This window comes from Uloborus diversus, unplaced genomic scaffold (assembly GCF_026930045.1).
Source record: "Uloborus diversus isolate 005 unplaced genomic scaffold, Udiv.v.3.1 scaffold_41, whole genome shotgun sequence".
Classification (NCBI taxonomy): Eukaryota; Metazoa; Arthropoda; class Arachnida; order Araneae; family Uloboridae; genus Uloborus; species Uloborus diversus.
Genome location: NW_026558582.1, coordinates 284,262 through 356,350, shown reverse-complemented (window position 1 = coordinate 356,350; position 72,089 = coordinate 284,262). Strand labels below are relative to the sequence as shown.

At 37.5% G+C, this 72,089-nt stretch overlaps 1 long non-coding RNA gene across 2 annotated transcripts; it reads left to right on the top strand.

Annotated features, from left to right (window-relative positions):
- The first annotated feature begins 15,209 nt into the window (after nt 1-15,209).
- Nucleotides 15,210-61,483, top strand: LOC129233433 (uncharacterized). Of its 2 annotated transcripts, XR_008581459.1 has the most exons (4): nt 15,210-15,420; nt 16,638-16,728; nt 33,302-33,398; nt 60,662-61,483. It is a non-coding gene; the product is annotated as an uncharacterized LOC129233433 (long non-coding RNA). The 2 variants fall into 2 exon arrangements; XR_008581458.1 differs by lacking the exon at nt 15,210-15,420 and having other exon boundaries at nt 16,521-16,728.
- The last annotated feature ends 10,606 nt before the right edge of the window (nt 61,484-72,089 follow it).

Genomic DNA, 72,089 nt, shown 5'->3' with positions numbered 1-72,089 from the left:
TGACTGCCTGACTGACTGACTGACTGAATGACTGACTGACTGAGACTAAATGACTGACTGCTTGACTGACTGGCTGAAGGACTAACTGACTGACTGAGTGACTGACTGACTGGACTGACTGACTGAGACTGAATGACTGAGTGCTTGACTGATTGACTGTCAGACTGACTGACTGACTTCGCAAAAGGGAAAAATAAAAAAAAAGAATTATAAAATTAGAAAAAAATATTTGCATTTAAGATTTCCTTTCCGGCCGGGACTCGAACCCAGTACCACGCGCTAGGAACCCAACGGTCTAGCCATTAGGCTATCAGAGCTCTGTCGATGGAAGTCTTAAATATAATAAAAACAAAAAATGCACCTTGGTAATTATTGATTCAAACACTTTGAAATTTACAGGTCGAATAATTAAACTGACTCAGAATTTTTCTCCCTACATAAATAATCAATATTCGCAAAAGAGAAAAATTAAAAAAAAAGAAGAAGAAATTTCAAATTAGAAACTAAAAGTATACATTGAAGATTTTCGTTCAGGCTGGGACTCGAACCCAGGGCCACTCGCTTGGAAGCCTAACACTCTAGCCATTAGTCTATGGGAGCTCTGTCGGTGGGAGTTTTAAATATAATAAAAACAAAAAATGCACCTTGGTAATTGTTTATTTAAACACTTTGAAATCTTTGTGTCGAAAAATTAAACTGACTCAGAATTTTCTTCCCTACATAAATAATCAATAATTGCAAAGGAAAGAAATTTAAAAAAAAAAAAGAATTTTCAAATTAGAAAAGAAATATATACATTGAAGATATTCGCTCCGGCTGGGACTCGAACCCAGGCCACTCGCTTGGAAGACCAGCGGTCTAGCCATTAGGCTATCGGAGTTCTGTCGAGCGGAGTCTTACTGCCTGACTGATACTGCCTGACTGACAGACTGACTCACTGACTGACTGATACTGACTGACTGACTCACTGACTGACCGAGACTGACTGACTAACTGCCTGACTGACTGAGACTGGACTGACTGACTGACTGACTGACTGACTGACTAACTGACTGACTGAGACTGACTGACTGACTGCTTGACTCTCTGACTGGCTATTTCACTGACTGACTGAATGACTAAATGACTGACTGACACTGACTGACTGACTGCTTGACTACCTGACTGACTGCTTGACTGACTAACTGACTGGACAGGACTGACCGACTGACTGACTGACAGACTGACTGAATAAGGATGACTGACAGACTGACTGAATAAGGCTGACTGACTGACTGACTGACAGACTGACTGAATAAGGCTGACCGACTGACTGACTGCCTGACTGACTGCCTGACTGACTGACTGACTGACCGAGACTGACTGACTGAGACTGGACTGGACTGACTGACTGACTGACTGACTGAGACTGACTGACTGCTTTAGTGACTAACTGACTGCACAGGACTGACCGACTGACTGACTGACTGACTGCCTGACTGACTGACTGACTGAATGACTGACTGACTGAGACTAAATGACTGACTGCTTGACTGACTGGCTGAAGGACTAACTGACTGACTGAGTGACTGACTGACTGGACTGACTGACTGAGACTGAATGACTGAGTGCTTGACTGATTGACTGTCAGACTGACTGACTGACTTCGCAAAAGGGAAAAATAAAAAAAAAGAATTATAAAATTAGAAAAAAATATTTGCATTTAAGATTTCCTTTCCGGCCGGGACTCGAACCCAGTACCACGCGCTAGGAACCCAACGGTCTAGCCATTAGGCTATCGGAGCTCTGTCGATGGAAGTCTTAAATATAATAAAAACAAAAAATGCACCTTGGTAATTATTGATTCAAACACTTTGAAATTTACAGGTCGAATAATTAAACTGACTCAGAATTTTTCTCCCTACATAAATAATCAATATTCGCAAAAGAGAAAAATTAAAAAAAAAAAGAAGAAGAAATTTCAAATTAGAAACTAAAAGTATACATTGAAGATTTTCGTTCAGACTGGGACTCGAACCCAAGGCCACTCGCTTGGAAGCCTAACACTCTAGCCATTAGTCTATGGGAGCTCTGTCGGTGGGAGTTTTAAATATAATAAAAACAAAAATGCACCTTGGTAATTGTTTATTTAAACACTTTGAAATCTTCGTGTCGAAAAATTAAACTGACTCAGAATTTTCTTCCCTACATAAATAATCAATAATTGCAAAGGAAAGAAATTGAAAAAAAAAAGAATTTTCAAATTAGAAAAGAAATATATACATTGAAGATATTCGCTCCGGCTGGGACTCGAACCCAGGCCACTCGCTTGGAAGACCAGCGGTCTAGCCATTAGGCTATCGGAGTTCTGTCGAGCGGAGTCTTACTGCCTGACTGATACTGCCTGACTGACAGACTGACTCACTGACTGACTGATACTGACTGACTGACTCACTGACTGACCGAGACTGACTGACTAACTGCCTGACTGACTGAGACTGGACTGACTGACTGACTGACTGACTGACTGACTAACTGACTGACTGAGACTGACTGACTGACTGCTTGACTCTCTGACTGGCTATTTCACTGACTGACTGAATGACTAAATGACTGACTGACACTGACTGACTGACTGCTTGACTACCTGACTGACTGCTTGACTGACTAACTGACTGGACAGGACTGACCGACTGACTGACTGACAGACTGACTGAATAAGGATGACTGACAGACTGACTGAATAAGGCTGACTGACTGACTGACTGACAGACTGACTGAATAAGGCTGACCGACTGACTGACTGCCTGACTGACTGCCTGACTGACTGACTGACTGACTGACTGACCGAGACTGACTGACTGAGACTGGACTGGACTGACTGACTGACTGACTGACTGAGACTGACTGACTGCTTTAGTGACTAACTGACTGCACAGGACTGACCGACTGACTGACTGACTGACTGCCTGACTGACTGACTGACTGAATGACTGACTGACTGAGACTAAATGACTGACTGCTTGACTGACTGGCTGAAGGACTAACTGACTGACTGAGTGACTGACTGACTGGACTGACTGACTGAGACTGAATGACTGAGTGCTTGACTGATTGACTGTCAGACTGACTGACTGACTTCGCAAAAGGGAAAAATAAAAAAAAGAATTATAAAATTAGAAAAAAATATTTGCATTTAAGATTTCCTTTCCGGCCGGGACTCGAACCCAGTACCACGCGCTAGGAACCCAACGGTCTAGCCATTAGGCTATCGGAGCTCTGTCGATGGAAGTCTTAAATATAATAAAAACAAAAAATGCACCTTGGTAATTATTGATTCAAACACTTTGAAATTTACAGGTCGAATAATTAAACTGACTCAGAATTTTTCTCCCTACATAAATAATCAATATTCGGAAAAGAGAAAAATTAAAAAAAAAAAGAAGAAGAAATTTCAAATTAGAAACTAAAAGTATACATTGAAGATTTTCGTTCAGACTGGGACTCGAACCCAAGGCCACTCGCTTGGAAGCCTAACACTCTAGCCATTAGTCTATGGGAGCTCTGTCGGTGGGAGTTTTAAATATAATAAAAACAAAAAATGCACCTTGGTAATTGTTTATTTAAACACTTTGAAATCTTCGTGTCGAAAAATTAAACTGACTCAGAATTTTCTTCCCTACATAAATAATCAATAATTGCAAAGGAAAGAAATTGAAAAAAAAAAGAATTTTCAAATTAGAAAAGAAATATATACATTGAAGATATTCGCTCCGGCTGGGACTCGAACCCAGGCCACTCGCTTGGAAGACCAGCGGTCTAGCCATTAGGCTATCGGAGTTCTGTCGAGCGGAGTCTTACTGCCTGACTGATACTGCCTGACTGACAGACTGACTCACTGACTGACTGATACTGACTGACTGACTCACTGACTGACCGAGACTGACTGACTAACTGCCTGACTGACTGAGACTGGACTGACTGACTGACTGACTGACTGACTGACTAACTGACTGACTGAGACTGACTGACTGACTGCTTGACTCTCTGACTGGCTATTTCACTGACTGACTGAATGACTAAATGACTGACTGACACTGACTGACTGACTGCTTGACTACCTGACTGACTGCTTGACTGACTAACTGACTGGACAGGACTGACCGACTGACTGACTGACAGACTGACTGAATAAGGATGACTGACAGACTGACTGAATAAGGCTGACTGACTGACTGACTGACAGACTGACTGAATAAGGCTGACCGACTGACTGACTGCCTGACTGACTGCCTGACTGACTGACTGACTGACTGACTGACCGAGACTGACTGACTGAGACTGGACTGGACTGACTGACTGACTGAGACTGACTGACTGCTTTAGTGACTAACTGACTGCACAGGACTGACCGACTGACTGACTGACTGACTGCCTGACTGACTGACTGACTGAATGACTGACTGACTGAGACTAAATGACTGACTGCTTGACTGACTGGCTGAAGGACTAACTGACTGACTGAGTGACTGACTGACTGGACTGACTGACTGAGACTGAATGACTGAGTGCTTGACTGATTGACTGTCAGACTGACTGACTGACTTCGCAAAAGGGAAAAATAAAAAAAAAGAATTATAAAATTAGAAAAAAATATTTGCATTTAAGATTTCCTTTCCGGCCGGGACTCGAACCCAGTACCACGCGCTAGGAACCCAACGGTCTAGCCATTAGGCTATCGGAGCTCTGTCGATGGAAGTCTTAAATATAATAAAAACAAAAAATGCACCTTGGTAATTATTGATTCAAACACTTTGAAATTTACAGGTCGAATAATTAAACTGACTCAGAATTTTTCTCCCTACATAAATAATCAATATTCGCAAAAGAGAAAAATTAAAAAAAAAAAGAAGAAGAAATTTCAAATTAGAAACTAAAAGTATACATTGAAGATTTTCGTTCAGACTGGGACTCGAACCCAAGGCCACTCGCTTGGAAGCCTAACACTCTAGCCATTAGTCTATGGGAGCTCTGTCGGTGGGAGTTTTAAATATAATAAAAACAAAAAATGCACCTTGGTAATTGTTTATTTAAACACTTTGAAATCTTCGTGTCGAAAAATTAAACTGACTCAGAATTTTCTTCCCTACATAAATAATCAATAATTGCAAAGGAAAGAAATTGAAAAAAAAAAGAATTTTCAAATTAGAAAAGAAATATATACATTGAAGATATTCGCTCCGGCTGGGACTCGAACCCAGGCCACTCGCTTGGAAGACCAGCGGTCTAGCCATTAGGCTATCGGAGTTCTGTCGAGCGGAGTCTTACTGCCTGACTGATACTGCCTGACTGACAGACTGACTCACTGACTGACTGATACTGACTGACTGACTCACTGACTGACCGAGACTGACTGACTAACTGCCTGACTGACTGAGACTGGACTGACTGACTGACTGACTGACTGACTGACTAACTGACTGACTGAGACTGACTTACTGACTGCTTGACTCTCTGACTGGCTATTTCACTGACTGACTGAATGACTAAATGACTGACTGACACTGACTGACTGACTGCTTGACTACCTGACTGACTGCTTGACTGACTAACTGACTGGACAGGACTGACCGACAGACTGACTGACAGACTGACTGAATAAGGATGACTGACAGACTGACTGAATAAGGCTGACTGACTGACTGACTGACAGACTGACTGAATAAGGCTGACCGACTGACTGACTGCCTGACTGACTGACTGACTGAATGACTGACTGACTGACTGACCGAGACTGACTGACTGAGACTGGACTGGACTGACTGACTGACTGACTGACTGAGACTGACTGACTGCTTTAGTGACTAACTGACTGCACAGGACTGACCGACTGACTGACTGACTGACTGCCTGACTCACTGACTGACTGAATGACTGACTGACTGAGACTAAATGACTGACTGCTTGACTGACTGGCTGAAGGACTAACTGACTGACTGAGTGACTGACTGACTGGACTGGCTGACTGAGACTGAATGACTGAGTGCTTGACTGATTGACTGTCAGACTGACTGACTGACTTCGCAAAAGGGAAAAATAAGAAAAAAAAGAATTATAAAATAATATTTGCATTTAAGATTTCCTTTCCGGCCGGGACTCGAACCCAGTACCACGCGCTAGGAACCCAACGGTCTAGCCATTAGGCTATCGGAGCTCTGTCGATGGAAGTCTTAAATATAATAAAAACAAAAAATGCACCTTGGTAATTATTGATTCAAACACTTTGAAATTTACAGGTCGAATAATTAAACTGACTCAGAATTTTTCTCCCTACATAAATAATCAATATTCGCAAAAGAGAAAAATTAAAAAAAAAAAGAAGAAATTTCAAATTAGAAACTAAAAGTATACATTGAAGATTTTCGTTCAGGCTGGGACTCGAAACCAGGGCCACTCGCTTGGAAGCCTAACACTCTAGCCATTAGTCTATGGGAGCTCTGTCGGTGGGAGTTTTAAATATAATAAAAACAAAAAATGCACCTTGGTAATTGTTTATTTAATTACTTTGAAATCTTCGTGTCGAAAAATTAAACTGACTCAGAATTTTCTTCCCTACATAAATAATCAATAATTGCAAAGGAAAGAAATTGAAAAAAAAAGAATTTTCAAATTAGAAAAGAAATATATACATTGAAGATATTCGCTCCGGCTGGGTCTCGAACCCAGGCCACTCGCTTGGAAGACCAGCGGTCTAGCCATTAGGCTATCGGAGTTCTGTCGAGCGGAGTCTTACTGCCTGACTGATACTGCCTGACTGACAGACTGACTCACTGACTGACTGATACTGACTGACTGACTCACTGACTGACCGAGACTGACTGACTAACTGCCTGACTGACTGAGACTGGACTGACTGACTGACTGACTGACTGACTGACTAACTGACTGACTGAGACTGACTGACTGACTGCTTGACTCTCTGACTGGCTATTTCACTGACTGACTGAATGACTAAATGACTGACTGACACTGACTGACTGACTGCTTGACTACCTGACTGACTGCTTGACTGACTAACTGACTGGACAGGACTGACCGACTGACTGACTGACAGACTGACTGAATAAGGATGACTGACAGACTGACTGAATAAGGCTGACTGACTGACTGACTGACAGACTGACTGAATAAGGCTGACCGACTGACTGACTGCCTGACTGACTGACTGACTGAATGACTGACTGACTGACTGACCGAGACAGACTGACTGACTGACTGAGACTGGACTGGACTGACTGACTGACTGACTGACTGAGACTGACTGACTGCTTTAGTGACTAACTGACTGCACAGGACTGACCGACTGACTGACTGACTGACTGCCTGACTGACTGACTGACTGAATGACTGACTGACTGAGACTAAATGACTGACTGCTTGACTGACTGGCTGAAGGACTAACTGACTGACTGAGTGACTGACTGACTGGACTGACTGACTGAGACTGAATGACTGAGTGCTTGACTGATTGACTGTCAGACTGACTGACTGACTTCGCAAAAGGGAAAAATAAAAAAAAAAGAATTATAAAATTAGAAAAAATATTTGCATTTAAGATTTCCTTTCCGGCTGGGATTTGAACCCAGGGCGACACTCATGGAAGCCCAACGCTCTCGCCAATATACTATCGGATCTCTGTTGATCGGTGTCTTAATTATAATAAAAACAAAAAATGCACCTTAGTAATTATTGATCTAAAATCTTTGAAATCTAAAGGTCGAATGATTAAACTGACTCAGAATTTTCTTCCGTACATAAATAATCCATATTTGCAAAAGAAAGAAATTGAAAAAAAAAAAGAATCTTCAAATTAGAAGAGAAATATATACATGGAAGATTTTCGTTCCGGCCGGGACTCGACTCCAGTACCACGCGCTTGGAACCCAACGGTCTAGCCATTAGGCTATCGGAGCTCTGTCGATGGAAGTCTTAAATATAATAAAAACAAAAAATGCACCTTGGTAATTATTGATTCAAACACTTTGAAATTTACAGGTCGAATAATTAAACTGACTCAGAATTTTTCTCCCTACATAAATAATCAATATTCGCAAAAGAGAAAAATTAAAAAAAAAAAGAAGAAGAAATTTCAAATTAGAAACTAAAAGTATACATTGAAGATTTTCGTTCAGGCTGGGACTCGAACCCAGGGCCACTCGCTTGGAAGCCTAACACTCTAGCCATTAGTCTATGGGAGCTCTGTCGGTGGGAGTTTTAAATATAATAAAAACAAAAAATGCACCTTGGTAATTGTTTATTTAAACACTTTGAAATCTTCGTGTCGAAAAATTAAACTGACTCAGAATTTTCTTCCCTACATAAATAATCAATAATTGCAAAGGAAAGAAATTGAAAAAAAAAAAGAATTTTCAAATTAGAAAAGAAATATATACATTGAAGATATTCGCTCCGGCTGGGACTCGAACCCAGGCCACTCGCTTGGAAGACCAGCGGTCTAGCCATTAGGCTATCGGAGTTCTGTCGAGCGGAGTCTTACTGCCTGACTGATACTGCCTGACTGACAGACTGACTCACTGACTGACTGATACTGACTGACTGACTCACTGACTGACCGAGACTGACTGACTAACTGCCTGACTGACTGAGACTGGACTGACTGACTGACTGACTGACTAACTGACTGACTGAGACTGACTGACTGACTGCTTGACTACCTGACTGACTGCTTGACTGACTAACTGACTGGACAGGACTGACCGACTGACTGACTGACAGACTGACTGAATAAGGATGACTGACAGACTGACTGAATAAGGCTGACTGACTGACTGACTGACAGACTGACTGAATAAGGCTGGCCGACTGACTGACTGCCTGACTGACTGACTGACTGAATGACTGACTGACTGACTGACCGAGACTGACTGACTGACTGACTGAGACTGGACTGGACTGACTGACTGACTGAGACTGACTGACTGCTTTAGTGACTAACTGACTGCACAGGACTGACCGACTGACTGACTGACTGACTGCCTGACTGACTGACTGACTGAATGACTGACTGACTGAGACTAAATGACTGACTGCTTGACTGACTGGCTGAAGGACTAACTGACTGACTGAGTGACTGACTGACTGGACTGACTGACTGAGACTGAATGACTGAGTGCTTGACTGATTGACTGTCAGACTGACTGACTGACTTCGCAAAAGGGAAAAATAAAAAAAAAGAATTATAAAATTAGAAAAAAATATTTGCATTTAAGATTTCCTTTCCGGCCGGGACTCGAACCCAGTACCACGTGCTAGGAACCCAACGGTCTAGCCATTAGGCTATCGGAGCTCTGTCGATGGAAGTCTTAAATATAATAAAAACAAAAAATGAACCTTGGTAATTATTGATTCAAACACTTTGAAATTTACAGGTCGAATAATTAAACTGACTCAGAATTTTTCTCCCTACATAAATAATCAATATTCGCAAAAGAGAAAAATTAAAAAAAAAAGAAGAAGAAATTTCAAATTAGAAACTAAAAGTATACATTGAAGATTTTCGTTCAGGCTGGGACTCGAACCCAGGGCCACTCGCTTGGAAGCCTAACACTCTAGCCATTAGTCTATGGGAGCTCTGTCGGTGGGAGTTTTAAATATAATAAAAACAAAAAATGCACCTTGGTAATTGTTTATTTAAACACTTTGAAATCTTTGTGTCGAAAAATTAAACTGACTCAGAATTTTCTTCCCTACATAAATAATCAATAATTGCAAAGGAAAGAAATTGAAAAAAAAAAGAATTTTCAAATTAGAAAAGAAATATATACATTGAAGATATTCGCTCCGGCTGGGACTCGAACCCAGGCCACTCGCTTGGAAGACCAGCGGTCTAGCCATTAGGCTATCGGAGTTCTGTCGAGCGGAGTCTTACTGCCTGACTGATACTGCCTGACTGACAGACTGACTCACTGACTGACTGATACTGACTGACTGACTCACTGACTGACCGAGACTGACTGACTAACTGCCTGACTGACTGAGACTGGACTGACTGACTGACTGACTGACTGACTGACTAACTGACTGACTGAGACTGACTGACTGACTGCTTGACTCTCTGACTGGCTATTTCACTGACTGACTGAATGACTAAATGACTGACTGACACTGACTGACTGACTGCTTGACTACCTGACTGACTGCTTGACTGACTAACTGACTGGACAGGACTGACCGACTGACTGACTGACAGACTGACTGAATAAGGATGACTGACAGACTGACTGAATAAGGCTGACTGACTGACTGACTGACAGACTGACTGAATAAGGCTGACCGACTGACTGACTGCCTGTCTGACTGACTGACTGACTGAATGACTGACTGACTGACTGACCGAGACTGAGTGACTGACTGACTGAGACTGGACTGGACTGACTGACTGACTGACTGACTGAGACTGACTGACTGCTTTAGTGACTAACTGACTGCACAGGACTGACCGACTGACTGACTGACTGACTGCCTGACTGACTGACTGACTGAATGACTGACTGACTGAGACTAAATGACTGACTGCTTGACTGACTGGCTGAAGGACTAACTGACTGACTGAGTGACTGACTGACTGGACTGACTGACTGAGACTGAATGACTGAGTGCTTGACTGATTGACTGTCAGACTGACTGACTGACTTCGCAAAAGGGAAAAATAAAAAAAAAAAAGAATTATAAAATTAGAAAAAAAATATTTGCATTTAAGATTTCCTTTCCGGCCGGGACTCGAACCCAGTACCACGCGCAATGAACCCAACGGTCTAGCCATTAGGCTATCGGAGCTCTGTCGATGGAAGTCTTAAATATAATAAAAACAAAAAATGCACCTTGGTAATTATTGATTCAAACACTTTGAAATTTACAGGTCGAATAATTAAACTGACTCAGAATTTTTCTCCCTACATAAATAATCAATATTCGCAAAAGAGAAAAATTAAAAAAAAAAGAAGAAGAAATTTCAAATTAGAAACTAAAAGTATACATTGAAGATTTTCGTTCAGGCTGGGACTCGAACCCAGGGCCACTCGCTTGGAAGCCTAACACTCTAGCCATTAGTCTATGGGAGCTCTGTCGGTGGGAGTTTTAAATATAATAAAAACAAAAAATGCACCTTGGTAATTGTTTATTTAAACACTTTGGAATCTTCGTGTCGAAAAATTAAACTGACTCAGAATTTTCTTCCCTACATAAATAATCAATAATTGCAAAGGAAAGAAATTGAAAAAAAAAAGAATTTTCAAATTAGAAAAGAAATATATACATTGAAGATATTCGCTCCGGCTGGGACTCGAACCCAGGCCACTCGCTTGGAAGACCAGCGGTCTAGCCATTAGGCTATCGGAGTTCTGTCGAGCGGAGTCTTACTGCCTGACTGATACTGCCTGACTGACAGACTGACTCACTGACTGACTGATACTGACTGACTGACTCACTGACTGACCGAGACTGACTGACTAACTGCCTGACTGACTGAGACTGGACTGACTGACTGACTGACTGACTGACTAACTGACTGACTGAGACTGACTGACTGACTGCTTGACTCTGACTGGCTATTTCACTGACTGACTGAATGACTAAATGACTGACTGACACTGACTGACTGACTGCTTGACTACCTGACTGACTGCTTGACTGACTAACTGACTGGACAGGACTGACCGACTGACTGACTGACAGACTGACTGAATAAGGATGACTGACAGACTGACTGAATAACGCTGACTGACTGACTGACTGACAGACTGACTGAATAAGGCTGACCGACTGACTGACTGCCTGCCTGACTGACTGACTGAATGACTGACTGACTGACTGACCGAGACTGACTGACTGACTGACTGAGACTGGACTGGACTGACTGACTGACTGACTGACTGAGACTGACTGACTGCTTTAGTGACTAACTGACTGCACAGGACTGACCGACTGACTGACTGACTGACTGCCTGACTGACTGACTGACTGAATGACTGACTGACTGAGACTAAATGACTGACTGCTTGACTGACTGGCTGAAGGAATAACTGACTGACTGAGTGACTGACTGACTGGACTGACTGACTGAGACTGAATGACTGAGTGCTTGACTGATTGACTGTCAGACTGACTGACTAACTTCGCAAAAGGGAAAAATAAAAAAAAAGAATTATAAAATTAGAAAAAAATATTTGCATTTAAGATTTCCTTTCCGGCTGGGATTTGAACCCAGGGCGACACTCATGGAAGCCCAACGCTCTCGCCAATATACTATCGGATCTCTGTTGATCGGTGTCTTAATTATAATAAAAACAAAAAATGCACCTTAGTAATTATTGATCTAAAATCTTTGAAATCTAAAGGTCGAATGATTAAACTGACTCAGAATTTTCTTCCGTACATAAATAATCCATATTTGCAAAAGAAAGAAATTGAAAAAAAAAAGAATCTTCAAATTAGAAGAGAAATATATACATGGAAGATTTTCGTTCCGGCCGGGACTCGAACCCAGTACCACGCGCTTGGAACCCAATGGTCTAGCCATTAGGCTATCGGAGCTCTGTCGATGGAAGTCTTAAATATAATAAAAACAAAAAATGCACCTTGGTAATTATTGATTCAAACACTTTGAAATTTACAGGTCGAATAATTAAACTGACTCAGAATTTTTCTCCCTACATAAATAATCAATATTCGCAAAAGAGAAAAATTTAAAAAAAAAGAAGAAGAAATTTCAAATTAGAAACTAAAAGCATACATTGAAGATTTTCGTTCAGGCTGGGACTCGAACCCAGGGCCACTCGCTTGGAAGCCTAACACTCTAGCCATTAGTCTATGGGAGCTCTGTCGGTGGGAGTTTTAAATATAATAAAAACAAAAAATGCACCTTGGTAATTGTTTATTTAAACACTTTGAAATCTTCGTGTCGAAAAATTAAACTGACTCAGAATTTTCTTCCCTACATAAATAATCAATAATTGCAAAGGAAAGAAATTGAAAAAAAAAAGAATTTTCAAAGTAGAAAAGAAATATATACATTGAAGATATTCGCTCCGTCTGGGACTCGAACCCAGGCCTCTCGCTTGGAAGACCAGCGGTCTAGCCATTAGGCTATCGGAGTTCTGTCGAGCGGAGTCTTACTGCCTGACTGATACTGCCTGACTGACAGACTGACTCACTGACTGACTGATACTGACTGACTGACTCACTGACTGACCGAGACTGACTGACTAACTGCCTGACTGACTGAGACTGGACTGACTGACTGACTGACTGACTGACTGACTAACTGACTGACTGAGACTGACTGACTGACTGCTTGACTCTCTGACTGGCTATTTCACTGACTGACTGAATGACTAAATGACTGACTGACACTGACTGACTGACTGCTTGACTACCTGACTGACTGCTTGACTGACTAACTGACTGGACAGGACTGACCGACTGACTGACTGACAGACTGACTGAATAAGGATGACTGACAGACTGACTGAATAAGGCTGACTGACTGACTGACTGACAGACTGACTGAATAAGGCTGACCGACTGACTGACTGCCTGACTGACTGACTGACTGAATGACTGACTGACTGACTGACCGAGACTGACTGACTGACTGACTGAGACTGGACTGGACTGACTGACTGACTGACTGACTGAGACTGACTGACTGCTTTAGTGACTAACTGACTGCACAGGACTGACCGACTGACTGACTGACTGACTGCCTGACTGACTGACTGACTGAATGACTGACTGACTGAGACTAAATGACTGACTGCTTGACTGACTGTCTGAAGGACTAACTGACTGACTGAGTGACTGACTGACTGGACTGACTGACTGAGACTGAATGACTGAGTGCTTGACTGATTGACTGTCAGACTGACTGACTGACTTCGCAAAAGGGAAAAATAAAAAAAAAAGAATTATAAAATTAGAAAAAAATATTTGCATTTAAGATTTCCTTTCCGGCCGGGACTCGAACCCAGTACCACGCGCTAGGAACCCAACGGTCTAGCCATTAGGCTATCGGAGCTCTGTCGATGGAAGTCTTAAATATAATAAAAACAAAAAATGCACCTTGGTAATTATTGATTCAAACACTTTGAAATTTACAGGTCGAATAATTAAACTGACTCAGAATTTTTCTCCCTACATAAATAATCAATATTCGCAAAAGAGAAAAATTAAAAAAAAAAGAAGAAGAAATTTCAAATTAGAAACTAAAAGTATACATTGAAGATTTTCGTTCAGGCTGGGACTCTAACCCAGGGCCACTCGCTTGGAAGCCTAACACTCTATCCATTAGTCTATGGGAGCTCTGTCGGTGGGAGTTTTAAATATAATAAAAACAAAAAATGCACCTTGGTAATTGTTTATTTAAACACTTTGAAATCTTCGTGTCGAAAAATTAAACTGACTCAGAATTTTCTTCCCTACATAAATAATCAATAATTGCAAAGGAAAGAAATTGAAAAAAAAAAAGAATTTTTAAATTAGAAAAGAAATATATACATTGAAGATATTCGCTCCGGCTGGGACTCGAACCCAGACCACTCGCTTGGAAGACCAGCGGTCTAGCCATTAGGCTATCGGAGTTCTGTCGAGCGGAGTCTTACTGCCTGACTGATACTGCCTGACTGACAGACTGGCTCACTGACTGACTGATACTGACTGACTGACTCACTGACTGACCGAGACTGACTGACTAACTGCCTGACTGACTGAGACTGGACTGACTGACTGACTGACTGACTGACTGACTGATTAACTGACTGACTGAGACTGACTGACTGACTGCTTGACTCTCTGACTGGCTATTTTACTGACTGACTGAATGACTAAATGACTGACTGACACTGACTGACCGCCAATCAACGCTTAATGAGCAGAAAAACCAGATCACTTCTGCCCACTACTAAAGAAGCTCTAATGCCAAAAGTTGTTGAAAATGCGTCTGCATTACCGGAAGCAGCACGGATGAAAAATTCGCTAATCGACGTACAAAAGATTCCGCTTATACAATCAGTCCTGGTGATCACGTCAGAGTGCAAAAAGATCATAAAAGATGGATCGGAGGAGAGGTAGAAAAAATGGTCAATCCAAGATCCGCTATCATTAAAAGTGGAGAGCAAGTATTGCCAAACTTGTCGAAACCAAATCGGGCCGCATTGTCAGGCCACCTAATAGACTGGACTTATAAACTCTCTTTAATTGTTTCTTGTAATATTGTATGTTCTGTGTTTTTTTTTATTTTTACAGGGGAAGATGTCGCATACGTCACACTTGTGCCTATTGAACATGTGACAGTTGTGTCTCTACACAGTCGGCAGTTACCTCCCGCGTAGTGTGTGATCGTCCGTAGTCAAATAAACATGTCTGGTTTGTATCCGCCTCGAGTCATTGTATTACTCACATCGCTACACTATGGTTTATGTATGGTACTTTTTCTTTCTGCTTACTCAAACAAAACTGAAATCAGAGAACCAGTATGCGAAGAATGCAAAACATTCAGCTACCCAGGGATGAATAAAACAACATAACGCTCGAAAGGCTTTGAGTTTCGGCGGATCTACCCGTTTTAGGGGACACTGAAACCATTTTAGCAGTTTTTGGAAAATTGTTCGTTTCAGCAGTTCAAATATTGTGATTGTATCTGAATACGAGTGAACACTTATTATTTATTTTATTTATTGGTTTTCTGCGGGCTCTCTAATACAAAGAGTAATGCAAAGAATCGAAACTCATTATGAGAAAAAAAGTATATTAAAGAAAATAATGCTAAATGGTTTTGGGAACATATCACTATTGGTGCCATTTTCTGCCGTTGAATGTGACTGCTGTATCTCAAAGGTGATGCAGGGACTCGCACAAAACTTATTGTACAACTTGACTCTTAATGGAAACTTGCGCTGATTGAATATTGGTTTCAAACGCTCCAAATGAAGTAGTGCAATTATTAGGTTTTCTTTTTAAGTATCTCTTGCACAGTCGGGCATTTCTTATCTGTTAAGTGAGGCTCCCATATAGCAAAAAATTGCTCACAGATTTACATAGAAATTATGCAGTTGGACTCCAATGAGGACTTCTGATATCCAGGTTTTTACTCTACATGTAAAGATAGTGCAGCGATTCAAACGAAATTCAGCATTCTGATGAACCTGAATGGGATCTGGAGTTAATCAAGTTTAAAGCTCGACGAGCGGAGTAGAACATTCAATGATAAAATGTTCTTCTCTTTAAGCATGAATGCTATTTAAGAAGTTCTCCCCAAAGAAACGAGCAGAACTGGTACTGATGAATACTCATCAAGGCTAGTTGTGATTTTATTTGAATCAATAAAATACTTTGATATTTATTAGTAAGATCAGTGTCTAACTAAAGGTCTTTAATGTGTATTACCTAGGCTGGTTCTACATGTTACATTTAAAAGTTAGTATTATTTTGTATACATTATTTATGTTTACAAACCTAATAAAATTCTTAGATATGTATCGAGAGTGCAAAATGTTCTTGGATAATCGTAACCTTCTTAAATCCAACAGTTCCTTAAATGTATATGCATTACAAACTTTCTTATTTTTATCATTTTATTTCAGCATCAAAATTCCGAAGTTACCAAAATCAGCCGAGTTATCAGCTGCCTCATCAGTGAAAGAAAAACCTGGTATCGTTTAAGTTTTCTAACAGGTAAGTTCCATTTTTTCCACTCACATACATGTTTTGCCCCACTGCTTAGGATACTGCAATAAATCAGTTTCAGAAATACTGTATTCCTTAACTGTTTTTAAAACATAATAGCAGTGAATAGAGTATTTATTTTTCTTTTCCTTTTTGTATTTTTTTCTAGATTCCTTTCCTCAAATACTCATGACAATTTCAAATCTAATTCGAAAATATAAAAAAAAGTATACATAAAAATCAATGAGACTTGTATATAATGAGCATTAATTAAAAAACGGACTTTTCCCTTCCCATTTCATCTTGCCAATGGAATTTAATGATGCAGCAAGAAAGTAAAAGACAATATCTGCAAAGGAAAAATTTTTAAATCTCAGATTACAGGAAAACCTAAAAACAAAACAAAAAAAAAAAAAAAAAAACGGAATTTTATTCATACATATTGGAGAAAAAGGCAACAGATATTTCTTCTCAATGGTTTCCTTCACACTACAAATTTTAATAAAAACATTGCTCAACAATGACAGTGATCAACAATAAACTTCTGATTGCAGGCTTACTTACATTTTAACGTTAGTTTAAAAAAAACAGTTATAATTCACGTTCTAATTACCTTCGAACAGTGGATCAAATTTTTATCAAATGCAGGAAAATAAAGGGTTTCAGTGAATATTTTATTATAATTTTTTGGAGCATTTTTTTTTTTTTTTTTGCCCTCACAATATGTATAAAAAACAAATATCATTTTTAGGTCCTATAATTAAAACTCGAACAGTACCGTACTCTTTTGGCGTTAAAAACGCCCCTAGGTTATTTCACGGGTGACAGAGTACCTCCCTGCCAAAAGTCTGTCAAGATCTGACGTAAACTGTGGAATTGCATGAGAAACATGCACACATATATACGCTTGGGTTGGCCGAAAAAAGGATATTACCGAGAAGCAACTTCTAATAGCAAAAAAAAGTTGTGTATTGCCATCTTAAATATGGGGGAAAATAGTTTTAAGAAAAAAAATATAATTTATATCTTCAGATCGTGCATTGGCAGCAAAGTTTGAAAAAAGGTAAAAAATGGTCAATTTTCAAATATTTTTATAAAAATCCAGATGTTCGAAATTTTTGTTCCAATCGCGTTTAAATATTTGTATTTTTTTTTAATCATAGTTTAATACAGATGTTCTCAAACTTATTTTGCCTAACGCGCACTTCGAGAATTATTTTCTCGCTCCCCCCCCCCCCCCCCCCCATTTTTTTTTTACTTTACTACGTCTTAAGAATCGCAATTGCAGTCATTATTTTAATGATTAAATTATGTGCGTCATGTGAAAATAAGACTTTCTGATGAGGGTAATGTAAAATACCATTTTGTAATATTAGGAAAACTTTTATTCATGCAAACATTACAATTTGAATTTTAAAACTAATCAAATGTGAAGGATGAATTTTATGATTTTCAACAAGTTTGTTTATATCAGGCTCGAATTTGCTCAAAAACAGCCATAAGTCACTGCGTTTGGTAATCTGCAACCGAGTTCTCTTTTTAGTTAACAACGTTGCCACAGCACTAAATCCACGTTCACACAAATACGATGTTGGGAATGCTGTCAAAAATCATTGAACGTTGAACCACAATCCATGGTACAATTGCGGGTTTGGCTTTTGTAGCCAAAATTCTTGGTATCCATTTTTGAATTTTATTTTTATTTCCTCGTTCGTTATCAGTTCGATGAGTTCTTCCTCCAGCTGGGGTGATCCTGCTGTGTTGACATTTGAAAAAGGATCCAACACTCACTCCGGTATTTTCAATTTTGAAATGTCCTGGAATCGTTCTCCGAAATGACTGTGGAGGTTCTCCAAATGTTGGCAGTAAACAAGCAAGTCGTCGTCGTTGAACGATACTGCTGACAAATTAGGGAAATTGAGAAACTCACGTCTGCCGATATTATTCTTGTATAAGAGCAATTTGGCTACAAAAGCAGCAATGACATTTTTTGTTTTAATCAAATTCAAGTCGTTACCTTGAAGTTGGAGATTGACATCATTAAATAATTTATACAGGTCTGTCAAGTACGCAGTATCATTCTTTGCAGTGATGAGGTTGTCGTGCAATTCTATGTCTTTGTTTTCCTAGAACTCTATCACAGAGTCAAATAGATTGTAAAATCGAGTCAGACAGTTACCTCTTGATAAGCAACTCACTCCTGTGTGCTATAGCAATCGGTCGAAGTCTCCATCATTAGCAACACGAAGCTGATTAAATAATCTGTCATTTAAAGCGCTTTTTGGGATTTTATCGGCCGCTTTGATGATGTATTGCAGTGATTGATCAAATTTTTCGCAACCAAATGTTGTCTATGAATGACGCAATGTACAGCGAACACACCTGGAATTTTATTTTTTAAGTGCGCCATGAAGCCTTTGTAACGTCCGGTCACAGCCGGAGCGCCATCCGTAGCAGCTGATATAATATTCTTCAGTGGAATTTCTTTCTCATCAGAAAATTTTTCCAGTGTATTACATACGGTTCTTCCTTTTGTATCCGTCTCTAAATTTGCGGCAAATATAGTACAGTGCAATTAGACATAAACCTCAGCATCCAAAGTAAAAGTTTCCCTTCAACTCCAAATTGTTGTATACTGTCCACATATTGTTTGGTAAAAAGTTACACCGTTTTCAGCGTCGGGTTTTGGGGGGAGGGGGGAAGAAGTTGGTAAATTAGTAGTTTTTATCAGTTTTTTGGAAATATTTAAAAAACTATGGCACTTAGAGCAAAAAGTGCAATATACAAAATAATCTACTCTAAATTACGAACAAAATGGTCCTAAGCATTATTTTGTTAAGTGAACGGGTCCATAGTTACGGCGGATGTAAAAGTAGAAAATTTTCGCATTTTTAAGTTTTTTTTAGAAAATGGAATTCTAACTACTATCGTAAACAGAAATAACTAAACAATTTTATTAAAAAGTAATATTGTACAATCGTATTCTAGTCTAAAAGAAACTAAGAGGCACCACATGGGGTTAGAAACTTAGAAATACTGGGAATGAGAATCGGTTTTCTGCAATTTGCGTGAACTGTGATAAAGCACTTGAAGTTAGAGTACTAGCTTTAAAAAAGATTGAGAACAAAACATTCAGAGATACACTTGAAAGGAAAGTTTGCTGTTCAGTCTCTAGCCCCCTTTACCAAGTCTAACAGCACCACTATGTGTGGGAACCCTAGTACCAGGGGTGTTTTTGATCGGAAATTTCAGAAAATTTCGAAAATTTTAGGTTGACAACACATTCTAAAACTGAAAAATTATTTTAAAATATAACTAAAAAAAACTTCTAATATAATTTTTATTAATGATTTGAATGATTTTTGTATGCATATTTGAAGAGTTTTTACTGGGGAGGGGAAAGGCCTGAGCTTCCTCATAGTTTCAGAAAATTTCACACTGCCTTTAGAAAATTTTACTTGAGCTCACGTGCACCCCTGATTAATAATCTCTCACATCGGATGGTGTGCACTGTAAGAAAATATGAGAGACTTTAAGAAATACTGTCAAACCCGCTTAAGTGAATAGCCATTTTGCCACGAAAAAATATTCTAATGAGCGGGATATTCCAAAAACCGAAATAAAAATAAATAACACATTACATTGGTTTGGTACATTGAAAATGTATTATAATTAAGCAGGATATTCTTTTAATCGATATTCTAATAAGCGGGCTCGACTGTATTTTAATTTCAATTACGTGCATATCCTCCATCCTTGTTCGACAAATCTGGCTTGATAAGGAAGGGGAGCAAATCTTCAATGGTGTCTGTTTTGGTTCCAGATTCAAATGAATCATCGGTCACCCCAGATTTAGAAAAAGTGTCCTACATCATTGATGAAGATCACCACCTTCTTCATCGTGTTTTCTGACGTTTCCCAGCTACCTTCAAATAAATTTGCAAGGAATACATAAATTACGTAATTGCTCATTATAGGCCAGCAACTTGTTTTTGATAAATACGAGAAAGGAACCACAAAAGATGAAGACCAATTACGTAGATCACGTTCTGCCACTAACGTTGAAGTCAAAGTTGAAGACTCAATCAGTGTAACTATCAAGCAAAGTGAATGTCTTGCTAACACTAGGAGCAAAATTGCCCTTATTTCTCTCCCGACAATGTACTTGAAAAGAGGCAGTTGCACAGTTCGTCAAGCATTGGGTGACCTGACTTATTAATAGTTTTAACAGCTATTGATAAAGCTAAGAATGGAGTTGAAGCTTGTGTGATCGGCGATGACATGAACTTACTATTCTTGTTGAATGTTCACACACCATCAGAAAACAAATTGAAAATGGTGGTACCAAGGAAAGGCAATCAGCAGGAGAAGGTGTGCACTGTCTCGGACATTCAGCGAAGTATTGGAGATATGAAGGGTGTACTCTTTGCAATGTACGCCTTCACAGAATGTGACAATGTACCATCTATCTACAAGAAGGGAAACATTTCACCGTATAGGAAAGTGTAAGCCAACAACGCTCTTCATACGAAGCTTCCAAGTCTTTAACGATTCCAAAGCTGACCCCAGTTCAGTGACTGACGCAGGAAAGTATTTCTTTCTTGCGATGTTTGGAGCAAAGAATACTGAAGATCTAGATAGCTTTCACTACCAGTGTTACTTGCAGGCTATTGCAAAACAGCCCATACATTCATTGTTCATGCACACACACGCACACAAGTTGACTTTCCCCCACTTCAGCAGCAACCAGGCAGCATTCATCTAGAACCTACCACCAGGTTCAGCAGCGGCTGGATGTGAAAAAGAATTTATCTCCAGTGGGGGTGGAAGAAGATTGGTGAATACCTGACACCAATTACAACAATGTGTTCTGCAGCTTCCTAGGAATTACTTTCCCTCATAGTGCGCGTTTACAAAGCCGAATGCTTCCGTAACTGCGAGTGCAGAAGTACTCTAAACTGCTCAAGCATGTGCAGTAATTGCTCAGGTCTAGGAAGTAATAACAAGGGCACTAATATCATAGACGAAGATCTAGAAGAGGACGGTGGTATGCTTGAAGAGGACTGAATGCTGGTGAATACTTTACATCACAATATGTCGCATTCAACGTTCTACATTTGTATTAAATATTAGTATTGAACTCAGTTTACGAACGTCAAAAATATAACACAATAAAATATGGTTGCAATATACAGGCAAATATGCCTATTTTCAAAAGACAAAACTTCAAAAGCTGAAATTATAAAAATGTTATCAGGAAAAATGATATAACTATAAATCATAATTGTTTTGAATTTTTATAATTTAAAAAATCATTTATGTTTATATAAAATATGTTCATTCTTATTGCGGCATTGTCTAGAGAAAGTTTGTGTTTCTCCGTGCCGCAAATTTATATAGCTATGGTCCATGAATGCTTCTTTTCCCTTAAAAGTAGAGCCCCTTGAGGAGGTGGTGAGGTTGTCATTCCTTCAAAGGCTTATCACAAACATACCACCGGCCCTATAAATCGCAATTTGCTCTTACAAAACACTCCTCATACAAAAAATTAGTTTTCTGAGTGATAACCAATATTTTTTTCGAAAAATCTAAAATAATACGAAAAAATTCTATTTTTCACCTGCTGTAAATCTGCAACCATTCACTTAACAAAATAATGTTTAGGACCATTTTGTTCGAAATTTAGTGTAGATTATTTTGTATATTGCATTTTTCGCGCTAAACACCATAGTTTTCTAAATATTTCGGAAAAACTGATAAAAACCACTAATTTACCACCTTCTTCCCCCCTCCCCCAAAACCGGACGCTGAAAATGGTGTAACTTTTTACCAAACAATATGTGGACTGTATAGAACAATTTGGAGATGGAGGGAAAATATTACTTTATATGTTGAGGTTTGGCCTTTTTTTGGTCTATTTGCACCGTACTAATAGTACTTCTTGACATATTTTCTCATTTCAAATAAACCTCACGCATGACAACAACAATGCTTCATTGGTTGGTAAAGTGGACTCATCTAACTGAATTGAGAATTTAGAAGTCTTCAGATGATTGCCAGTGACTCTTCAATGTTTTCAGCCATCTCATCAATTCGTCTTTGCACAGAACTATTGCTCAAAGGAATTTTCATGTAGTTATTACTTCTTTTATTGCCGGTAAAATTAAATCCTCTCCAATAGTGTGAGGTTTACCTGTTTGAACAATTAGCCAGGAGATATTGTAGGAAGCTCGGAGTCGGTCGTCGTTTTGCTTAGAAGCTGCTGAAAAAAGTTTTGACACAGTTGGCTGAGCTGTGTATTTCTTTTGCAGTTCTTGAAAATAAGTCACATTTTTGTCTTTTTTATCTGAATGCATTTTATTCATATGATCTTGTAGCCTTGAGGGTTTCATCGCTTCGTTTGAAAATATTTTTTGACAAAGAAGGCACATAGGAGAAGATGGATTTGTGGGATTTTCAATAAATCCATATTTTCAATATTCCGCGCTGTACTGCCGTCTCTTCCTTTTTGCTTCCGACATATTTTGTCGTCAAAAATGCCGAAGTAAAAAATAGAGCACTAAAAACTTGCTAATGACACCACTCGCAGTATTCACCACCGCACATACAGCACTTTACCTAGTCGCTAAATTCACTTGTCCCCTAGATGGCGTTACACAAGGAAACGGGCGTTAAGCGTAAAGGAGCGGTAAAGTTTGTGTTAAAATGAGAAAAAAAATTTAATTAGCCTTCGCTCCCCTAAACCGCTTCATTGCCCCCCAATCTTCCCTGTGCCCTTTACTGCTCCCCTATAGGCCTCCAGCGCCCACTTTGAGAAAGACTGGTTTAATCTATCTTTGAAAATATTTAATTCCTTTACAGTTATTTAGTTCGCACATAAGCCGCAAAGTTACGTGAAATCGACCAAAAATCAACATTTTTAGCTTATTTTGTATATTGCAGTGTTTCTTCTTTTAGATCCCAGACATGTATTTTTTACAGTAAGTGTGCACTATACAGCTCTCTGCTGGAACTGAAATTCTACTGTGTTGCATTTACAACTCAGAACCCACCCCAAGTAGTTGGTTGCACTTAGTGTTCCACCTGCAGTTCCCAAGGAGACTGGACTTATTGACAGGACCTATACATTTGTAAAGTACTTTCATTATAACTATGTAGTTTTCAACAAGTTTCCATGTTTCGATCAAGGTGTACAGTTGGACTTACGACTCAGTTTTGGCACTCATGTTTGAAAAATATAAAGGTTTTCATATAAATCCATCTCTTCCATCTAATACCTCAAATGAATTTCTGCGGATTCACTGAACAGTTCCACTATCCATTCCACTGCCCGTGCGTGATATGGAAATTTTAAGAATACTTGCTTAAGAAATAAATGTATAGTTTCTAGAAAGGGTAAAATATCCATGTTTTTCACATCATCAATGAAGCAGAGGAAGTAAACACGTTGACCTGTCAACTGCTGTAGTTCAAACTAACCGCTGTAGTCGAATCTTGAAATCTTAATATTGATGAAAGAAATTTTCTTATAGCTTTTGAAGTGTTTCTTGATTGATAGTTTTTTGCGTTGTATAGATTACCTACTGTAATCCAATTCCTTTACATTTCTCATTTAGTGCATTGCCATGACCAATAACAATTTCTCAAAAATAATAAAGTAAGCATTTCATTGAATCATGGGATCCACGATGTTTGGGAGATTATCAAATGTCTGACTTGTGGATTTTATAACTTTATGTTGGCCTTCAGGTAGACCAACGGATGTGGAATGGTAAGTTCGGGAGAAATGAAGCAATGGAAACTGAATTTCAATTTAAATAACAATTTATTCAAAACATGTGTAAAATGTAAGTAGGCAAAAACAATGAAACATTTATAAAAAGCATATCCCCTATTAACAATTCAAATAAAATAATGCCCCCCCCCCCAACAAACAAATATCACAGAGAAATATCACAAGATTCAGTTACTTAAGAAAACCATCATCAGTTCTAAAACGTTCCTAATTTTTTTTAAAATTTACCCTACTCCATGCCACTACGATGGTAGCTGTCCAGAAAGCTATTACAAATACAAAAGTGACGACCAGCAACAGGCTCTGGGCCCAGCTAGACTGGTCCTAGTCAGTTTACAATCCCCAGTGAAGATCAATGGCCCTCTTAAAACTATCTACTCCCTTGCTCATTACCACCTCTTCCGGTAAACTGTTCCAAGGTTCCACTACCCTGCTAAAGTAATAATTTTTCCTAACATCCATGTTAGCCTGAGATTTAAATAGCTTAAAACAAAGACCCCTAGTGCTGTTTTCAGTGCTAAACTTCAGTTCCGTAACATCTTTCATTTTAATAAATTTAAACAACTGAATCATGTCCCCTCGGTCTCTTCTTTGCTCAAGACTGTACATTTTTAACCTTCTAAGCCTGAAATCATAGTCTAAGTGAGAAAGTCCGTTTATTAGCCTTGTAGCCCGCCTTTGAACCCTTTCCAATACATTGATGTCTTTCTTAAGATAAGGAGACCAAAACTGAACAGCATACTCCAAATGAAGTCTTACCAAACTTCTATATAAGGGCAGAAGAACTTCTTTAGATTTGTTTGAAATAGATCTATTGATAAACCCAAGCATCTTATTGGCCTTGTTACTAGCAATGCTGCACTGTTGGCTAAACTTTAAATCCTGACTTATTAAGACCCCCAGATCAGTAACTTTGTCTGCCTGACTAATGACTGAACCTTGCAAATAATAACTTGTACACTTATTTCCATGCCCTAAATGTAGCACTTGACATTTCCCAACATTAACAGCCATACCCCATTTATCAGTCCACTCCGTAATATGATCTAGATCCTCTTGCAGCTGTTTTGCTTGTTCTTCATTATCTACAGTCCCCATAACTTTGACATCATCAGCAAAACAATTCATGTTCCCAGAAATATTTTTGTGAATATCGTTCATAAAAACAATGAACAAAACAGGCCCTAACACTGATCCTTGAGGAACCCCGCTTAAAACCTCACTCCAATTAGAGTAATTTCCCCTTACAACTACCCTTTGTTTCCTTCCGGTCAGCCAGTTTTTTACCCAAATGTAAGTTTTCCCTCCTATTCCTATATCAGCTAATTTGCTAAGTAGAGCAACATGCGGTACCTTATCGAAAGCTTTTTGAAAATCAATGTAAACAACATCTACAGGCTTCTTATTGTCCAAAGCTATGGTAACTTTGTCATAGAAATGTAAAAAATTAGTTGCACAAGATTTACCTTTCCTGAAACCGTACTGAAAACTAGTCAGTAGATTATTAGTCTCTAGAAAATTTACTATCTTAATTTTTATCAATGTTTCAAAAATTTTGCAAACCGCGGAAGTTAGACTCACTGGTGTATAATTGCCCGCACTCCCTTTAGACCCTTTCTTGAGAGCGGTGTAATGTTAGCCAGCTTCCAGTCCTCTGACACTGTCCCCGAGTTATAAGAAGCATTGAAAATATTTACGATTACATCTGCTAATTTCTCCGCACATTCAACTAAAATTTTTGGATAAATATTATCAGGTCCCGGAGCCTTAGTCTCTTTATTTTTTTCCAAATGAAGTAAAACGTCATCCCTGGAAAATACAAAGTCCTCAAGCTGTACTATAGCTTGTCTTGTTGGTGTCAACTGTTGAGATACAGTTATCGTTAAAAACACTCGAAAAAAAGTTATTAAGAACATTAGCAGTATCACTATCGTCCTGAATTAAAATTCCGTGCTTATTAACCAGTGGCCCAATATGACTATTTCGAACTTTCCCCGAATTAGCGTATGCAAAAAACCTCTTGCATAGCTGCCAAGTGCTCCGTTTTTCCCGGAGTTTCTCCGATTTTTATTGCGTACTCCGAAAATCCGATTTTTTCCAAAAAAACTCCGTTTTTTTTGACTTTGCTTGTACACTTTTCGATTTTTGAGGAAAAAGAAGAAATTGTGCGCAAACTCAACAAAAGAAAAGACAATTTGATGCTTTGGAAGCGTAGTGTCAGGATAAACACTGAGGGGGAGCGCCGATTGGAGATCGTCGTTTTTTCATCGAGCATTTCAGCTACGTGTAAAACGTAGCCGCCATGTTTGGTCATTCACAAGATGGAAGTTAGCAGACGATACTTAAGCGCCTTCGTTTCCAAAGACAAAGCAGAATTGGGTGTTTCTTTTAACTGCAAACTAATGAAAATAAGCAAAATGTGCTGCAAAATGTTTTTTTTTTTTTTTGGTTATTTTAAATAATTTTATTGAGAAATATGAAAACAGTTATACCATTTAAAATTTCATTTTATCCTTATTGCTTTGGACACGAATGTGCTAAAAATTCGCAATTAAATTGTAGTTTCATGGGGATTTTTTATTTTTGAATTATTTTCATGCTATAAATTCAAAATTTTATATCTGAATTTTTGACTTAGTCGCCATATTTGGTCATTTGCGAGATTTTAGTACACAAGATTCTTAAGTGGCCAAGTTTTCATAATTGGAATTAGTTGTTTATTGGAATGCAAACTATTGAAAATAATGCAAAATAGGCTTTTTTTTCGGAAAATTCTAAATTTTTTTCTTGAAAAATGCAAATTTTTTTCTTCAGAATATTATTCTATCCTCATTGGTAGTGTTCACTCTAGAAAAAAAAAAAGGCAGGGTGCTGGCCTTTGAAAAGGGCACTATTTCAATGCGGTGTCCCCCCACCCAAGACCAATGATGCACCACTCAAAAAGTACTGAGCGCCCCCCTCCCCAAAAAAAATTAGGAGGAGAAATAACACTTAAAACACCTTTTAAAAACTCAAACAGTCGAGTCTGCACCATGACCCCCCCCCCCCCCTTGATCGCCATCACCACTGACTTTAGTATTAAAAATGATTTCATCCAGAAAACGCACTTGTCTTCAGAATAGGGTTAGCTCACCCCCCCACCACACGCACAAATGCCAACTAAGCTACGCATATTTTTCACACTGCAAAGGAACATTTAGCTAATGCTGAAACTTGACTTTGTGTGTTTTTCAACACTTATCAGACCATAATTTTAACTATCTATAAGAGTAAAAAAAATTATAGGCATTTCAAAACCCTTTGAATTTCAATTTAAGAAAAACAATACTTAATTACTGATCTCTCCTTCCTACCAAAGAAACTGCTTAGTAGTGTGCATTGTGCCATTATTCTAGTAGACATCAAAATTGTGATGAGTGTAAATTCTCCTTTTTTAAATATATTACACTTCAAATAGAATAATTAACATAAAATACTGCTTGCAGTGCTTCAAAAATGCAGTGGTAGCAAGTTGAAAAACTAAAGACTTTATTTGAGCTCTATTTCCTAGTCTTGGAGTTGTTCAAATTCAAAACACAAATGTGTTGGCAGATGTATGCGCTCCTAAATGCAATGCATAAGCAGCTTGGGCCAAGTAAGATTTTTGTCTCAGACAATTTTTGTGAAAATTTAATATTTCGGCATTTTAATTTTGTGATTTTTTAAAAAAATCAATTGTATAATATTTATAAAAGAAAATGAAACAGTGCAAGATCATTTTAGTTAGAAAAAAGTACAAGTATGTCAAAAGTATGCTTTGTATTATGTCAATAAGGTTTTAAATAATCTGTTATATGAATCACACATATACAAAGATAAAAAAAATACTTAGCAAAAAGGAAAGAATTGAATGAAAGCCCTGTCAATGCGATATTTCAATTTCAAACGGTTTTTATCGGAGGGGGGGGGGGGGATGAGGGTTAAAAATCCAAGATATTAAAAAAATACCCTTGCATTTTAGCCCAGTAAGCTTTGTAATATGTCCTTCTTAGGAAACAATCAGAAAGTTAACTTTCCAGAAACAGATGTGAAAAGATTGCTACACAATCACTAGCAATGTGCTAAAATTAGCTAAGCCTAATTTCCACGTGCAGACGAAAAACGGACACAAAGGGCTGAAATGTTAGGAAAATGTCCTATTCCCTCTCTCATTGTTGATTCTCAGAAGATCAAGGATGGGAAGGAATGAAACAAAGATCTCTCCCTTCCCAGAGAGGACCCTACTCCATCCCACAACCTTTCAAAAACCCACCCTCAGTAGAAGGAAGACCATGCCTTTGTTTCCTACTGATAAGCCTGTTTGAATTCTGAGAATCTCATCTCCTCTTTGCCTAGGCATTTGCTTCCCCTTTTGTTTATGGGGCCGTTTTCAGGGTGAAATTCTGGGAACAAGGATAAGACATGGGCGTTTTTGCTGACGATCGCTGGACAAATAAAATTGCCCCGATATCGCGGCAGGTAGAAACGATGGTTGAGGTATCATTTTAAAAACACAGGGTGCAATTTCTTATTTTTGAAAAGGGCGGGGCGCATTTCACGATCTAAAAGAAGGGCAGGGCGCATTCTGCTGATATGGAAAAGGGCAGGGCGCTGCGCCCTTCAAAAACGGCCTAGCGCGAACACTACTCATTGGTTTAGACTCTAATGTGCTAAAAACTTGCTATTTCGTCTAAATTTTAGTTTTTTAAGGCTCATTAATTATTTATAATTACTTTTAATGCAACAAACTCAAAAATCTATTGTCTTGACTTTTTCGCGTTGTTGCCATGTTTTGTCATTTGCAACATGAAGTAGACAAGACTATTAATAGCCTAATTTCCCGAAAACAGAATTAGTTGTTTGTCTCAATACAAACGTGGCGCAGGCCACGATTTCATGCTCCTATTTTAGCCCTCAGTGCTCCTATTTTTTCCCTTAAGTGCTCCTATTTTTTGTATCTTGAGGTTGGCAGCTATGCTCTTGGGATTCCTGTTTATGTTATCTGCCAGTCTTTGCTCCAACTCTCTTTTCTGAATCCGTACCAAATACTTAAATTTACCCCTTGCCTTACAATATTGGAGCCTATCTGCACTGTGACCAGTTTCTCTAAACCTATGAAAAGCAGCTTGCTTGTCATTTAGAGCGTCTTTAGATTCCCTGGAGAACCACATTGGCCAAATTTTAGTGTTGACACCCTTTCTCCTAAAAGGAACATGATCCCCAACCGTTTTTGCTAGCTTTTCCTTAAACTCTGCCCACTGAAGATTCACATTGCTATTGTCCAATCCAGAAGAAAAAACTGCTTTCAAACTCTGCCTAAGTGCCACAAAATCAGTATTTCTGAAATTGGGCACAAACCTAAAATTCTCTACTTTGTGCGTATCAAATTTAATCCCAAACCTAATACTGTTGTGGTCACTGTCTCCAATGTATTCCCCTACACATAACCCCTGAACAGAACCTTCCATATCACAGAAAACTAGATCAAAAATCACGTCCTGTCGAGTACCCTGAGTTACAATTTGATCTAAAAAAGTCACCAATTACTTTCAAAAATTCCTCTTCTCTGCTATTAATCTGGTAAAAATTATTCCAATCATTTCCTGGAAAATTAAAATCTCCCATTATGATGACTGACCCCTTGCTTGAAATGTCACTAATAATACTAAACATCTGTTCATCTTGACCCTGGCTTAGGTTGGGTGGCCTATAAATGTTCCCTAAACGTAGTTTATTGCCCTTATTGCTCATCAACTCCAGCCAAATCATATCAATCTCATTAAGTTTATCATTAATTACCAATTCATTGCAAGTTAAAGTGTCTCTGACATAAAATAAAACCCCACCACCTCTTTTACCTACTCTATCTTGTCTAAACAATTTATACCCAGCAATAGATAATAAATCATCATCACTTTCGGTAGCCCATCTCTCGGTAACTCCAATAATATCCAACCTCTCGTCTATTGTTATGCTTTTCAATTCTTCCATCTTGTTCCTAATACTACGAGCATTTGTATAAAAAACCTTAAGTAAGCCCATCTTGCCTTTATTTAATGCTGCGCGATTATTTGAATCCCAACTGTTAAAATCTTTTCTCTTACTAGCCACTCTATTTCCGTTTCTACTAAAATCCCAATAGTTAGTACCCATTCGAATTCTGCTCCTTAAAACATGCCCCCCATTCCAACTTAGTTTTTTGATTCTGAATCCCCTAAAACCAAACCACTAACCATTTTGACCCCCGTAGAGCACAGATGCAGGCCATCCCTAGCAATCCAATCGCCTTTACATTTACTCCACACATCAACAAACCTGATACTACGCTTAACGCAAATTTCCTTGAGTTCCAGGTTCATAGGAATTAGCGTTAAGCATAGTATCAAAAAGTTCATACCACTGGAAGTCCATACTTTAAACTTGGCACACATAACAACGAAGGCAACAACATCCATGTGTCGGATGTTCAGACGAGTTGAAAACGTCCACTCGTGGGCGGCAGACCAAAATCCATGGTCAATCAATCCCAGGACCACCCATGGCACAGAAACAGGCAGCAAAGGAAATTATTTGCCCAGCTTCAAGCAAAAGAGGAAGCATCCACTAGCAGAGGATGCGTCATTGTATAGTGGATTCAATCCAGTCCGACCGGCTCCGCAATTGGGTATGTGCCAGACGAACCTTCCGGCCCTGTTAGGCCTAATACTTAAAAGAAACATTAATTCTTCAAATTTATATTCCTAAAAAAAAAAACTCCTTGGGGATTTCTATACGCTCGGGGTTTACACACAGCGATCTTTCAACGACATTTAAAGCAGGAATGTATTTCTAGGGTAGTTTGAGTGAACAAGTAAGTTTTAAACAATTAAAATACATTCTAGCTTTTTATGAATCTCTCCAAGAACCAAAATAAATGGCTTTCGCCAACACTTTAAATAAGTGTGCAGGTGCATGTTTCACGGACATTTGTTCCTTTCTTTAAAATTTTAATTATAAAACCATTGAAGCATAATTTTTAAAGATATTATTTACACGTGGCTTCATTCCTCTAGTAGTAGTTTAGTTCAAATATTATACGGCCCCAGCACTCCCTTAGCACACGTTAACATTTTCTAAGTTAATAATATTTAATTTCACAAAAACAGTTGACGCTTTACCCATTAATCAGTAAATGTTCCTCTTTTACACTCCGCTTGTAGAATGGGCTATTAAACTGGTTAGGGAGTCGGTAGGTAGGGTGTTTTTTAGAATTAGACAAGATATGGATTAATGTGAAAACCCTTATGCTCGCGATCCTCAATGCAAAAATTGAGTCACTAGTAAGGTTTCCAATCCCGATCCGGAATCCCGCGGGATCTCGTATGATATTTAGGGGGATTAATCCGGCAGGATTTCCAATTCCACAATGTTTTTTCGATGCAAAGTTTTTCCAACATTTGGTTTGTGTATTAGGAATTAATCATTTCCAGTGATTATTTTTTTAATTAGAAAATGTTTCAAAATACTACTGCTATATTTGATTGAACCCACAATCTCGTTTGTAGTTTCAAATAATAGAGAGACTACTGTATTTGAGTACTCCCAAGCCTGTTTTTATGCGGTGGATAGGGACCGCATAAGAACATAGCATAAAAAGAAAATTGTTCGAAACTTCACGAGTAGCTTTAAAAAGTTGTTTCCGCAACACAGTTAAAATGTATTTTTAATGCGGTAGATAGGGACGGCATAAAAAGTTTCACACGGAAAATAACCCAAAAACTTGCAGAATTGTAATAGTCTTACGAAATCAAAATAAACCACAGTGAAGGAGCTTTACAATATATCCAAGTTAGTATGCATTGATAATCTATTCATTTTTCGCACATATCTCTACTCTGTAGCTTAATTCAGTAATCTAAGGGTAAATACTGGAATTCAAGTAAGACCTAAACCGTTTATAATAGTATATAGGGCTAAACAACATTTAATCTTACGCCTTGTGAAAATCCTATTGAATGCATTCTTTTCTGAGAGGCAGATTGTACGTTCATTCACTTTCCAATAGTTCTCTCTTTAGGCTCATCGAATTGAACTTGTTTTAGTTGTTAATAACTATATTGTAACGGATCCGGTGTGACTTCCAACTTTCTTGAAAGGACGACACAGTTCTTGAAAAAAACACAGGAAATTTATTTACACTAAGTACAGGAAAGATCGTTAACAACTGCTAAATTAATCATCAGCAATTAAGCAAATATCACTCAACACCATAAACTCAATGGTTACACACGTATTTACTTCCAAATACGAAAAACAACACAGCAAAATGCCTCGCGATAAACAGAGCTAATACACTCTCGGTACAAATTCGCCATCGAAACTGACTTTTTATCATGCGTAATGGCTTTTTATACACATCGAAAGAGAACTCCCAAATATTCCACGAGATTAACGAAAATCGTAGACGGTTCTACCTCTGCCTTATTTCTTCCCATTCACAAATTTTATCATTCAGAAATGAGGGGATTGTATACTTCAGCCGAATGTACAGGGACTGTATATTCGGTACAAGAAACTATTTACAGGTTATGTTGCTACAATAGTTTTATATAAAAGATAATTTATGAAACGCCTCATTTAGCTAGACCACGACAAATTAATCACAAAAATAATTACTATATTACTATTTACAGAATTTGTAACAATATATCAGTAGCTGCTAAAGCTGGTTTTCGCTGGCTAATTGAGTATAAGCTTGAACTCTATATTCTGATCTTTCTATTTTCACAGCTGGGACTTTTACTGTGATGCAGTCCCGAAAATGTCTTCCCACTCAGAACCAGAGTTGTCACACAAACACCAAGTCTGTTCTTTGGAGATAAATGCAGTAAGTTGATTTTTCTCTTTTTTATAGTTTGAGGAAAATGTATAATGTTTTATCCCTGGTAACAGAAAGAGCATGATTTTGAAATGTCCCTCGTAGATTTCTAAGAAGGTCTTCACTCTGCTTTCTCCAAATCAGAAATAACAATGAAAGAGAACTTTTAATGGACAATAACCTGCTTAAGTTTTCATTTTGTATCTAACTATAGTATAGTTTTAAAACAAAAGAACGTCAAGTGCATAAACAGATTACTGCAGACACGAAAATGAAATTGAAATTGCCTTTTTCATTTTAGTGGCTTAGTCTTCCTCAATTTGAATTCTTTCTTGTTTAAGTTGCGTACCTGTTATAAAGCTTTTGCTCTTTGTTTGAATTCCTTTTGGTTCTTTACTGGTTTATACTTTTTTCATTAGTGTTCCGTTAACCCGCTATTTTTACTTTCTAATTTGCTTGATTATTTGCATCTTTGCTTTTTGTCGGGTGCCTTTTCATCCATAAGCACATTTATGGATGAAAAGGCACCCTAGTGGGAGATTCCAGAGGTAAAGGGGAAAGTTATTGCTGAGGCGACTGACTGGGAAACAAAGGGTATAATTTTGGGAGATTCAATGGTGCGTGAGGTGGGAAAGTCAATAGGCAGAGTTAGACGTAAGGTGGCTAGATGTTGTTTGCTAGGGGCTCGGGTGAGAGATGTAAATAGGGTTGCTGAAAAGAAGGGGGTATTTAATAAAGAGGATGTAGTTACTTTGTGGGTGGGAACTAACGATGTAGGCTATGGTAACAATGATGAGTTTACAAAGGAATGGGATTCCCTGTTGGACAAAGCAACCAACTGTTCGGCAAATGTCCAAGTGGTTGGTTTGCTTCCCAGGTATGGAGTGCATAGGAGTTGGTTAAACCAACGGGCTAGGTGTATGAACCTGGTACTCAAGGAAATTTGCGTTAAGCATAGTATCAGGTTTATTGATGTGTGGAGTAGATGTAAACGAATTGGATTGCTAGGGATGGCCTACATCTGAGCTCTACAGGGGTCAAAATGGTTAGTGGTTTGGTTTTAGAGGCTTCAGAATAAAAAAACTAAGTTGGAATGGGGGGCATGGTTTAAGGAGCAGAATTCGAAAGGGTACTAACTATCGTGATTTTAGTAGAAACGGAAATAGGGTGGCTAATAAGAGAAAAGATTTTAACACTTGGGATTCAAACAATCCTGCAGCATTAAATAAAAGTAAGATGGGCTTACTTAAGGTTTTTTATACAAATGCTCGTAGTATTAGGAACAAGATGGAAGAATTGAAAAGCATAATTATAGACGAGAGGTTGGATATTATTGGAGTTACCGAGACATGGGCTACCGAAAGTGATGATGATTTATTATCTATTGCTGGGTATAATTTGTTTAGACAAGATAGAGTATGTAAAAGAGGTGGTGGGGTTTTATTTTATGTCAGAGACACTTTAATTTGCAATGAATTGGTAATTAATGATAAACCTAATGAGATTGATATGATTTGGATGGAGTTGATTAGTAATAAGGGCAAAAAACTACGTTTGGGGAATATTTATAGGCCACCCAACTTAAGCCAGGGTCAAGACGAACACATGTTTAGTATTATTAGTGACATTTCTAGCAAGGGGTCAGTCATCATAATGGGAGATATTAATTTTCCAGGAATTGATTGGAATAATTTTTACCATAGTAATAGCAGAGAAGAGGAATTTTTGAAAGTAATTGGTGACTGTTTCTTAGATCAAATTGTAACTCAGGGTACTCGACAGGACGTGATTTTTGATCTAGTTTTCTGTGATATGGAAGGTTCTGTTCAGGGGTTATGTGTAGGGGAACACATTGGAGACAGTGACCACAACAGTATTAGGTTTGGGACTAAATTTGATATGCACAAAGTAGAGAATTTTAGGTTTGTGCCCAATTTCAGAAATACTGACTTTGTGGCACTTCGGCAGAGTTTGAAAGCAGTTTTTTCTTCTGGATTGGACAATAGCAATGTGAATCTTCAGTGGGCAGAGTTTAAGGAAAATCTAGCGAATACGGTTAGGGATCATGTTCCTTTTAGGAGAAAGGGTGTCAACACTAAAATTTGGCCAATGTGGTTCTCCAGGGAAACTAAAGACGCTCTAAATTACAAGCAAGCTGCTTTTCATAGGTTTAGAGAAACAGGTCACAGTGCAGATAGGCTCCAATATTGTAAGGCAAGGCGTAAATTTAAGTATTTGGTACGGATTCAGAAAAGAGAGTTGGAGCAAAGACTGGCAGATAACATAAACAGGAATCCCAAGAGGTTTTTCGCATACGCTAATTCGGGGAAAGTTCCAAATAGTCATATTGGGCCACTGGTTGATGAGCACGGAATTTTAATTCAGGACGATAGTGATATTGCTAATGTTCTTAATAACTTTTTTTCGAGTGTTTTTAACGATAACTGTATCTCAACAGTTGACACCAACAAGACACAAGCTATAGTACAGCTTGAGGACTTTGTATTTTCCAGGGATGACGTTTTACTTCATTTGGAAAAAAATAAAGAGACTAAGGCTCCGGGACCTGATAATATTTATCCAAAAATTTTAGTTGAATGTGCAGAGAAATTAGCAGATGTAATCGTAAATATTTTCAATGCTTCTTATAACTCGGGGACAGTGCCAGAGGACTGGAAGCTGGCTAACATTACACCGCTCTTCAAGAAAGGGTCTAAAGGGAGTGCGGGCAATTATACACCAGTGAGTCTAACTTCCGTGGTTTGCAAAATTTTTGAAACATTGATAAAAATTAAGATAGTAAATTTTCTAGAGACTAATAATAAATTGATTAGTTTTCAGTACGGTTTCAGGAAAGGTAAATCTTGTGCAACTAATTTTTTACATTTTTATAACAAAGTTACCATGGCTTTGGACAATGAGAAGCCTGTAGATGTTGTTTACATTGATTTTCAAAAAGCTTTCGATAAGGTACCGCATGTTGCTCTACTTAGCAAATTAGCCGATATAGGAATAGGAGGGAAAACTTTCATTTGGGTATAAAACTGGCTGACCGGAAGGAAACAAAGTGCAGTTTTAAGGGGAAATTATTCTAATTGGAGTGAGGTTTTAAGCGGGGTTCCTCAAGGATCAGTGTTAGGGCCTGTTTTGTTCATTGTCTTTATGAACGATATTCACAAAAATATTTCTGGGAACATGAATTGTTTTGCTGATGATGTCAAAGTTATGGGGACTAGAAAATGAAGAACAAGCAAATCAGCTGCAAGAGGATCTAGATCATATTACGGAGTGGGCTGTTAAATGGGGTATGGCTGTTAATGTTGGGAAATGTCAAGTGCTACATTTAGGGCATGGATATAAGTGTACAAGTTATTATTTGTAAGGTTCAGTCATTAGTCAGGCAGATAAAATTACTGATCTGGGGGCCCTAATAAGTCAGGATTTAAAGTTTAGCCAACAGTGCAGCATTGCTAGCAACAAAGCCAATAAGCTGTTTGGGTTTATCAATAGATCTATTTCAAATAAATCTAAAGAAGTTCTTCTGCCCTTATATAGAAGTTTGGTAAGACCCCATTTGGAGTGTGCTGTTCAGTTTTGGTCTCCTTATCTTAAGAAAGACATTAATGTATTGGAAAGGGTTCAAAGGCGGGCTACAAGGCTAATAAGTGGACTTTCCCACTTAGATTATGATTCCAGGCTTAGAAGGCTAAAAATGTACAGTCTTGAGCAAAGAAGAGACCGAGGGGACATGATTCAGCTTTTTAAATTTATTAAAACGAAAGATGTTACTGGGCTAAAGTTTAGCACTGAAAACAGGACAAGGGGTCATTGTTTTAAGCTATTTAAATCTTAGGTATATTCCATGTAATGTAGTTTAAGATTCAGAGTCGAAATCTCAACCTTTGAACTACATGGTGGCAAGGTTGATAATTTGAAATTGAGCCAAAGTTCGTGGTGTAGTTTGACTTGGGTCAGAAAACTCGCGGTTCTAACCAACTTGCTTAATTATACCGTCTAAAAGATGAGAATTGGGGAAAAAAGGGGGACTCATTTTTCAGTATCAGTTACTATCTGTAAGCCACGAGTCAAAAAACTTTGAAACATAGATGTAGTTACACTCCATATAGTGTAGTTTTATGTCCAAATTAGAAATTAATGGCACCTTAAAAAGTTTTAATTAAGTGACCTCAAAGTTGTTAATTTAAGAGAAAGATCAACGAGTTCGTAATACATGAATCGGTAACTTTTAACAACAGTTTTATGCTCCATGTGATGTTATTTTAGTTTCAGGTTAAAAATCTATGAAACTTAAAAAATTTCCTTAATCAAACAATCAAAATATTGGTATTATTTTTAAATGTAGGTTCAAGTTTCAAGATCAGTTTTACACTATTCACTATAAATCAGTTACTTTGAGTAACCGCTGTAATTGTACTCCATGCCGTCTAGTTTTAGATTCAAGTTAGGAACTCATGGCAAATTGCTAAATTAAATGGTCGTAAAGTTGACGATTTTGTAATCAATATTAATTTTAAAAAAATGTGTATTTGATAAGTGTTTACTTAAGAATAGTGAACCATTTCTAATTAAAATGCGCTTCTAATTAAGATCAAACCTAATATGAAACTTATTTCCTTGAGGAAGAAGATAAAATGAAGTAAAATAAATTCTCTGAGAGATAAGTGCATTAGAATCATAAGAAATCTGTGAAATTTCTTATGCGTAAGATCTTTGTATCGCTCTTTCTTTTTTGTTCTATTTATATTTTTACTTTTGTGGGTTAATTCATTTATTTTTGAAATTTTATTACATAGTTGTTTCTATGCAAGATCATTATGTAATTATATACTCAGCTCTAAAATGTAGTACTTAATAAAAAGTAAATTATGACTATTTTAAAGTCAAAAATAACAAAAGAAGCAGATGAATTGAGCACAATGTTATATCATGCAGTGCGATGTACTGTGATAAAAAAAAATCAATTTTTAAAAACAATTAAAAGTTCTATGAGTGTGTATGGTTGGGTCCAAAGCTGCATTTAGAGTATAATTGCAGCTGTGTCCCAAAGTTTTGCCTTGTGACTTAAGAGTAATTAATTTTAAGCTACATCTTTCATACTGAAATCATCATTTTTGAGACTGGGTCATTCAATGATCAATTACTACTGACTAGACCATCACCTGTAAGAGAACCCCATATTTAACTAGTTAGAATCTGAAAAATGTTATTTTTTCATAAGTCAAATTTTATTTAAAAATTCATAAAAATATGATCGCCTTGAGATCCCAACTTGAAACTTTGCACAGGGCTCCCAAATGGTCCGCTTTTCCCGCCAAAGTCCGTTTTTTAGGGCTAAGTCCACTTTAGACCGCTTTTTAACATTTTAGTCTTATTAGTCCGCTTTTATATTGTTTTTACTTAATCAGATTTTAAAAGTTTTCCATTGTGTTAAAAGATACTGTACACTCAAACACGCGGCCGCGGCGCCTTAAACTGACTTTCCCGTATTATTTCGCTTCAGATTGACGTTATTAATCCTCCTTCAACCGCTGCAGCATGGAAATCCATAAAAAAGAGGTATACAAAATACAAAAGTGACGACCAGCAACAGGCTCTGGGCCCAGCTAGACTGGTCCTAGTCAATTTATAATCCCCTGTGAAGATCAATCGCCCTCTTACAACTATCTACTCCCTTGCTCATTACCAACTCTTCCGGTAAACTGTTCCAAGGTTCCACTACCCTGCTATAATAATAATTTTTCCTAATATCCATGTTAGCCTGAGATTTAAATAGCTTAAAGCAATGACCTCTTGTCCTGTTTTCAGTGCTAAACTTCAGTTCCGTAACATCTTTCATTTTAATAAATTTAAACAACTGAATCATGTCCCCTCGGTCTCTTCTTTGCTCAAGACTGTACATTTTTAACCTTCTAAGCCTGAAATCATAGTCTAAGTGAGAAAGTCCGTTTATTAGCCTTGTAGCCCGCCTTTGAACCCTTTCCAATACATTGATGTCTTTCTTAAGATAAGGAGACCAAAACTGAACAGCATACTCCAAATGAAGTCTTACCAAACTTCTATATAAGGGCAGAAGAACTTCTTTAGATTTGTTTGAAATAGATCTATTGATAAACCCAAGCATCTTATTGGCCTTGTTACTAGCAATGCTGCACTGTTGGCTAAACTTTAAATCCTGACTTATTAAGACCCCCAGATCAGTAACTTTGTCTGCCTGACTAATGACTGAACCTTGCAAATAATAACTTGTACACTTATTTCCATGCCCTAAATGTAGCACTTGACATGTCCCAACATTAACAGCCATACCCCATTTATCAGTCCACTCCGTAATATGATCTAGATCCTCTTGCAGCTGTTTTGCTTGTTCTTCATTATCTACAGTCCCCATAACTTTGACATCATCAGCAAAACAATTCATGTTCCCAGAAATATTTTTGTGAATATCGTTCATAAAAACAATGAACAAAACAGGCCCAAACACTGATCCTTGAGGAACCCCGCTTAAAACCTCACTCCAATTAGAGTAATTTCCCCTTAAAACTGCCCTTTGTTTCCTTCCGGTCAGCCAGTTTTTTACCCAAATGAAAGTTTTCCCTCCTATTCCTATGTCAGCTAATTTGCTAAGTAGAGCAGCATGCGGTACCTTATCAAAAGCTTTTTGAAAATCAATGTAAACAACATCTACAGGCTTCTTATTGTCCAAAGTCATGGTAATTTTGTCATAGAAATGTGATAAATTAGTTGCACAAGATTTGCCTTTCCTGAAACTGTACTGAAAACTAGTCAATAGATTATTAGTCTCTAGAAAATTTACTATCTTAATTTTTATCAATGTTTCAAAAATTTTGCAAGCCACCGAAGTTAGACTCACAGGTCTATAATTTCCCACACTCCTTTTAGACCCTTTCTTGAAGAGCGGTGTAATGTTAGCCAGCTTCCAGTCCTCTGGCACTGTCCCCGTGTTATAAGAAGCATTGAAAATATTTAAGATTACATCTGCTAATTCCTCCGCACATTCAACTAAAATTTTTGGATAAATATTATCAGGTCCCGGAGCCTTAGTCTCTTTAATTTTTTCAAATGAAGTAAAACGTCATCCCTAGAAAATACAAAGTCCTCAAGCTGTACTATAGCTTGTGTCTTGTTGGTGTCAACTGTTGAGATACAGTTATCGTTAAAAACACTCGAAAAAAAGTTATTAAGAACATTAGCAATATCACTATCGTCCTGAATTAAAATTCCGTGCTCATCAACCAGTGGCCCAATATGACTATTTCGAACTTTCCCCGAATTAGCGTATGCAAAAAACCTCTTGGGATTCCTGTTTATGTTATCTGCCAGTCTTTGCTCCAACTCTCTTTTCTGAATCCGTACCAAATACTTAAATTTACGCCTTGCCTTACAATATTGGAGCCTATCTGCACTGTGACCAGTTTCTCTAAACCTATGAAAAGCAGCTTGCTTGTAATTTAGAGCGTCTTTAGATTCCCTGGAGAACCACATTCGCCAAATATTAGTGTTGACACCCTTTCTCCTAAAAGGAACATGATCCCCAACCGTTTTCGCTAGCTTTTCCTTAAACTCTGCCCACTGAAGATTCACATCGCGATTGTCCAATCCAAAAGAAAAAACTGCTTTCAAACTCTGCCTAAGTGCCACAAAATCAGTATTTCTGAAATTGGGCACAAACCTAAAATTCTCTACTTTGTGCGTATCAAATTTAATCCCAAACCTAATACTGTTGTGGTCACTGTCTCCAATGTGTTCCCCTACACATAACCCCTGAACAGAGCCTTCCATGTCGCAGAAAACTAGATCTAAAATCGCGTCCTGTCGAGTACCCTGAGTTACAATTTGATCTAAGAAACAGTCACCAATTACTTTCAAAAATTCCTCTTATCTGCTATTACTATAGTAAAAAATTTTCCAATTAATTCCTGGAAAATTAAAATCTCCCATTATAATGACTGACCCCTTGCTTGAAATGTCACTAATAATGCTAAACATCTGTTCATCTTGACCCTGGCTTAAGTTGAGTGGCCTATAAATGTTCCCTAAACGTAGTTTATTTCACTTATTGCTCATCAACTCCAGCCAAATCATATCAATCTCAGTAGGTTTATCATTAATTACCAATTCATTGCAAGTTAAAGTGTCTCTGACATGAAATAAAATCCCACCACCTCTTTTACCTACTCTATCTTCTCTAAACAAATTATACCCAGCAATAGATAATAAATCATCATCACTTTCGGTAGCCCATGTCTCGGTAACTCCAATAATATCCAACCTCTCGTCTATAATTATGCTTTTCAATTCTTCCATCTTGTTCCTAATACTACGAGCATTTGTATAAAAAACCTTAAGTAAGCCCATCTTACTTTTATATAATGCTGCACGATTATTTGAATCCCAACTGTTAAAATCTTTTCTCTTATTAGCCACCCTATTTCCGTTTCTACTGAATTCCAAATAGTTAATACCCTTTCGAATTCTGCTCCTAAAACCATGCCCCCCATTCCAACTTAGTTTTTTGATTCTGAAGCCTCTAAAACCAAACCACTAACCATTTTGACCCCTGTAGATCTCAGGTGCAGGCCATCCCTAGCAATCCAATCGCATTTACATTTACTCCACACATCATCAAACCTGATACTACGCTTAACGCAAATTTCCTTGAGTATCAGGTTCATACACCTAGCCCATTGGTTTAACCAACTCTTATGCACTCCATACCTGGGAAGCAAACCAACCACTTGGACATTTGCCGAACAGTTGGTTGCTTTGTCCAACAGGGAATCCCATTCCTTTCTAAACTCATCGTTGTTACTATGGCCTACATCGTTAGTTCCCACCCACAAAGTAATTTCATCCTCTTTATTAAATACCACCTTCGTTTCAGCAACCTTATTTACATCTCTCACCCGAGCCCGTGACAAACAACATCTAGCCACCTTACGTCTAACTCTGCCTATTGAGTTTCCCATCTCACGCAGCATTGAATCCCCAAAAATTATACCCTTAGTTTCCCAGTCTGTCACCTCAGCAATAGCTTTAACCTTTACCTCTGGAATTTTCCCACTATCTAACCCACAGCTAATGCCCACCTCCTTTTTACTAACTTCCTCTACCTCTGGAATATTCCCACTATCTAACACACAGCTAATGCCCACCTCCTTTTTACTAACTTCCCCCTTTCCCTCTGGAGTGTTTACCCCATCTACACTCCTACAGCCTAATGCTAACTCACCCTCCAAAGTAAGCATCCTAACTCTGATTTCTGAGAGTTCAACACAGTTAGTGCAAATGAAATCCTTCTCAGACTCATCCTTTCCCTTAAACAAGCAGAACATCTGACATAGGTCACAAGAAATCCACTTGTCCCCTTTACCACTTTTAGCCTCCTTCATTATGCATATAACCCCCATTGTAGCTCAAAATGATACACTTAAAAGTCAATATAAAAATGCAAAATTGAAGAAATAAAACTAATTATTAGAATTAGAAAGCATTGGAAGAAAAAGGTACAAAAATTACAAAATCCTTAGACAAGCAGTAAATTAAAATAAACAAGTTACACACTTAACAGAGCACTCAGGCTTAACAACAAGAAATCAGCACATTTTAGGCTTAGTTTGGGGGAAGAGTTATGACGTCGAATCGCGGAGCAGGGTGCTACCGATATTTCTCGGAATTTCAGCCTCAGGTTTGCAATAACGAATGAACTTTCCGATCTCGGATCTCGATAACTCGAATATTCATCTCAAAGTTTTCATTGGATCCCAAGCTCTTGAAACTGTTTCAATCCTTTTGCATCTTGTAAATATTTTGATGTTTATGACAATAGGAAGTCATTTTGACATATACTACTTTAGATTAGCTTATTTTTCGTTTAATTTCGATAATTAACGAAGGAATTAGTTTAGAAACCATCACAACATTGAATTTACTCGCATTTCGCGGAAAACTGATTCTCGCGTTTGAAATTTCAATCCTTTTGCATCTTGTAAACATTTTGATGTTTATGACAATAGGAAGTTCATTTGACATGTACAACTTTAGATTAACTTATTTTTCGTTTTATTTCAATAATTAACGAAGGAATTATTTTGGAAATCATGGCAACATTGAACTTACTTGGACTTCGCGGAAAATGAGTTTTAGTGTTTGAAATTTCAATATTTGAATCTTTTTGCATCATGAAAATATTAAAATATTTTGCCCAATCGAATGTTATTTTCCCAAATGCTATCTTAGATTAGCATGTTTTGTGTTTAATTTAGTAGAAAATAAATAAAATGTGTTGGGAACCCTGTTTGCACAAATGAACATAAAATACACAAAAATTTTTGAGATTTTTTTTATTTTTAAATTCATTACCCCTTTTCCGAGAAATTTAAAATTAAAAAATTCATTTTTTAAAAATTAAAAGTTTTCTGAAATTTGTCCGGCTTCATCTGAGAAATATCAGTTATACGAACAGATGTATACGAGGGCACGATATCTTTGGAACAACCTTTTGAAGGAAATTTTGTACAGCGTATTTATCAGGCTGTATGCAGTCGGGGAATATTGCATATGGTTTCATTAGGTTTTTATGTCTAATTGCGACTTCAGAAATTGTAATCTTGTCATTTGACCATTAGGCACTTTCGCTTCATCCTGGTATGCACTTGTATACTTCTCTGAAAAGTAAGAGGCCTAGTCTCTGCCCAATACGTAAAAATTTAACGCATGCAACGCCCACCCGTGACGTCACTTTTACGTACGCAACAAAATTCGCTAGTCTCTGCCCTTTCTTACCGGACGCAAAAGGCAGCTGCCAAAACGCGAACGTACGGTAAATTAACGCCATGATTTTTCTGGCGTAAACCTTTCGTACGTACGTTTAAGAGTCAAAACAAAGATGGCTGCTGTATTCGCCGCGCAATGAGTTTTATGAAACTTGCTGAACTATTGGCACTTATCGAAAGAAAAGTATTGAAGAATCATCACACGCGTTGGATATTTTTGATGCAAGGTTTGTCAAACTTTATAAATAGATCAAAAGTTAAGTGATTAACGCCACAGAAGTGAAACATTGCTTTCCCTCCTGTATATAGGGTTACCAGCTAATTTGCGAGTACATTCTTCGTCACTGTTCTACAAACACAACATCATTTTTAATTCTTAGCGTTCATTTATATTTATTGATAAGAGTGAAGTAAAAGATCTTGCACCATGGCCCTACGAAATTTGCTGTTGATTTTGTTTGTACAGATTAATTATTTTCCGACAGGTAAGTGGGTCATTCCATTTTAAACCAAGCAATAAAATAAACAAAATTCTCAAGCTGATCGTTTCAGATTTTCAAGAAACTTTGCGAAATCCTACTACTCTCTGACACCTCAAATGTATATAAACTTTAAAAAAAAATCTATCTTACACAATTGATCAGTAACTAATGTCTGAGTTTGTTAAACACTATTTTCCCCGCAGTGTTTTGAAATGTTATACCTAACTCAAGTTCTATGGGAGCTTCAGAGTTGCATAATAGCTCATTTTAAAGAAAACTGCATATGCCTTACTTTGATGTGTAACAACACAAATATTTCAGATAAAAATATTTTTTCACAATTTTAAATTTTGACATTGTGTCTCAAAAATTCAGGGTTTTTTTTTTGTAATGTATTACAGGGTGGCGACAGATCAGGGAAATCAGGGAAAAGTCAGGGAACTTTATTAATCAGGGAAATATCAGGGAATTTTGAAAAAATAACAAAAAATCAGGGAAAATTGATTTTATGAAGGAAAAAAATTTTTTTTTGCTTTACAAAATTAAGTATTTTAATTCCCTACGCATTTTCAGCCAATTATCTGCTCAAAAAAAAGTAAAATTAATGAGGTGTGATTATACACTGCCGCATATTTGTGCATTTTTTTCCCTCAACGTCAAAGTATTGAATCTTACTTATTCCCCACAGGATGAACTTCCTAAGATTGTTTCTGTGTCTGTTAGGTTATTTATTTTACCTAGCTTAAAATTTCCTTTTACGCTTTCAATGCTACGTAAAATAAACAACCATACAGGCAAAGAGGAAGCCTTCATTAATGCCTTAGCTCCTTTGCCTTTATTCCATTGTCTCGAAGTAATTAGCATACTGTAATCAGAATTTCAAGAAGAAATCTTTGGTTTTTGAATTAATACTATAAAAGCTTAAAAATTATTACTTCTTCCTGTTTTTAATTTGATTGATAAAATTGAACTTTCAATAAAAAAAACTTTGTTTTTTGCCGTTATATTATTTGTTATCACCGCAGATTATAAAGGTTTTCTTTTCTTCGGACTTAAGTGATTCTTTTATTTTATAACCAAGTTGTATTCTTCTTTTATATATTTTGAAATTAACTAATTGCTTTTTTATTTCTTTTTTCCCCCTTGCATTTCAAAGTTGTTTGTTACAAAAGCGATGTAAGATTTTTTTTTTCATTACATACTGAAATCATTTGAAATAGAGTTAACTAAGTAACTTAAGTAAATATCTTAATTTTTTTACTGTTAAAATGCTGTATTCATTCATTAAAATCTATGTTCTTGATTAGTGAAAAGCTCCATATGAATGGATTCATCTGTTTTGCATAAATATGTCAATTAGTTATATAAGAATAACTACATTACCCTCAAGTTTATTTCAAATCTAAGGTGAAACCAGTAACACTGTAAAATCAGTTTCAAGTTACCCCTTTTGTCTGTTGATTATCATTCCCAGTCTTTTTAGCTTCAGTAAAAATCATTCAAGTTAAGTAGATTGATTTTTTACTTTTCTCTTGATTACACTGTCAAAACGCAACCCCCCTAATGTTGCGAATCAAGTTAATAGCCGAATGATGAAGATTTTTGACGGCGCAAAAATGTAATTTCTGTTATTTTTTTATTTTTCAACTTTCATTTAATCCAATGCTCGTATAAATTAGAAATTGAGTTTTATACACGAAAATTAGCTTTAATTCTAAAGGTTTTAGGAGATTTGTACGATAAAATAAGATAGTTTCTATATATCGAAATTTCTATATATCGATATTTTTTTTCGGAAATTTGCTACTTGGATATACGGAGGTCCGACTGTACGTGAGGAGTTTACTTTCAAAACGAAAAACATCCACTTTTAGAAAAAAAAAGTTTCTTTTTTTCGTTTTCAGAATCTCTGACATGAGACGTATCGACCCATTAACTTCTTTCTTCTCAAAGTAGTTTATATATTGTTTAAGGCTTTTACGGCCGGCGTCAAAATGAGGAGATAACATTTCCAGGCTTATCGGCCGTGGTCTGATTGGAGTAGAAATTCCAGAAGTTTCGACTTGCTTTGCTGCAGCCGTCATCAGTGGTTTGAGTTTGGTGAGACTGATTCCTGGCTTCAGTGGCTCCGGTATTTAAGCAAACTGCTGCTGGTCCTGATTGGGAGGCGTTCTCAAGCCGCTGGTGGAATAAGGTTAATGATTGGATGAGATTCAAGCCGCTGGGTGGTCCTGGTACTTGATTGGATGGGATTCACAAGCCGTGGTGGCTACCGGTTTCTGATTGAAATGGACCACAGTATGTTTTAGACTTGTGGTGAGCAGATCTAAGGGCAGGGTGCCATGTTTCTGGTAAATTGAAATTCTCCTCTTTTCTGTTGAAATTAAAGGGGTGTTTGAAAATTTATATCTAAACTCTATCTACTATTTCTCGCTATCTAAATTGAGCCATGAGTCCAACTTCAATCCCAGGTCGAAACATTAAAATGGTATGGAAAGTGAAAGTCCTGTAATGACTTCTTCTTAGTTGGGGGACGGGAAGGGAAGAATGGAGCATGAAGTGCAGCTCCTTGTGGTGGATGCTCGGTTGTTAATGCAATAAAATAGATTTGCATTTCCGAATAAAACTTATTTGACTATAAAAGGAGAAATATTGCGATGTACGAAAATGGTAAATTTCACGAAAATGTACGGCTTATTCTCGAGCTAAAAACTAAAGGAATTTAGTCTTTATCTTTACTAATAATAAAGCTGACAGTCTCTCTGTCTGGATCTCTTTCTGTCCGGATCTCTGTGACGCGCATAGCGCCGAGACCGTTCGTCCGATTTTCATGAAATTTCGTACGGAATTAGTTCGTAGCCACCTCAAAGCGATTTTTCAAAAATTCGATTTTGTTCCTTTTCTATTCCAATTTTAAGGTCATTTTCGCCAGCAAAATTATCATAAGATGGACGAGTATATTACCGAGATATCATAACGAGGAATCGTAATTTTATTATATAAATTTCTGCCTTACAGCACTGATCAGTAATAATATTCGAAACATGTATCATTAATTTTTAACATGACTTTTGTCCACCTAAATCGGTGATTTCGCCAACTGTGCGGCGATGTCTGGCCCCAGTGCTTGCCGACCGGACTTCGCACGGCATGTGGGACAATATTTGTGACGTTCTTTGAACTTGGCGGAAATAAACATTTTAATTTACTCTTCTAAACAATTGTGTGGATTTCTCGTGCATGGATTACTCCGTGCCTGCAAGGCGAAATCACATGGGGTGATACACTTGAAATACGTAATTTAAGAGTGCCAACTTTTTTAAAGTGTTTAACAGTGCATTATCTGTGAAATGCTGCTCTTTAAGTCTGAATTTCCAAGCCGCTTGATTGTCACACCTAGAGTTTTTTTTTTTTTTAATTTATTGCTAAGGAGATCTTGCGATTATCGTGGTTGCATGACTCCGGCTTGGGTTCATTGTACCCACTATACCAGAGGTTCCCAACCGGCGGTTCCCGAACCCCTGGGGGTTCGCGAGGTGCAGGAAGGGGGTTTGCGAAAATTTCGGTGCAATGGCGGATTTTTCCTAGTTTGGTAAAAAATTATAAAATATTCAGTTTGCACACATAGTCACTGAATTTTTTTTTAATTTGAAAACGCGCCAGACTCTTGTATTAAGCTCAAAAAAAAAAAAAAAAAATATCTTTCAGCGGTTTTATAATCTTGGTTAAAAAGAAATTTTCTCATTTTTTTTTTTTCGATAGACAACAAAAAGAGATATCCTTCCTTCTTTATTGTGAGGCGCCATGCAGAAACGTTGTATTAAGCTGTGGCGGGGATCACGATGACCTTAAAAAGGCGCCATCGTGTGCAGTCAATCAAACAATATACATAATATACATATGTCGAAAAAAATAAAGAATTCTCAAACAATGCATCATAGGGGTATTATTTCTAATCTGGTTGAAATACAACTCCGGAATTTCCGTCGAATTCAGTCATCGAATAGCAGACATGACAGCAAAAGGCTCCAAACTTAAAATTTATTACTGGATTTTACCCATCTGTTCGTTTTCAAAAATATATAACATCAGCATGCTCATAGTTCTGGGGAAATAGTTGTTAACAGACGTATTTAGAGATACTTTAGAGATGCTTGAAAACAAGTGATTTTGTTTGCAATTGGTTTTGCTACGTGAACTTGCTACTCTGTTTGTGAAGTTATAATCGTGTTGGTAACTTTTTTTGTGATTTAATAACTTTCTGCTGTTATGGATCGATGGTTGAAAACTGGTAGTTTGGTTGAGCGACAAATGGACAAGCAGTCAATCGATCAACCCTCAACATCAGCAGTAACTTTCGAATCAACACAGGATATTGAAATAGATAGCTGTAATGAACTGCCACCTCCCCCGTCTAAACAGAAAAGTGAAGTAGGGGAGAAAAAAGGAAAAAAGCGGAAATATGACAGTGACTATTTACAAATGGGCTTTTATTTTACTGGAGAAGAGTCTGAACCTAGACCGCTTTGTCTTCTCTGCAACGAAGTTCTAGCGAACAGCAGTTTGAAACCGTCACTTCTGAGAAGACACCTCGAAACAAAGCATCCGACACACAAAGACAAACCTATCGAATATTTTAAAAGAAAATTGGAATATAATAAAAAGTGTAGCATATCTACGTTCCTGTTAGAATCCAACGAAGATAGTAAAATGGCCCTTGAAGCTTCATATCGAGTCAGTTATAGAATTGCAAGATCTGGACAGGCACATAATTTAATTGGACCGTGTGCTAAAGATATTGCTAAGTGTATGCTGGGAGAAAAGTCAGCAAAAAAAATTGACCTGGTTCCGCTATCAAACAACACAGTATCACGCAGAATTACTGATTTGGCAAGTAATGTGGAGAAAGAACTTGTGAATAGAATAAAAGAGAATAATTTTGCGATCCAGCTTGATGAGTCGACTGATGTAGCAAACGCTGCAATATTACTTGTCTATGTTAGGTATATTTTTAACGATACAATTAAAGAAGATGTACTATTAGCAAAACCTTTGAAAACCAACACAACTGGAGAAGCAATTTTCGAACTGGTCAACAGTTACTTTGAAGAAAATGGAATAGATTGGTCTTCGTGTGTGGGTGTGTGCACGGATGGTGCAAAATCAATAACAGGAAAATTTGTTGGCTTTGTGGTGCGAGTAAAGAAGATCACCGAGAAAATTGAATGGACTCATTGCTGCATTCATAGACAAGCATTAGCATGTTCGTTGTATATGATAAAATTGAAGCTATGGTAAAAAAAATTGAATTTCTGGATCCAATGCCTGGAAATGGGTGAGTTTTCTTGTTTCACTTCTCTTAGTAGTTTTTTATCAGAAAACTCAATGAAACTTGATGAAAGCGTTAAAAGAAATGTATGTGAACATCTGCAACATCTTGAACTAACTTTTGACGAGTATTTTCCTAATAGGCATAACGTCCCTCTCTCAAACAACTGGATACACAATCCTTTTGAAGGAAAACCATGCTTAGAGAACACCCTGACATTACCTGAAAAGGAAATGCTCATCGAGTTATCCTGTGATAATTCATTGAAAACTACCTTTAAAGAGCTCTCGTTAATTGACTTCTGGCTCAGTGTAAGAAATGACTATACCGATTTGTCCAAAAAAGCAATTTGAATTTTATTACCATTTTATACAACATATCTGTGCGAGAAAGGATTTTCCTCCTATACTTATCTCAAAGATAAATATCGAAGCAGATTGAATGCAGAGCCTGATTTAAGACTCAAACTGTCAGACATTGAACCAAACTTTCAGTTTCTTTGTTCCGTAAAACAGCCACAAATATCGCATTAAGGATTTTTTCCCCAATTTAAAGTATGCTTAAAAAAATAGCTGGTTTATAAAACTTCTTGTTTATAATTTTTCTTGTAGATGTAGTTTTAACTTTTTATTAATGTTTGCACTTAATGATATTTTACAATTATATTTTTGTTTACTGCAATCAAATGCTGCAAAAAATGGAAAGCAAACATGCTGTTTTTTTATTGTTTCTTACATGTTACTAATTTCAACATCAGGGGGTTCGCGAACTTTTTTGCCTGTTCCAAGGGGTACGCAAAGAGAAAAAGGTTGGGAACCGCTGCACTATACGATACGGTTGCCTTTCCATCAATTTGCCTCCCACCTTTTGGAAGTCTACACGGCAGATGGATAAATGTTTCCCACCGGAATCTAGTATGCCCCCCCCCCCTACTAAGATGTGAAAATCGGGATTCAACTAGTCAGCTTTCGGAGACCTAGGAAACTTGAGCAGATCTGCGATAACAATATTCGCCTCCGGATAATCGTTAATTTATTGTAATGATTTACATTAACTTCTTTTATGGATCGTTTGCAAAATATCGTATCATTTACAGTCAAGGATTTTTTTCTGTTATGATTTCAGACTGAACTTGTTATCATAGCATATTAGCTACTGAGTTGTCAGTTATCATATGTAATTTTACTATATTACTCTCTACTCCATGTATTTTACTGCGGTTATATATTATAACGTTAGTATGGATTTTAACTGTTCCTAAATATGTGTATTTGTACTTCAAGGGTAATAACTGAACTTTTAAATACAATTTGTCAATGCTAGAACGTGAAATAAGTTTAATTTGTTGTAAGTTTAAGAGAAACAACTGATTATTTGAACGATATTGTTCATTAGTCTTGAAATAAACATTTGCTTACATTTAAAAAAAAATCGCAAGTTAACCTTTAACAAGTTACTTGTCTTGAAACATTTCTTAAAATGATCATCGTTAGTAATCGTCTGGTTAATATCGGAGCAACTTGCCCCAAGGTGAGACAAGTTGTTTCATTTTGGTTTTACGTACTAAAAAATTAATTATGAAAAATCTGAAGTAGTGCAACTCAAAAAACAATAAACATCAAAGGGGCATATCCATACTCTAGTTTAGTTTCGGAATAATAATTCTGGAACTAAGTTTACATAACAAGTTTTGACCTTGTTTGAGAAACGGAACTCAAGCCCCACTCTCCCTTAATAGTAAAATTTAATTCAAACAGAATTAAAAGAAGTAGGCATTTTCAAGCACATTAAACTAAAGAAAATAAGACTTACATTTGCGAATGCCAAAAAAAGAAATATTATTTTGTTTTCCATCAGATTTGTGCATTTAGAAGTTTAAAATTTATTTAATACCGTCTTCAGTAAGTATTTTATTGGTAATTGGCAAATACAATGTGTTCCTCTTGCAAATTAGAAGACTAAATTGGGTACATTTCCAAATCGCAACCTGAAGAATTTTAGGAGGAATAAGCACATTAAAGTTTATCTTTCACTCTGCCTTTATTTCTCATAATTATTATAAGATGTACAGGGTGCTCCGTTTTAAACTGCAAGACCTCTATTTTTGCAACCTTTAGTCCTAGATGCATACTTCCAATTGCAAAAATGTTCAAAACCGGGTTAAGATGTTGAGAGTTTGAAGCGGAAAAAAAAAAAAAGAGTCAAAAAACACAAAATTGAAATTTTTATACAGGCCCTAGGTCACCTAATTTATGTTCAGGGAAATAAAATCCATTAAAATAATTCCAGCACACAAAGTTTGACATTACTACGACCAATATTCACCGAGATATGAAACGCAGCGTATTGTGATTTACACCACTTTACTCTCGCCGACAGTAACACCTTTTGGGGGAAAATATAGCATTTAACAAGGGTTTAAAATTATATGTGTGCATAGAATGGTTTTTGAAATTGATTGCGGTTTTGCAGTGTGTTTTGCGTATCATGGCGTAAAGTTTGCATTTAGTTTTGAATTAAAATATCTCTGAGTTTTAGTCGCGCAAATGTGAAATTTTTTGTGTTAGAAATATCTTTTGATGGAGATTACTTCCTAAAACATAAGTTAGGGTACCTAGGGCCAGTATAATAAGTTAAATTTTGTATTTTTTGACTCGTTTTTCTTTTTGCTTCAAACTTTCAATATATTAACTCTGCAACTGATTTTGAACATTTATGCAATTTGAAGTATGCATCTAGGACTAACGGTTTCGAAAATAGAGGTCTTGCAGGTTAAAATGGAACACCCTGTATAAGTTCAACGTAATTTGGCATCGTAATTCTCTTAAACTTTTTCGATTACTTGTTTGGCAATGCTACTTTGTAGTTTAGCGTCCCTTTTTTATGAAGGAGAAGCAAGATGCTGCTGAGATTTTTCTGTATAATTCAATAGATTTGCATATATTCATGACAAGATCCATGGCTCCGTCAATTTTTTTTTTCATGTTGATTTTACAAAATCCGAACTCGAGGTCAAGCTTTAGCTTATCAGAGTCATACTATACTCTCCAAAGATTATGGTTCTTAAATGTGAACCCTCGCTATTTGTATTATGGGCCACTTATAAGTCGTTTCCTTGCATTTGTCAAGTTATAAAAAAAGCGTCGTCGCATCTTTTATCGGCTCTTTGTTCTTTTGAAGCTAGTGGATTCAGGTGAACTACTAGATAAATTCTTTCTTTTCAAAAAGACCAGAGAGCCACAGCTTCATCTTTTGAACAAAAAAGTGGTGCCTTATAGCTTGTAACCCCGTAAGGTTGCAAGCTATTATATACTCGGAATACACTGCTTGACTAAAGAGCAATTACCGTTTTTGGAATAGTTAAGAATATACAATGATTAAAAAACAGAACTAAGTACATAGTTAGTAGGGAGGATGTGCTCTCATTATAAGTACAAAATAAAACAGATAAGATTGCATCAGTGAAGTAAAAACTAAAAAATAAAATAAAATCCTACTTTGATGGTTTTTAAACAAACACAACAAATTGATCTAGATGAGAATAATGGAGACATGGAGTCCTTAGTATGATGTGTGATTACCACGGTCACTAGTGCACATTTTGCATATGTTTCCCATACTCCACACCAAACTACAGAGGAGTGGTTGGGGATATTTTCTCACTCTCTCGAGGCGGATTTGAGTACTTGTACTGTTCTGGGAGGGGCTGTTCTTTGCGCAACACGTCTGCCAAGAGCATCCCAGGCATGTTCAGTTGTATTTAAGTCGGGAGAGTAAGCAGGCGACATGATACGGAGAATGTTTTCACTTTGCAGTGTGTCAGATACTTCAATGCTCCTGTTTGGCAGTGCATTGTCGTCCATAAAGGGAAAGCCTGGATCTACAACCCCTCTGAAAAGACAAACGTGATCCAGTATAACTTTTCTGAAATACATTTGCGATGTAACGCTTCCTTGTTCAAAAATGTGAAGCGGTGTTCTGCCATTGTGCTTTATGCCTGCCCAGACCATCACGCCTGGGCTGTACCGATACCGTTCACAAAGTTTTGTGCATAACGTGTTCCACGCTCTCTCCACAGTAGTTGGTGACATGAATTACTTGTCATACTGAAACCAGATTCGTCGGAGGACATCCCTCTAGACCAATTCTGACGACCCCAACCAACATGTTCCTTACACCAGTGCAATCTCTCTCGACGATGGCGTGGTTGAAGTGGTAATGCAACGTACGAGCTTTCGTGCATACAAACGAACATTATTTAACCGCAGTGAGATGGTTCTTGCAGAAACATGCGTACCGGTAGTGGTTGAAAGATTTGCAGCTATCTGTCCAGGAGTGAAATTTTTTATTCCTTTCTGCTATTAGGGCTACATAGCAATCTTCTGAAGGTGCGGTGTTCCTACCAAGACCCCCAGCATGCTTTCGTAAAGTATTTCTACCTTCAACGGCCTTCTTTACTTGCGAGATGACACTTCTTGATACACCCGTTGCAGCAGCTACAGTGGTGACACTTTGACCTGCTTCCAGTCGTCTAACCACTCGTCCACGATCGTAGGTACTCAAATGATATCTTGCTGTTATTTTGCTCTTAAACATTTCAAGAACCAAAGAGAATTTCAGAGAAAAAAATTTTTCAACATCCAGCGCTATTTTTGTTAAACACAAAATAGCTTGGCTTTTCGCAGGAACCTAGAGCTTGTATGCACTGTCTTTTATACAGATAACGAGTCTTGATCTACCATGCCATTTGAGATTAAATTTATTTCCATTGACCAGCTGTCTGAGGTACAAGTTTGCATAAGTCACTTGTTCCCTTGCAACTGTCAAGCAATGTACTTACTTTTTAATTATAAGGTATATATAAAATGTGATGCAGATTCTAGCTATATGCGAGAGCCATAGCCCGTAACCTTACGGTTGTAACTTTGGCCTTCGTATTTACGATTATCACTCTGGTGTCAGCAACAAAGTCAAAAACCAAAGAACTACGGTACATGCACTAAAATCTTCATAAGTACACTTTGAGAATGTTATTACGAACGAGGCAGTTTTTTCCAATTTTTGAGAAAAATTGCACAAAACTCCTTTATCGACGATTCTCAGGATGTGAGCTTTATTCAAAAAACAGTAAGCAACAAAGAAGCTTAGTACGATCGCAAAATACCAGTCTAAAAATATAGCACAAAGCGTGTCACATGTTTTGACTTATGGTTCAAAATGTAAACCAGAAGGTAAGAGTAAAATTTAAAACACCAAGTATAAAAAAGGTCATTTCACTACTTTCTGACATACGTCTACACACACACACCTATACACATCTATAAAAACACACATGAATACATCTACACAAATACACGCACATGCCTGCTTACGCTCACACCCGCCTGCACACAGGCATGCTTGCAAACACACACGCACACATGTACGCCACACCTGCACACAAACACGCCACGCCTGCACACATAAACACTCGCCTACACGCATACACACGCCTGCTCATACGTCTTAACTCATACAAATACGCTTGCACACACACTTGCCCCTCTGCGGATGCACATGTCTGCAAACAATCAGGCACGCCTACACACATTTGCAAACACGCCAACACACATCTACACACACACATCTGCACACATACAAACACCTACACAAATGCGCACACATGCCTGCATACATTCACGCCTGCTCATCACATACACACACACACACGTCTAAACACTTCTACAAATACACACTCACACAAGCACAAAAACACCTTCACAAATGCGCACACATCTGAATACATGCACGCCTGCTCACCACACACCTTCACACACACGCCTGCACACATACACGCCCATCACACACACTACAAACACACATGCCTAAACACGTCTATACACATACATATATGACTGCACACATACACACATGCCTACAAGCATATACATACGCCTAGTTAGTTACTATTATCAGCGGAGAAATTTAAGCAGTCTTTAACTCTCTGGCGGTTTGACATACGAGCGGAATTTCACCTGGAAAAGGTCACCTTGGGAACATGGCTATCTGCTCGAAATGGTCAATACTTTTTATCTTGAAATTCCCTCCCCCTTTCGGAAGGAGATAAAAAGCACTTAATCCCTTTTGACCAGGACGTGCTGTCAAAGCTCAACCCCTTTCTTTTTAACGCGTGTCGCAGGGAAGAGTGGAACTCCTCCAGACATGCTGCCAAGGTCCGTCCCGCCCATTTCTCCCCTCAACACGTGTAGCAAACGAGTTGAATTCCTTTCAGCCAGTCGTGTTTTACTAATCACAACTTTCTGTAATATTTATGAAGTAGTAATAATCTAGATTTTAAATCTCTGGAATTGCTATCTCCTACTACTGCTCTAAATTACTATTCACATATTTTATTATTGAATTTAACTACTCATATTCAACATTTATAAAACAATATTTGGAACAAGTTATTTCAATATGAAATAGCTAAATGCATTTAGTTATGATTGTAATGTTTTGCATAACCTGAAATGATACGTAATTATAAAAAGCAATAAAGGAATTCCCTCCCCCCTTCCGCGCAACAGCAATTCGTTGTTTTTCTTTTAACGCTGGGGGAAAAAGCACTGCAAATTTATACATCTATGCATACTTTTTACATACTATGTTTGTATATGTATATTTTTTTCTTTATTTGTGCATTTTTATGTTTCGAATCTCGCCATATTTGAGACTAAGTGATCGTAATAACGGTATACCTAGACTTGCCTTATTTCCGAAATGTTCAACCAGGACCCCCCCCCCCCCCCCACCGTGGGTATTTCAAAAGGTACACACCCCGGCTGGTTTTCAGAGTGTTTTAGAAGGTAGTTTATTCTCAATGCTATGGATAAATGATTACTAATTATCAGCCTAAACCAGGAATAATAAATGATACATGACGCAAGCAGATACATTTAAACAATTTATTTTGTAAACGTTAATCTTTTGAAGTTACTTCAGCAAGAAATGAGGAATTGAATTTTGAAAAATATTTACTTGTTTATTGCATTGGCTAGGACTTTTTTAGAAAGTCTTTTTTGTTTTAAATCTTTTTGTAAAATTCCTTACAAGCAAATCCGATAGTAATTTTATAGCTCATAAATTACAAATCTGTACCTCAGAGCTAAACTAACGTGATTCACATACGCTACTTTACAGGAGAGAAAAAAATATGTCATGTGAGTGCAATTTTCGAAAATATGTAAAATATCCGATATTTTCAATCAACGCAAACTAATGTCTTCAAAATAGTAAATGCATCCTCAAATCACTCTTTATTTATTATTATAATGTGCAGACTTAAAATTAAGGTTTCTTTAATTATTCATATCTAATATTCCATTTTACATTTTAGTAAATTTTAATAGAGTTAATATAGCGTTAGCTGTTCTACTCATTTGTCTTCTGTTAGCTACTTTTACACAGTTATATGATTCAGAAAAAAACAATATGCAACAGTCAGGGGCACAGTCATAAGACATTTTCTTTTGTTCCAACCAATGGTTAACATTTAATTAGGTACTTTTAATATGCATTAAAATTGTTACATTACTAATAATTTTATGAATAAAAAAATACATTATTTTGATAAATTAATGTGTAATAATACATCATAAAACTATAGTGCATAACTTTTTAGGTATTTTTAATAATAAATGAGCTATATTACTATGATTAATATAATTTTTATACTGAAAATACCGTAGTTGGAAAAATAAATATCGAAAATGTCAAAATATCATGATATTTTCAGAACAAATATCGGATATATATCGGCGAACCCTAGCAGTAATAAACAGAAAATTCAAATTTTTGGACTTACGTCAGTCTGGCTACGAGGTACAGAAATGAAAAATTTATTATTTTAAATAATCCTTCACGGTTAATTATTTTTATATTTTTTTGGTCATCTGTAATGAAACTTATATTTTACCGAGACGTGAAGTAAACTGGCCGGGACACTGGATTTTTGAATGAAAATCGGGACTGTCTAGGATCCCGTTTGAAAATCGGCAAACAAATACTAAATCCAACATTCACTGAATTATGGCGTATTTAACAAAGCTATTATTAAAGAAACACTGACAATCACATGGGATCTAGTATGGGGCGCCTCGATGTGAGGCTCAGAAGGACAGTGTAACCTCCCCAAAAAATTCTCATTTGAAAAATGTGGAAACACTATTGCAACATTGAGATTCTTCTTTCAAATTTTAAAAATTGTTTTTAATGATGCATAATGTTGCTTCTCATTAGATGTTATGTAAGTATGATATAATGTGCATGCTCATGTTTATCATTTGGAAAAAGTAGAACTTCATTCGAAAATTTGAGAATCCACCTCTCCCCCCCCCCCCTCTCATTTTATTTCGGAGTTCCCCTGCTAGTAGTTAAGACCTAAGTGACCGAACTAGGTATCAAATCAAAGTTATGAAAACACAATTAAAGCAAAAAATAGTAAACAACGAAATACTTTTAAATTATAGTGGTAAAAAAAAAGTCGCAGCAAAAAAGTTGTTAAAATAATTTTACGAATTTTCATCCCCGTAAAAGGTTTATTAATTAGTATGAAGCATGAATTATGATGATTTTTCTATAAAAATCAAGGTTTTATAATTATTTTTGCTTAAGTTGTTCCAAGGAATTGAAAGATCATATGACTTGTATCAAGCAATCGCACAGATTGAATAGTGATTTGAGGTAAATATCAGGCTTTGGGCAAATTGAGATCAATGAAAATTCTGGATTTGTTGCTTAATAAAGTACAAATAGTTAAGCTCTGCTGAAGTTTTATTTTAATTATAAAACGGTTTAAACCTTTATTTATTTTTCTCTATTTATTATTATTCCTTTTTTTTACATAAAAGAATAGTTATAAATTCTCACTTAACCATTTCCCCATTTCCATCTTCCTACAAAATACTGTAGATCTTAAGCAACTCCATAGAAATTTCCTTTACTAAGAGTCCCATTCTTCTGAATTTCTTCCCCCTCTCAATGAAAAAAATTCCGAGGCTCTTTATTTTTTATTGAAAAGAAAAAGCTACAAACGATTCAATTTTTGATTTTTTTTTTTTTTTTTTTTGAAAACTATTCATTTTCATATACTTTTCCATTTTTAATAACAATAAAAAAAAAATATTATTATTGTTCTTTGCTAACAACTGAAGTTTTTTTTTTTTTTTTTTTTTTTTTGTATAAATGTTAACACAATAGCTGCCTGGTGTTGTGCAAAATTTTTGCTCTTACTATATATTGTTTATTTAGTTTTTTTTTTTACTTATACAGAATTGAAATTGTATGCTAAGAGATAAATGTTTGTTTTTCTTTGTGATTAAAATAATTATAAGCTGAAGTATTAGACAGAATCGGTGAATTTAAAATGTTTCTGATATTAATGATTGAAATTTGCGACCAAAACCCAAGGCCAATCAGTTAGAGTAAATAAATTTGAAAAAATATCCCTTTTTTTATATTTTTTATAATGTGTTTTGAGTACAACATCTGCCTAAATGTGCGTAAAACGCGACGTAAGTGCACATAAAAGTTGAAAATTGATCTTTTACGTGTACTCTTTGGTTTTTTTTACAGCATTGTGATTTTATAACAGTTAAAGTTCCTAAATTATATGTTAGTAGCGAATAAAGCCGTAGCTATAAATTTATTTCCAAAAGGATACTTAGTTTGTTTTCGTTCAATTTGAAATCTCACGGCTTTTATTTATTAATTTATTTAAAATGTAATTGAATGTCATTGTCGTCGATTAAATTATGTTGCATCCATTTACAGCACAATCATTAATTAAATGTAAATTTTAAGCTTAGAAGAAAGAGAAGTGGATATTTCATTCTTGGAATCAAGTTTTGCTTTTAGCAGATGCTTACAATAAATAGCAAGGAGGTTTGCTTAGAAATCTTTGCGTTGATAAGAAGGATGCACTGAACCTTGAAACCCCAACCTGATGAAAGGGTATTGTTTGCATGTGTGAATACAGAAGGTGGGCCCCTACGCTCCGGGGTACCGCTCTCAGGAGAGGGGAAAGGAAACGCAGGATTCTACGCCTTGGACCGTTTGACAACGAAAATTTAGTGTCAGAAAAATACGTGTAAAACGCTAGCGACGTGATCTTGCTACGGCGTGATAAGACGTGCAAAACCGCCGGTAAGTTAAGAAGCGGGTGTTCATCCATATGTCTTTTTAAAATTAGTTATGTTACTCCTGATCAAGATACTTGGCCTTACTGCAGAACTCGCAACCAAATCTAGATGACTTTACCAGGAAGTTTGTTGAGATATCCAGCTGCTTACAAAGTGCCGATTTTCCTATTGATGTTTAGTGTAGCTCATGTAACTTGATGCTTGTTGTTGGAAGACCTCATTTACATTTGAGTTGAAAGACGGGAAAAATACTAAATTTAATTGATTTGATTGATCTAAAGTCGGTTTATCTTGCAGACCCTTTTCGAGTTTTTGAGCTGCGTCGCAGAGCGCTAAAAAATAGTCTGCCACCGTGGTAAGGAAGACGACTACTATTAAAAAATTGACTAGGTGTATAATGCATGCTTAAAATAGTATTCAAAGTTTTCTTTTGTTTTTCGTTGTATTAATGGTTTGTTTTCTTCTTCAGTGATTGATGATGATGAAAGAGTTCCACCCTGAAAACGTTTTTCGGCTGCACTGTAACCAGTTGCATGTAACATCCCTGCCTCTGGTCCGTCGAAGATTGACATTCAACTATGAGGACCAGCAGTGATCGCTTAGTCGTGGTTTGAAACATCTTGTGACGGGGCACACCCGCCGTTTCTTTTATTTTTGCTGATGGAAAGAAAACATCCAAAGAGCCCCACAAAACTTGTATCCATGTTCTGCAAAGGCCCTTCAGACTGATTATGAAATATTCACTGATGTCGTTTCAAGCGTCTTCCTGTTAGCTTAGAGTAAACGCTGAGCACAAAAGCTACTGTGTATGAAAAGGAACTGCTGCTTTAAAATAAGTTCAAGAATTTGGTGTCAAGAAATCAAAAATTGTAATACTTAAAATAGTGACCAAGGTCAAAGGAATTTATTGTATTACTGTTTTCTGCTTAAATATGTGATTAGTATGTATTTTCTTTTGAAATAAAATCTAGCGGAACAGAAGCCCTGGGACGAGGGAAAGGACGATTGCTTTCCCTCATCCCCTGATGAGTAAAAGGTAAGTAACGCACAAGTCTTTTATGTTATCTTGAAGGCTGTCGAGATAAATTGTAATCCATTTGTAAGACATAGATGGAGGCAGTATTTTTTCTGCGGATGAATGTTTGCTATAAAACAGAAATAATTTTGAATGAATCCTTTTTCCAAAATTTCTCAACAAATTAATATTAATAAAAGATTTAGTTCTAGTTTGTTTCATAAGATTTCCTGAATTATATTTCATTTACCTGCAAAAACGCTTATTTTTTCGTCGAGACAAAAGAAATTGTTGAGGTTTAAGTAACGCAATCCCCCTGATTCAAAGACAAAACTGGAATATCACTCGGGGAAGCTTCGAAAAAGAGTGCTACAATACAAGATTTGTATTTTTTTTTTTTTTTTTTTCGCTTCTAGGCCTTTAAAGTACTTCATCTTCTTTGGAAAATAATGACAGATTTTTTTGTCCTAATATTAACCACTGGAGAGCACAGCAAACTTACTTTTCTTAAAGCAAATTTTTAGAGTTGAACTTCAAACGCTTTTTACGTAAAATTTCGTGTTTTCGTATTGATGAATACAGACTCAAATTCCAACTATTAATTACTCTGTCAGAATTGCATTAATCAATGTAGGGCGCTAGAATCCAATAAGATCACCTTATCTTCATAAAGAAACATATCACAAAAACTACAAGAAAACTACAGAGCCAAAGTATCTATGCAATACAGCACCTTTTTCAAACCCCGACTAAATTCAATTTAACTTTACAGTGTTCTGACGATTATTACATTCACTGGGAATTCTCTTCACTTCAGTTCCTAACAGTATGGCGGCACACTTCTTCCTAATTTGCGATGAAGAGTAATCGTAAAAGTAGTTGTGCAGAAGTTAATAAAATACACATTTACAACAAGCAAACAAAAATGTAACCCCCCCCCCCCCCAACACGTAACCATTTTTTTTATGTATAAGTTTTAATACAGTTCCTGACGAAGCGGGAACGGGTTAACCGGTAAGGCGCCGGGCGCGTAATCGAAAGGTCTCGGGTTCGATCCCGCCAGAGTGCATTGGGTTCTTACATCTTTTATTAGCCGGCTCATTTGAAAAGAAATTGAAATTTTTATTTATTTAACCATGAAATTTTTTTTCTTCAAACGGAAACATCGATTTGTATGAGGTATTAAACTCTGGTTCCAACTGATTATTTTTAATGTGGATTTATATTAAAATTAAAACAGTGACAAGTAAGGTGCATTTTTTGTGCGAATTTTTTATCCGGCGCGTGACAAGGCCGCGATGGCGTAAACGGTATGGCGCCGGGCCTGAACCTGTGTAGGTTGCGGGTTCGATACCGGCTGATTGCATTGTCCGTTTGCAACAATTATTAGCCGGCTCACTAGTAAAGAAATTTATTGTTTTAGCTATCACGTTTTTTTTACTTATTTTTTTCTTCAATGGGAAACATCAATTTGGATGAGGTATTAAACTCTGATTCTACTTAATTATTCTAAATACAGATTTTATTATAATTAAAGCAATGCTCTAAAATGTACATTTATAATACGGCACCTGATGAAGACATGATGGCTCAACCGGTAAGGCACCGGGTGTGTAACCGAAAGGTCTCCGTTTCGATCCCGTCTGAGTGCAATGGCTTCATGCATCGTTTATTAGCCGGCTCTCAAGAAAATAAATTTAAACTTCTATTTTTTGTCTATCAGATTTTGTCCTTAATTTTTTTTTTCTTCAACGGGAAACATCGACTTGGATGAGGTATCAAACTCCGATTCTACCTAATCATTCTAGATGCAGATTTAATTAAAATTAACTCAGTACTATGGAATGTGTTTGGGGATTTTGTATTTGGAGATTTTAATACGACGTCTGACGAAGCCGGGAAAGCTCAACCGGTAAGACTGAAACCAGAAGGTCGCGGGATCGACTCTGGCTGATTGCATTGGCCCGTTACATCACTACTGTCTGCCTGACGGACTGACTGACTGACTTCGCAAAAGAAAAAAATTTGAAAAAAAAAGAATTATCAAATTCGAAAATAAAATACCCCTTGAAGATTTTCTTTCCCGCTGGAACTCGAACCCAGGGCCACTCGCATGGCAGCCCAACGCTCTCGCCAATCGGCTATCGGATCTCTGTCAATCGGAGTCTTAAATATAATAAAAAAAAAATTCACCTTGGTAATTATTGATTCAAACACTTTGAAATCTACAGGTAACTAAACCGACTCGGAATTTTTCTCCCTACATAAATAATCAATATTCGCAAAAGAGAAAAATTTAAAAAAAAAAAAGAATTTTCAAATTAGAAACTAAAAATATACATTGAAGATTTTCTTTCCGACTGGGACTCGAACCCAGGGCCACTCGCTTGGAAGCCCAACGGATTGCCATTAGGCTATCGGAACTCTGTCGGTCGGAGTCTTACTGCCTAACTCAGACTGCCTAACTGACTGCCTGAGACTGAGTGACTGACTGACTTAAGGAGAATGAATGACTGACTGACTTCGCAAAAGAGAAAAGTTTAAAAAAAAAGAATTATCGAATTAGAAAAAAAAATATCCATTGAAGATTTTCTTTCCGGCTGGGACTCGATCCTAGGGCCACTCGCTTGGAAGCCCAACGCTCTCGCCAATAGGCTATCGGATCTCTGTCGGTCGGTGTCTTAATTATAATTGAAACAAAAAAGCACCTTTAAAATTATTGATTTAAACACCTTGAAATCTACAGGTCGAATAATTAAACTGACTCATAATTTTCCTCCCTACATTAATGATCAATATTTGCAAACGAAATTGAAAAAAAAATTCAAATCAGAAAAGAAATATATACATTGAAGATATTCGTTCCGGCTGGGATTCGAACCCAGGGCCACTCGCTTGGAAGCCCAACGGTCTAGCCATTAGGCTATCGGAACTCTATCGGCCAGAGTCTTACTGCCTGACCTTGACTGACTGATTGAATAAGACTGATTGACTGACTGGACTGGACTGACAGACTGAGACTAAATGATTGACTGACTTCGCAAAAGAGAAAAATTAAAAAAAAAAAAAAATACGCATTGAAGATTTTTCTTTCCGGCTGGGACTCGAACCCAGGGCCACTCGCGTGGAAGCCCAACGCTCTCCTAATAGGCTATCGGATGTCTGTCAATCAGAGACTTAAATATAATAAAAACAAAAAATGCACCTTTGTAATTCTTGATTCAAACACTTTGAAATCTACAGGTCGAATAATTAAACCGACTCAGAATTTTCCTCCCTACATAAATAATCAATATTCGCAAAAGTGAAAAATTAAAAAAAAAAAAAGAATTTTTTAAATTAGAAACGAAAAATATTCATTAAAGTTTTCGTTCAGGATGAGACTCGAAGCAGAGGCCACTCGCTTGGAATCCCAACGGTCTAGCCATTAGGCTATCGGACCTCTATCGGTCAGAGTCTTACTGCCTGACTGGCTGAATGACTGAGACTGCTTGGCAGACTAACTGACAGACTGAATGACTAAATTGACTGCTTGACTGACTGACTTCGCAAAAGAGAAAAATTGAAAAAAAAAAGAATTGTCAAATTCGAAAAAAAAAAATACGCATTGAATGTTTTTTTTTTTCCGGCTGGGACTCGAACCCAGGGCCACTCGCATGGAAGCCCAACGCTCTCCTAATAGGCTAATCGGACGTCTGCCAATCGGAGTCTTAAACATAATAAAAACAAAAAATGCACCTTTGTAATTATTGATTCAAACACTTTGAAATCTACTGGTCGAATGATTAAACTGACTCAGAATTTTCCTCCCTATATAAATAATCAATATTTGCAAAAGAAATTGAAAAAAAAAAGAATTTTCAAATTAGAAAAGAAATATATACATTGAAGATATTCGTTCCGGCTGCGACTCGCCCCCAGGGCCACTCGCTTGGAAGCCCAACGGTATAGCCATTAGGCTATCGGAGCTCTGTAGATCGGAGTCTTAAATATAATAAAAACAAAAAATGCACCTTGGTAAATATTGATTCAAACACTTTGAAATCTACTGGTCGAATTATTAAACTGACTCAGAATTTTCCTCCCTACATAAATATTCAATATTCGCAAAAGAGAAAAATTTAAAAAAAAAGAATTTTTAAATTAGAAACTAAAAATATACATCAAAGATTTTCGTTCAGGCTGGGACTCGAACCCAGGGCCTCTCGCTTGGAAGCCCAAAGGTCTAGCCATTAGGCTATCGGAACTCCGTTGGTCGAAGTCTTACTGCTTACTCAGACTGCCTGACTGACAGACTGATACTGACTGACTCACTGACTGACCGATACTGACTGCCTGACTGACTGACATCGCAAAAGAGAAAAGTTTAAAAAAAAGAATTATCAAATTAGAAAAAAAAATATGCAATGAAGAATTTCTTTCCGGCTCGGACTCGAACCCACGGCCACTCAATTGGAAGCCCAACGGTCTAGCCATTATGCTATAAGAGCTCTGTCGACCGGCGTCTTAAATATAATAAAAACAAAAAATGCGCCTTTGTAATTATTGATTCAAACACTTTGAAATCTACAGGTCGAATAATTAAACTGACTCAGAATTTTCCTCCCTACATTAATAATCAATATTCGCAAAAGAGAAAAATTAAAAAAAAAAAAAAAAAATTTCAAATTAGAAATTAAAAATACACATTGAAGATTTTCGTTCAGGATGGGACTCGAACCCAAGGCCACTCGCTTGGAAACCCAGCGGTCTAGCCATTAGGCTATCGGAACTCAATCGGTCAGAGTCTTACTGCCTGACATAGACTGCCTGACTGACAGATACTGACTGACTGACCGAGACTGACTGACTGACTGGACTGGACTGACTGACTGAATGACTGAGACTGACTGACTGACTGCTTGACAGACGAACTGACTGACTGGACTGACTGAGACTAAATGATTTACTTACTGAATGACTAACTGACTGACTGCTTGACTGACTAACTGACTAAATTGACTGACTGGACTGGACTGACCGACTGAATGACTGACTGAGACTAAATGACTGACTGCTTGACTGACTGACTGAATGAATAACTGACTGAGACTGATGGACGGACTGACTGACTGACTTCGCAAAAGAGAAAAATTAAAAAAAAAAGAATTATCAAATTCGAAAAAAACACGAATAATTAAACTGACTTAGAATTTTCCTCCCTACATAAATAATCAATATTTGCAAAAGAAATCGAAAAAAAAAATCAAATTAGAAAAGAATTCATGATATTCGTTCCGGCTGGGACTCGATCCCAGGGCCACTCGTTTGGAAGCCCAACGGTATAGCCATTAGGCTATCGGAGCTCTGTCGATCGGAGTCTGAAATATAATAAAAACAAAAAATGCACCTTAGTAATTATTGATTCAAACACTTTGAAATCTACAGGTCGAATAATTAAACTGACTCAGAACTTTCCTCCCTACATAAATAATCAATATTTGCAAAAGAAATTTAAAAAAAAAATTTCAAATTAGAAAAGAAATATATACATCGAAGATATTCGTTCCGGCTGGGACTCGACCCAAGGGCCACTCGCTTGGAAGCCCAACGGTCTAGCCATTAGGCTATCGGAACTCTGTCGGTCGGCGTCTTACTGCCTTACTGAGTCTGTCTGACTGACAGACTGACTGACTCACTAACTGACTCACTGACTGTCTGATACTAACCGACTGACTGAATGACTGATACTGACTAACTGACTGACTGCCTGACTGACTAGACTGGACTGACTGACTGACTCCCTGGCTGATTGCTTGACTGACTGGACTGGACTGATCGACTGATAGACTGACTGACTGACTGAATGAGACTGTTTGTCTGACTGACTGACTGCCTGACTGACTGAGTGTCTGAGTGACTGACTGGACTGACTGAAATGGGCTGACTGACTGACTGAATGACTGACTGGCTGTCGGACTGACTGGACTAACTGACTGATGGACGGACTGACTGACTGACATCGCAAAAGAGAAAAATTTAAAAAAAAAAAAAAAAAAGAATTATAAAATTCAAAAAAAAAAAAAAAAATACGAAATTAAAGATTTTCTTTCCGGCTGAGACTCGAACCCAGGGCCACTCGCATGGAAGCCCAACGCTCTCCTTATAGGCTATCGGACGTCTGTCAATCGGAGTCTTAAATATAATAAAAACAAAAAATGCACCTTTGTAATTAGTGATTCAAACACTTTGAAATCTACAGGTCGAATAATTAAACTGACTCAGAATTTTACTCCCTACATTAATAATCAATATTTGCAAAAGAAATTGAAAAAAAAATCAAAATAGAAAAGAAATATATACATTGAAGATATTCGTTCCGGCTGGGACTCGATCCCAGAGCCACTCGTTTGGAAGCCCAACGGTATAGCCATTAGGCTATCGGAACTCTGTTGGTCGAAGTCTGACTGCTTATTGAGACTGCCTGACTGACAGACTGACTGACTCACTGATTGACTCACTGACTGACCGAGACTCACTCACTGACTGACTGAATGACTGATACTGACTAACAGACTGACTGCCTGACTGACTGGACTGGACTGACTAACTGACTGACTGACTGCCTGACTTATTGCTTGACTGACTGGACTGGACTGATCGACTGACAGACTGACTGAATGAGACTGACTGACTGACTGACTTAATGAGACTGATTGTCTGACTGACTGACCGAGGCTGACTGCCTGACTGAATGACTAGTTGACTGCTTGACTTCCTAATTGACTGACTGGACTGGAGTGACTGACTGACAGACTGACTGAAGGAGACTGACAGACTGGCTGACTAACTGACTGAGTGACGGACTGACTGACTGGACTGACTGACTGACTGAATGACTGACTGGACTGGACTGACCGACTGACAGAATGAGACTGACGGACTAACTGAATGAGACTGATTGACTGACTGACTGACTGATTGACTGAGTGACTGACTGACTGACTGACTGAGTGACTGACTGGACTGACTGAAATGGGCTGACTGATTGACTGCTTGACTGACTGACCGAATGACTAACTGACTGACAGAGACTGACGGACTGGCCTGGACTGACCGACTTACTGACTGACTGACGGACGGACGGACTGACTGACTGACTTCGCAAAAGGGAAAAATTTAAAAAAAAAAAGATTTATCAAATTCGAAAAAAAAATACGCATTGAAGATTTTCTTTCCGGGTGGGACTCGAACCCAGGGCCACTCGCAAGCAAGCCCAACGCTCTCCTAATAGGTTATCGGATGTCTGTCAATCGGAGTCTTAAATAAAATAAAAACAAAAAATGCACCTTGGTAATTATTGATTCAAACACTTTGAAATCTACAGGTCGAATAATTAAACCGTCTCAGAATTCTCCTCCCTACATAAATAATCAATATTCGCAAAAGAGAAAAATTAAAAAAAAAAAAAAGAAATTTTCAAATTAGAAATACGCATTGAAGATTTTCGTTCAGGATGGGACTCGAACCCAAGGCCATTCGCTTGGAAACCCAACGGTCTAGCCATTAGGCTATCGGAACTCAATCGGACAGAGTCTTACTGCCTGACATAGACTGCCTGACTGACAGATACTGACTGACTGACTGACTGACCGAGACTGACTGACTGACCGAGACTGACTGACTGACTGGACTGGACTGACTGGCTGAATGACTGAGACTGACTGACTGACTGCTTGACAGACTAACTGACTGACTGGACAGACTGACTGACTGAGACTAAATGATTGACTTACTGAATGACTAACTGACTGACTGCTTGACTGACTAACTGACTAAATTGACTGACTGGACTGGACTGACCGACTGACTGAATGACAGACTGACTGAGACTGACTGACTGAATGCCTGACTGACTGACTGGACTGACTGACTGAGACTAAATGACTGACTGCTTGACTGACTGACTTCGCAAAAGAGAAAAATTAAAAAAAAAAGAATTATCAAATTCGAAAAAAAACACGAATAATTAAACTGACTCAGAATTTTCCTCCCTACATAAATAATCAATATTTGCAAAAGAAATCCAAAAAAAAAATCAAATTAGAAAAGAATTGATGATATTCGTTCCGGCTGGGACTCGATCCCAGGGCCACTCGTTTGGAAGCCCAACGGTATAGCCATTAGGCTATCGGAGCTCTGTCGATCGGAGTCTGAAATATAATAAAAACAAAAAATGCACCTTAGTAATTATTGATTCAAACACTTTGAAATCTACAGGTCGAATAATTAAACTGACTCAGAACTTTCCTCCCTACATAAATAATTAATATTTGCAAAAGAAATTGAAAAAAAAAGAATTTTCAAATTAGAAAAGAAATATATACATCGAAGATATTCGTTCCGGCTGGGACTCGACCCAAGGGCCACTCGCTTGGAAGCCCAACGGTCTAGCCATTAGGCTATCGGAACTCTGTCGGTCGGCGTCGTACTGCCTTACTGAGTCTGTCTGACTGACAGACTGACTGACTCACTAACTGACTCACTGACTGACTGACACTAACCGACTGACTGAATGACTGATACTGACTAAGTGACTGACTGCCTGACTGACTGACTGACTGGACTGGACTGACTAACTGACTGACTGACTCCCTGGCTGATTGCTTGACTGAGTGGACTGGACTGATCGACTGATAGACTGACTGACTGACTGAATGAGACTGATTGTCTGACTGACTGACTGCCTGACTGACTGAGTGACTGACTGGACTGACTGAAATGGGCTGAATGACTGACTGGCTGATGGACTGACTGGACTGACTGACTGATGGACGGACTGACTGACTGACATCGCAAAAGAGAAAAATTAAAAAAAAAAAGAATTATAAAATTCAAAAAAAAAAAAAAAACGAAATTAAAGATTTTCTTTCCGGCTGAGACTCGAACCCAGGGCCACTCGCATGGAAACCCAACGCTCTCCTTATAGGCTATCGGACGTCTGTCAATCAGAGTCTTAAATATAATAAAAACAAAAAATGCACCTTTGTAATTAGTGATTCAAACACTTTGAAATCTACAGGTCGAATAATTAATCTGACTCAGAATTTTACTCCCTACATTAATAATCAATATTTGCAAAAGAAATTGAAAAAAAAAATCAAAATAGAAAAGAAATATATACATTGAAGATATTCGTTCCGGCTGGGACTCGATCCCAGCGCCACTCGTTTGGAAGCCCAACGGTATAGCCATTAGGCTATCGGAACTCTGTTGGTCGAAGTCTTACTGCTTATTGAGACTGCCTGACTGACAGACTGACTGACTCACTGATTGACTGATACTGACTGACTCACTGACTGACCGAGACTGACTCACTGACTGACTGATACTGACCGACTGACTGAATGACTGATACTGACTAACTGACTGACTGCCTGACTGACTGGACTGGACTGACTAACTGACTGACTGACTGCCTGACTTATTGCTTGACTGACTGGACTGGACTGATCGACTGACAGACTGACTGACTGACTTAATGAGACTGATTGTCTGACTGACTGACTGAGGCTGACTGCCTGACTGACTGACTGAATGACTAGTTGACAGCTTGACTTCCTAATTGACTGACTGGACTGGAGTGACTGACTGACAGACTGACTGAAGGACACTGACAGACTGGCTGACTAACTGACTGAGTGACGGACTGACTGACTGACTGAATGACTGACTGGACTGGACTGACCGACTGACAGAATGAGACTGACGGACTAACTGAATGAGACTGATTGACTGACTGACTGACTGCCTGACAGACTGATTGACTGAGTGACTGACTGGACTGACTGAAATGGGCTGACTGATTGACTGCTTGACTGACTGACTGAATGACTAACTGACTGACTGAGACTGACGGACTGGCCTGGACTGACCGACTTACTGACTGACTGACGGACGGACGGACTGACTGACTGACTTCGCAAAAGGGAAAAATTTAAAAAAAAAAAAAAGAATTATCAAATTCGAAAAAAAATACGCATTGAAGATTTTCTTTCCGGGTGGGACTCGAACATAGGGCCACTCGCATGCAAGCCCAACGCTCTCCTAATAGGTTATCGGATGCCTGTCAATCGGAGTCTTAAGTAAAATAAAAACAAAAAATGCACCTTGGTAATTATTGATTCAAACACTTTGAAATCTACAGGTCGAATAATTAAACCGACTCAGAATTCTCCTCCCTACATAAATAATCAATATTCGCAAAAGAGAAAAATTAAAAAAAAAAATTAGAAACGAAAAATATTCATAGAGATTTTCGTTCATGATGGGACTCGAACCCAAAGCCACTCGCTTGGAAACCCAACGGTCTAGCCATTAGGCTATCGGACCTCTATCGGTCAGAGTATTACTGCCTGACTGACTGACCGAGACTGACTGGCTGAATGACTGAGACTGATTGACTTCGCAAAAGAGAAATATTAAAAAAAAAAAGAATTTTCAAATTAAAAACTAATATTACATATTGCAGATTTTCGTTCAGGCTGGGACTCGAACCCAGGGCCACTCGCTTGGAAGCCCAAAGGTCCAGCCATTAGGCTATCGGAGCTCTGTCGCCTGGCGTCTTAAATATAATAAAAACAAAAAATGCACCTTAGTAATTATTGATTCAAACACTTTGAAATCTACATGTCGAATAATTAAACTGATTCAGAAGTTTCCTCCCTGTCGGTCGAAGTCTTACTGCTTACGAGACTGCTTGACTGTCTGATACTGACTGACTCACTGACTGACCGACTGACTGACTTCGCAAAAGAGAAAAGTTTAAAAAAAACAATTATCAACTTAGAAAAAAATATATGCATTGACGATTTTCTTTCCAGCTGGGACTCGATCCCAGGGC